Source organism: Salminus brasiliensis, chromosome 13, assembly GCF_030463535.1.
Source record: "Salminus brasiliensis chromosome 13, fSalBra1.hap2, whole genome shotgun sequence".
NCBI classification, from domain to species: domain Eukaryota; kingdom Metazoa; phylum Chordata; class Actinopteri; order Characiformes; family Bryconidae; genus Salminus; species Salminus brasiliensis.
Genome location: NC_132890.1, coordinates 29,544,858 through 29,616,946, shown reverse-complemented (window position 1 = coordinate 29,616,946; position 72,089 = coordinate 29,544,858). Strand labels below are relative to the sequence as shown.

Here is a 72,089-nt window from a genome sequence, read left to right as displayed (position 1 = left end):
TCTCTCCATACCCCCCCCCCCCTTTCCCAGTCTCAGAGACTGAGACTCCCTGTCGTTACTAAGCCCTCCCTGTGTTGCCATAGCTACTAAGAATTCCAGTTTGTGGAAGGTTGTGTTGTTTGTGCTGTTGTTCATTGCTCTAAAAAGCTGCTGCTGCTGCATTTCTCCTTCTGTATGTCTGTTCAGCTTCCGAGCGTGGTGCTTTCCCCAGTATTGCTGAATATGACTATTCTTTCTCGATATAGAAATGATTATTCCCACAGATTGCACCACTGCATCTGGGTTTTGATGTGGTTGGGGAGGGGGGGTTATTCAAAACAGGTCCATGGTGCTAAAGAGGCTATTGAACTAACTATACTATAAGGTCTTCAGGGCTAAATGTGTTTTTGAGCTAACATGTCTATGGGGCTAAAGGGGCTATTAAACTTACATGTCTATGGGGCTAAAGAGGGGCTATTGAACTAACAGGTCTATGGAGCTAAAGAAGCTAGGTAACTAACAGGTCTATGGTGCTAAATGGGATGTGGATCTAACATCTATGTTGCTAAAGGGACTGTGAAACTGTAAGACAGGCATATGATGCAAAAAACCTAACAGGTTGTAACAGGTGTCTTTGCCTTTGTATTTACCCTTCCTGGTCTGTGTCTCTGTTTTGCCCTGCCACGTGCACATCAGCACATGGCTCTGTTCTTGTTTGCTTCTTATCTCCACCTTAGCTCCGCCTTGTCATTAGTGTTCTGACCTGTGCCTCTTCTGTAGCCCAGCTTGGCAACTTGTCTCAGGTGACTGTTGTTCTTTGTCTGGTCTTGTACATGTGTGTTTTCATGGCAGGTCAAGGTTTGTTTGCTAGGGCTGTTTGGGCTTCTTTTGTTAGCTTAGCATAGCTTGTTTAGTTCTTGTGTGTTTAGTTTTGTTCTGTAGTTGATGTTCATCACTTTTGCTTTTTTTTGTTTTATGCTAAATATTGCCCGGCCTCTGCCACCAAGCTATGGTTAAAATGAGATGTATCAGGATGCTAGCTCTCAGAACATGCATATTTTATCCTTTTGAACTTTTCTGAGAATGTTTCACAGTAAAACTGCTGACCGTTATTAAGCCTGGTGGAGGCGACAGAGTGGTTCCTTGCCACAGTGAGGAAGAAACTAGCGTGCCAACTCTGTGTACGTCTCCACTTATCATCAACGGCTCTCTTGGTTTCAGAGAGTGTTTCTTGCTCTCAGGCAGTTTTTCCTGACACTGTTAACTTTGACAACACTCATTAAGTGCCTGGACCCACATTTCTGGACCACTGCTGCTACCAGATTGATGTTGAATGCAAGATATACCTTCAGGCAGACTCCTGACTGATTGACTTTAGACGTTTATGTTTCAGTTGTCAGGACTTATCTCCCACTGGACTCCCACAATAGATTGTTTGCACCCCCTAAAATGCCAGCGCTCCTAAAGTGCCCCTGTCAATCTGCTGAGGAAACAGCAAGCCATACATGCCCAAGGAAAGAACACAGACTCTCAATAGTTCACAGCAGGAAGCCCTGCAGATATGATCGTCCTCTGCAAAGTCCCATAGGGTTAATAATAGAGCTGGAGGAGAAAGCCTGGGAGAGCTCACTGAAACAATGTTTTCTCAGGACTACACTGCCTTATCAGGCAGTGTTTGGCCTGGTGTTTGGCCTTTGGGTGCGGCTTGCTTCACCCACCACCAGAGGTATTTCTGTAAAGGAAGACGCCCTTTTTGTTTCTATGTGAAATTTTGTGCTATGGCAGCATAGAGAGATAACAGTACTATACGCAGAGGGCAGCGTGGAAATGATGGAGGAAGGGTGGGGGAACACTGGTTAGAGTTATAACGAGGCCTGAAATATTGACAGTACAAGCAATCTTGTATTTATAAAATGACCTGGGACCACCAGAACTTTCTCAATTTTGGACCTATGGGCACATAAGTAAATACCCTGCTGTTCAACTTAGAAGTAATGCAATTACTGTAAGGTCATACCGGTTTAATTTATTTGTCACAGGGGTGTAGTCACTTCTAGTTATATACTGTAAAACTGTTCAGACCGACTGTATCCTTACATAAAACTGCTCAAACCTGACTGTATCCTTACATAAAACTGCTCAAACCCGACTGTATCCTTACATAAAACTGTTCAAACCGACTGTATCCTTACATAACTGTTCAGACCGACTGTATCCTTACATAAAACTGTTCAGACCGACTGTATCCTTACATAAAACTGTCCAAACCCGACTGTATCCTTACATAAAACTGTTCAAACCGACTGTATCCTTACATAAAACTGCTCAAACCCGACTGTATCCTTACATAAAACTGTCCAAACCCGACTGTATCCTTACATAAAACTGTTCAGACCGACTGTATCCTTACATAAAACTGTCCAAACCCGACTGTATCCTTACATAAAACTGTTCAAACCCGACTGTATCCTTACATAAAACTGTCCAAACCCGACTGTATCCTTACATAAAACTGTTCAAACCGACTGTATCCTTACATAAAACTGTCCAAACCCGACTGTATCCTTACATAAAACTGTCCAAACCAACTGTATCCTTACATAAAACTGTTCAGACCGACTGTATCCTTACATAAAACTGTCTAAACCGACTGTATCTTGACAATCCTATCTAAACCAGACCATAACCCAACAAAATTATTTCTGAACCTAAATACAGCCCACAAATTATTTCCTTAGCCAGTTACACTTGAAACCATGGACACATCATCATATCATCATACTCCAGTATTAAATGTACCCCCCAAATTCTGTCTATCCTGACAAAATTTCACCTAAACCTGGCCATACCCCCACAGACGTCCTTCAGCACCGGACTACAGCCCACCACAATTCTGTGTAAACTAGACTGTAATCTGACAAACCTTGTAAACACAACCGTATTGTGACCGCTACATTTTTTCCAGTTACACTTTAAACCACAGTAACCACATCATCATAGCATCATAACCCAGTGTCTTTATCTGTGTTTATCATCTATTGACCTGTGTGAAGAATCTCTACCTGCTCTAGCCTGTTACACTCTTCTCAGTGTAGATCTGCTGTTAAATATTAACCTGGCAGTGAGAAAAGCTGCCTGTACTGATTATGCATGTGAGTGTGAGTGTGTGTGTATCTGTCTGGGACATTCAGTACAGTCACTCTGGGTGCTTACGGGAGAAGGTGCAGAGTGAAGCGTGTCGGATTGCTTAAGGCCTTGGCCTCTCTTGACCTTTGTGTCAATCAAGCGTCTACCAAGCGACAGTGATGTTAATGTAATGTGATTGATTCCTGCAGGGAGTTCCTGGTCTGATTCTGATGCTGTTCATTTACAATCTTTCCTATCATTGCTTTGATAGCCACTCTTAAACTGACAGATTGCTAACGAGTCTAAATTTCCACAAATGCAGGATGTAGGTGTACAGTGAGTCACACAATGTCAGAAACCAAGTAAGCAAGAGATCACTGAACACCTGCACACTGTGTAAAATAAGTGTATGATGATTTACGCAGCATGCAGTTAAAACCTGCTAACTGGTCGGATATAGAGAGTATGCACTGTCATGCGGCTCCGGCTGGAACCTGCCCCTTTGAGTCTGACAGAGCGGCAAAACATTTTGTATCACAGCTGCAGCATTTATTAGTGAAAACGGCCAAACCAGGATGAAAACAAGCGACTATCTGCTCAAGTTAAAGGCAGTTGGACTTGACAGCGATCCAACCAAATTACCAAGGTACCACTGGTCCATGGACAGTGATGTGTAGCACCTGTTTAGAGGCTAAATCCTCATATCTGAGAACACAATGTCGAGTTAATGCTCTTAGGAGTGTTATCCACTGTTGTCAGGCTGATTTAGTAGACTGGCTCATCCAGGTTTGCTTGCTTTCCCCTTTACTGGAACTTAGCATGTCGCTAAATTCACAACTACAGTGGGCTTGTTTTTTCCCCACCTGTTTTAAGCGCTAGACTTCACCACTTAGTGATCTCCCACATGTTTCAGTGACTGGACTCCAGTTGTTCCTGTGAGCTCAGAATGTCTGCTGAATCTGTTTATACAGTCAGTTTCACAACACCTCATTCCCATTTACACTGAGTGGGTATGGCCGCAGTGACTCCAGCCACCTGTGACGTCACATGCGTAACCTATTGGGTTCCGTTACTCTTTTGCTTCATCATCCCCTCTCTTCCCTCTCTGTCTTTCTTCATCCCTCTTTTGATCTATCTTTGCGCTTCTTTGTCTCCCTCTGTTTAGCTCTGTAATCATTGTCCTGACCTTCTAAGGAAATGACTGTTGCTAAGCAACAGCAACAACATTGGCAGCAACTGATAATTAAGAGATAAATGATTAGTGGTTTATAGTAATTATAATAATAATAAACAATAATGGACCAGACACACATAACTGTTAAAATATGATTGTTTTAGGCTTGTTTTATATAGAGGAAAACTACAGTGAACCCCTCTGTATCTGCCTGTTCCTGCCATGTACCATGTTCATAACTCTGTGTGTTGATCCCACTGGGATTATAGGCTGTGTATTATAAGCTGTGTACTATGGGCTGTTTATTATGGGCTGTGTATTATAGGCTATGTTAATGGTGTATTCTTACCGTCAGTGTGGATATTTAATCAAACCGTGACCTCAATTTCATTATTAAAAACAACAGATGCTATTCTAAAGGAGGCAGCACTCACATTTATACTCACTGAACAAAGCATGTGTAGAGCTTCCCTCCTTTCCTTCCTTTGTTTTCATTTCCTTCTTCCCTTTCTTTATCCTCCTTCCCTCCTTTCCTTCCTTTGTTTCCATTTCCTCCTTCCCTTTCTTTATCCTCCTTCCCTTTTTTGTTTTTCTTTCTTTCCTTCCTTTGCTTTCCTGTCCCTCCTTTCTTCTCCTTTCCTTCCTTTGTTTTTTCTTTCTTCCTTTCCTTCCTTTCTTTACATTTCCTCCTTATCTTTATTTGTTTTTCTTTCTTTCTTCCCTAACTTTGGTTTCCTGTCCTCCTTTCCTTCTCGTCTTCTCCTTACCTACTTCCTTTTTTCATTTCCTTGTTACCTTCTCCTTTCTCTCTTTTGCTTTTCTGTCTTTTTCCATTAATTTGATCCCTTTCTATTCTTTCTTTTTCTTTTGATTTACTTCTGTCCTTCTTTTCTTGTTTTTTCTTTCTTTCATTTCTTTCCATTTTCCCCCATAAGTTCTTGTTTTTTATTTTTCTGCCTTTACAAACCTTTCTTTCTTTTCTGTTCCTTTCCCATTATTTCTTATTCTGTCTTTGTTTCCTTTGCTTTCTTCTTCTTAATTTCTTGCCTTGTTGTTTCTTTATTCTTAATGTTTTTATTTCCTCTATTTTCTTTTATTGTTTCTTTCTTTCTTTCTTTCTTTCTTTAAATTTCTTTAACTATTTTCTGTAATTTCTTGTTCTTTCTCTTTCTGCCTTTACAAACCTTTACAAATCTTTCTTTTCTCTTTCTATTTAAATCTAAGTGTTTTTATCTTCTTTTGTTGTTATTTATTTATAATTTCTTTCTATTCTCGGTTTTCTTCATTCTATTCTGTCGCTCTTTCTCAGATATGCCAGTGGAAAGTCAGAGTAATGAGAGGTGAGGAATATTCTTTCTAAATAAAACTGGGATTCTCAAGGTTGGGATTACAGTTATCCTTAAGGATCAGGCTTTCGGGTCGGGTTAGGATCAGGTCAAGATTTAAGATTAGAGAGATGCAGTTAAAGTATCAGTCTCTCTCTCTGTGTGTGTGTGTGTGTGTGTGTGTGTGTGTGTGTGTGTGTGTGTGTGTGTGTGTGTGTGTAAGCGAGCGAGAGAAAGTGAGCACATGTGTGGGTTAATAGTGGTGCAATGGAACAAGCAGACCTTTGACCTCTCTGCCCCGTCCATGTGTCCATCAGCTGTTCTGTTTGTCCAGTATTTCCATACTGAGCGGAAACTCTTTCCTCTGATGTGCAACAACAGAGTCCGGTAATGAAACAGTGTCATAATGAAAGGTAATGCTCTTCTGATGTGAGGCTTTGTAAAATAAGGTTTAGCCTGAAGTTGGGAGTGTGTTGGGTTTTTATCGCAGAATTTTCATATTCATCAGAAATATCCGTAAAGAGCAACACGGCTAAGACCTTGCCAGATGTTCAGACAGCAGCAGTTAGATGTCTAACTAGTTCAGTTTAAGATGGAACCTCCTGTGTAAGGAATAGTTGGACTAAAAATGAGCTGAACAGGCTGCATTTATTCTGTGTACCGAATGATGTCGGGTAACATCGGGTGAGGGAACAGTCATGGTCACCACTGTGGTCAGCAAAAAAAGAGTGAACAGAAAGATCTGAAGCTCATTGCCTTTCTTTTAGTGAACATTTCTGAGTGAACTGTTCTTTGTTAGTCTGGCTGTTGAAATAGGCTTTGTGTGGTCTCTTCTGAATTGGGTCGTACTCTGCGTCAGGACACCATCTGACCCAGACAGTGACCTTTCTCACACTTTAGGGTCACACTTTATGTGTGTGTGTGTGTGTGAGAGAGAAAGAGAGAGAGAGAGAGAGAGAGAGAGAGAGAGAAAGAGAAACAAAAGAAATGACAAAGTATGTAGTCCATGAAAACAACACAGAGACAAAGACTTGCCATGTGCTGAGCATGTTTGTGAGTTTGTGAGTTGTGAGTGTGAATATAACTGTGTCTGAGCACACATGCCCGCACACACACACACACACACACACACACACGTCGTTATGGTGTATTTCCTATTTGTGTTTGTTCCAGGATACGCATCAAAACATCTAGCTTACAAAAAAACACATCCAAGAACTTTATCTCTTTATTAAGCTGTTTTTTTTTCTCCAACGGATTTTAGATAGATTACAGTGAACGGGAGGGGGGAGGTGATCCCAGATCCTGGATTTCAGGGAAAAGACCCCCCATCCAGCCCCATTATTAAAGAGCAGCTGTGTCAGGCATAAAATCTGCCTTAATTTCCCCCTGTAAGCAGATTGCTAGTGAGAAGAAGACACACCAGGCTGGCGGGTGTTTTTGAGGGCTGTTGAAGTCAGCAGTCCTTCGGGGTGACTGGGTCAGAAGGGTGTTTTTGGGTTTGGATTCTCGGAAAAAAGCAGGAAAGAGGTGGAACAGAGGGGCGTCCCGGATAATCGCGCCTCTAAAACCCACCATTACAAACAAGTCTGAGCATGAAACTCCTCTTTAAGTCACACGTAACAAGTGCTGATCGGAATCAGAGTAAACACAGTCTGCTTTCACCTTCAGAACACTAACAGTGAAACTGGACTGAGCTGAGCTTTGAACTGAATAAAAATAATAACAATATATAATATAAAATAATAATACTTGTAAATGATAGACTACAACATTTGTTAGCATGAGCTTTCTAGGTTTTAGAAGAATAACTAATGTATGAATAATAATAATAATAATAATAATAATAATAATAATAATTGTTATTATTATTATTATTATTATTATTAGTAGTAGTAGTAGTAAAAATCATGATTTCTGAAATTCAGCATCAGAGCAATATTTACATATTGGTTCAGACAGAGGTTCAAACAGACAGCAGTTCAGACAGACAGCTGTTCTGTCTGAACTGAACTGTTTGAACCAATATGTAAATATTGCTCTGATGCTGAATTTCAGAAATCATGATTTTTACTACTACTACTACTACTAATAATAATAATAATAATAACAATTATTATTATGATGATTTTTATGATTATTATTATTATTATTATTATTATTATATTATGTAATAGAAGTATAATAATATGTAAGTACCTTCTCTACTCTCTTGGGACAGTCTTCAGCCAACTATAATGACAGGGTTATATATGAAACTATTTGATAAGTGAAAAGTCAAGTAACCATGGAAATGAGTGCAACAATTAGCAAAGCCATAGGAAGTGTAATGCTTGCGTATGATGACCACTGCAGTCCACTCCAGACAGTTTACCCCATTGCAACATTTCACTATAGTGTGGAGCAATGATCAGATAAACCTGGGTTTAACCTGAGTTAACAGAGATCAGCCCCAAAATCTACCTGTGATCTAACTTTGATCTCCTGACTGTGTTCTAGCAGTGATCATCTATGTTCATCCTGATTCTCAAGCTGTGATCTTTATATTTATTCTCCCTCTTGCTTGATATCAATCTGTCCTGTTCTGCTGCCCTCTCTCTCTCTCTCTCTCTCTCTCTCTCTCTCTCTCTCTCTCTCTCTCTCTCTCTCTCTCTCTCTCTCTCTCTCTCTCTCTCTCTCTCTCTCTCTCTCTCTCTCGTTTGCTTTCCTTTCTCAGTAGTCCTGCTGTGAGGTTCAGGTTGGTCCACTAGAGGGCGCTAAAACACCAGGATAGAAAACATCCAGAAATTAAATGAGAAACTTTTTTTTTCTTTAAATGTTGTCTGTCTAAGCTTCTGTCTGTCTGAACTGCTGTCTGTCTGAACTGCTGTCTGTCTGAACTGCTGTCTGTTTGAACTTCTGTCTGAACTGCTGTCTGTTTGAACTTCTGTCTGAACTGCTGTCTGTTTGAACTTCTGTCTGAACTGCTGTCTGTCTAAGCTTCTGTCTGTCTGAACTGCTGTCTGTCTGAACTGCTGTCTGTCTGAACTGCTGTCTGTCTGAACTGCTGTCTGTCGGAGCTGCTGTCTGTCGGAGCTGCTGTCTGTCGGAGCTGCTGTCTGTCGGAACTGCTGTCTGTCGGAACTGCTGTCTTTTATTGGAGCTGTGTATGAAAATGACTGTAGCAGCCTTCTTTTGTTTTTCTCTTTTCTTTGCCTTTCCTTATTTGCAGTAGATGCAGTGGTGTGTGTGTGTGTGTGTGTGTGTGTGTGTGCGTGCATCTTCTAACTTTTTTAACAGGTCCTTAAGCATTTAGCATTAACTTCAGAAAATGTGAGTGTGAAGGAAAGTCTCTCCAACTGGACAGCGTACATAACCGGCGTGTCACAGTGAATCAGTGCTAAATAAGTGTGTGTGTCGGGGGTGACCTGTATACTACACTTGCACTGCTGAGGGTTAAATATAGCAGCCTTTAAGCACGTGCTGTATAAGAGCAGAGTTTGAGTGTGTGTGTGTGTGTGTGTGTGTGTGTGTGTGTGTGAGGGGGGGGGGTCTGTTAGGTTGTATGAATATGCATAAAAGGTCATGTGAGTGTGTGTTGGGTGGGAGACAGGGCCATTTCAATATCTGAAGGTAGAGCTGGGCAACATAAAACTTCTGCCATATCGCCCACCCTGTGTGTGTGTGAATTAATTGTGATTATTTGATTGAAGTATGCTCTTTCTCTCTTTTCTCTTTTCTTCTCTTCTATTCTTTCTCTTTTTTTTCTTTATTTCTTTCTGTTTTCCTTTCTTTCTCTCTTTTCTCTCTTTCCTATTTTCTTTCTCTTCCATTCTGTCCATTAATTTCTCTTTAATTAGTCCTTCTTTGTCTTTCTCTCTTTCATTAAAATCCTTACAGACCAGTAGCACATTATCTCTTTCTATTTCTCTAATCTCTATCACTATTTTTCTCCTCTTTTTGACTTTCTCTCCCTATCTCACTTTCTCAACATCATTTTCTTCTTTCTCTCTTTTCTTTCTCTGTGTCTTAGATTCAGTCTCTTTTCTATATCTGTAGTCTATCTATATATATATTCTCTATCACGCTTTCTCTGTTCTGTACATCTCTCTCTCTCTCTCTCTCTCTCTCTCTCTCTCTCTCTCTCTCTCTCTGTCTCTGACTGAGTTAAAGTCAGGCTGGTTATAAATACTCTGTGCTGAGGAGAGCTGGCTTGTTTCCCCGCTGCTGGAGATTCGATCACGAGCAGCAGAGAGTGTGATACATTACCCACCCACACACCCCCCACATACCAGGCATTGTGGGAAAAAGTAGCTCCCCAGCCCAGATCATGCAGCGCTGCACTGCTTTCCACTCAAACACATCTGATTCAGGTCTTCAAAGCAAGATATGGTAAACTTTAGTTTTTCCATCTTTGGTGCTTCGCTAGTTTTACACTGGAGCTACAAGGCTAATGTAGCTAATACATGCTAAATGTCTATACCCCTACTATAAGCATGGTGCTAACTGCACACTGACTCCCATAGGTAAGAGACCCTCCTCGTCTACACAACCATTTTCCAACATCTCCTTATCCTCAGAGATGGATAGTAAGGAAGTAGAACTACTTCACTACTGTACTTAAGTAGTAAATAGTACGAATCATTTCAGACCCACATTATCACTAGCTCCAGAGCGCTAGATGGCACCGGGTTTGATGAAGCTGCCTCAACATTGAGCAGAACGAGTGATCGAGCTGTGAGCGAGCATGCTGCCGTTCTTCCTCTCACTCCGCTGCTGCAGTGAGGACACTAACGCTAGAGTGCCAGATGGAAGAATCTCCAGAAGAAACTTCATCTTCACCTCCTTCAAATACTCATATGTGGCCCGAATGGCCTGAGATCTTTTAGATGTAGTTTAGTTCACAGAGAGTGAAGCTCAGGGTTTGAAGCTGCTCTCCTCACTGGTTTCTACAGATGAAACTCTTGTCAATCAATCAATCAATCAATCAGTCAAACTTTACTTATATAGCACCTTTCAGACAAATAAAATTGAATGTGTCAGGTCGAGTCCGTTCTGTCCAGCCTTTCTCTCTTTTGGGCGAGTTTGTTTAGAGAGTGAACTGAAGACTCATGTTCATGAACTCTGTCTTCTACAGTCCTGTCCTTCTACTACAGCCAGAGGAACTGGGACAGTCCTTAAGTCTTAACTTAAGTTACTTTCAGTACTTAAGTAGTACATTCTAGAATAACCTACCTGCGATACTTAAATACAACACAATGTTGAATACTTTAGTACTTCCACTTAAGTATGGTGCTTAACGGGAACACTTAGATAGAGCACTTGTACTTTTACCCAAGTCTGAGTCTCTAGTACTTTATAAATCTTTGCTTATCCCATTGGATTTATGTTACTGTGCTTTTAAGACTGCTATATGTAAATAACCTTTGTTCTGATTGGTCCTGTATTTTACCTCCTTTAGAAAGCTGCCTGGGACCGAAATGCTCCTTATAACTTAAGCATAAGTAGGTTAGGCCAAACAGCTGTAGGCTGAATGTGTGGTTGTTATGTTAGGCAGTTTGTTTATAACCACTGAGTGTTTGGACGCCACTGTCCTGTCCAGAGGTCAGCAGTTCTTTTAGTCTCTTTTGACTGTTCACTTACTGCCTAATATATCCACCCCTAGACAGGTGAAATTTTAACCATCAAATAATTACAGATAATCATGTAATCAATTATGTTATGGTTGATATGGTATGATAAATATACTGTATAGCTTCAGTGTGAATGGATGGGGCTGTAGGCTGATTAAGGGAATATCTACTGATCAGCCATAACATTAACGCCACTGACAGGTGAAGTGAAAAATGTTGATTATCTTCATCTACAGTGGCTTCATCAGTCATCCATGGAGGCCTCACCTCACAAATTACAAGACTTCAAGGATCTGTTGCTAACGGTTTGGTGCCAGATGCCACAGGTCACAGGATCTTTTCTGGCGGTACAAAGGGGACCTAGTCAATATTAGGCATGTGGTTTTAATGTTATGGCTGATCTGTGTATCTTTTGAACCAAAGGTGTCAATTTGTGACAAAGTTTCAGAACAGGCTGTCTAAATTCACAGAAGGCAACTGCTATGGAAACAACAGCAGAAGCACCTCATACAGGGTGCTCTTTATCTACACATAAGCCTGTGCCATTTTCCCCCGTGTCAGTGTGTGCCTGCTCTAAAGCCACTTTATTTAATGGAACCATAAAAGCGGGAGCTGATCGAGTCAGAGCGGTCAGGAACAAAACCCTGATCAGCTGAGCTCTTTAATCTCTCCTCACATGCTGGGGTCAGTCAGGAGGAACTAACGTGTCCACACTGCAGCTCAGCCTGACCACAGTACACTGGGTGTTTTGCCTGGTCATGCTACCGCTCTAAAGATCGTGCTAATGATTATAGATGTGATTATATGTACAGTCAAGCTGGAAAGCTAGAAAGTCTGCACACCCCTGTTTACCTTCACTACGTTACATTACGCTACGGACGTATTTTACAATTCCTTTTTTGTCACAGAATTCTACTGAAAAAGACCCTAATGACAATGTGAAAGCAGAGTTTTGGACATTTGTGCTAATTTATTAAAAAAATTAAAATATTATATGTACACATGTGTGCACACCCTTTTATATGGCACCCATATATAAGCTGAGGTGCCTTTTGTTTCCACTGATACTGCTTGAGATGTTTCTACAACTTAAGTGGAGTCCGCCTGTGAAAATTCAATTGACTGGACATGATTGGGGATTGCCATCACCTGCCTATCTAAGGCCCCACAGTTGACTGTGCATGTCAGAGCAAACTCCAGGCATGGTGCGAATGGGTTCATGTTTATCTGCTCCAGAGAGTCCTACTCTATTGGCAGTACTTTTCTACGGGGACTAGAGCAGCTTTGCATGTGTGTATTTGCAATTTAAAGCAGCTGAATGCATTTATTAGAAGGAGTGTCCTCAAACAGTTGGACACAGTAGGATGTAAGTACATGTGTAAATGTTGAAGGGTGAGATATGGGTGTTACCCACGGTCTCAGGCTGTCACGCGTTTTGTTCAGCTGTTAATATTTCACCTGGTGGTGCTAACTGTGGGACAATTTAAGGTGGGATGAAAAATGTTATCAACAAGAAAAAGTGTTAAAAGTTACATCCAACTAATCCGGAGTGAAACTTCACTTTAGCTGAGTTTAACCGGCTGATAATGGCTCACTGATTCATTCCAGCGGCAGGAGTCGACTCCGGAAAACTCTCTCTCTCTCTCTCTCTCTCTCCCTCTCCCTCTCTCTCTCTCTCTCTCTCTCTCTCTCTCTCTTTCTTTCTCTATCTATAGCCCCCCTCCGTCATTATGTCACCAAGTTCCGCTGGCTGGTGGAAAACTGTGTGTCCTCGTGGAGTTGCACGTCTCTGGAGGGTCTCATGGAAAATTGTTTTGCTGTGCTGGTGAAGAGAACACACACTAGCTCGTTCATTATAACACAGAGATCTTCAACAGTGAACACACACACAAATTGGACTGCAGTGTATTATGCTCAGTGTCTGTAAACCTGTCTGTCTGTCTGTCTGTGAAGCTGCAGACAGAGGTCAAAGTGATGCTATGTTCTCTCAAGAAAAATGTTTTGCAGCCCTGGAGCCGTTTGTGCTTTAATTGCTGTTTTAGTCAGAAACACAAGGGCAGTGTGTGTGTGTGTGTGTGTGTGTGTGTGTGTGTGTGTGTGTGTGTGTGTGTGTGTGTGTGTGTGTGTGTGTGTGTGTGTGTGTGTGTGTGTGTGTGTGTGTGTGTGTGTGTGTGTGTGTGTGTGTGTGTGTGTGTGTGTGTGTGTGTGTGTGTGTGTGTGTGTGTGTGTGTGTGTGTGTGTGTGTGTGGGCACTAATTTACCCAGGATACATATACTATTAATCACTGACCAACTGATCAACACTGATCAACAGTTCTCTCTCTCCGTATCAGACTTCATCAGACAAAGGAAATGTAGTTTCCATCAACTGCTGTTACGCACAACAAATTCTTAAACAAATTCTTAACTGTTCATTTATTTAATAAAACGAATGAAAAAATTCCCAAACCACACACTAATGCAAAAAATAGAAGGTTAAAAGTAGTTAAATAACCATAACCCCAACAATAACCATAACCATACCACTTACAATAACCCCAACCCATGACCACAGTCTTAACCCTATCCCCAACCATAATCATAACCCCAACCATAACCCCAAAGACTACCATATTTTATAACCATAACCATAACACCAACAACCATAACCCTAACCATAATTATAACCATAACCCCAAACACTGCCATAAATATAACTATAACCCCAAGACCCATAACCCCCAACCATAATTATAACCATAACCCCAAACACTACCATAAATATAACCATAACCCCAACCCTAATCATAACCATAACACCAACAACCATAATCCACAACCAAAATTATAACCATAACCCCAAACACTACCATAACCCCAGCCCTGACCATAATTAGCACCATAATCCCAACAATCAGAACAAAAACAGTAGCATGACTATACACCCAACTCCAGCAACTGACCTTAATCCCAACCATAATCATGGGAATGAACCTAACCACAACCCTTTATCGTAACTTCAACCATCATTCTAACCCCAATCTGAACCCCAATCAAACCACTACCTCAACTACAACTACAACCATAATCACAAGCCCAAACACAACCAAAAACACAACCATAATCCTAACCCCAATCACACCAATAACCCCATCCCTAAACATAACTTCAACCAAAGCCATAACAATAAACCTGACCCAACCTCTACCCTTACCCTATCAGCAGCACTAAACCCAACCACAAACAGAACCCTGATCTTAGCTCAATCATACCTTTAGTACCAACCTTCACCAGTAGTACTCTAACATTGCTGATAATTAATCACATGTTGAACTGGAGTAGAATAAGCACTGTTAGACAGTTACTCTCCAGGAACAGGACTGAACATCCTGGAGGTACAGGGATAAAAGCATGTCTGTGATGATAATAATAGATCTTAGAAGGGATGCTGAGTACAGAACGGATGTCCTCATCATCACGTAGCTGCTTTTTTTAAACGGAAGTGTTTGGTCATTGCGTTCTCACACCCTACTAAAGACCACTGGGCCACAGCATCGGTGAGAGCGCTGATTGAGTTCAGGGCTGATTGATTGGGGGCGTTTCACACAGCTCATATCATGTAGCCTAATTGGTGAGTGTGGAAAAGGAACAAACAAAGGATCATATTGCTAACGCTCTCAACCTGCCACTTTTCTTCTAATATCTGTTAACAGCGAACAATAGCACATTAATCACACACTCTAAAGCGCACACACACACAGCGTGGGGTGTTCACTGAGAGGTGTACTGAGTGGTATCATATGAGGCGCGTGTGAATCATAACTGTAGAGAATGGGCTTTTATTCAGACAGGACAAGATGTTCTTTCCCATTTACACTGCGACAGAGAGAGAGAGAGAAAGTACTCCATCAGTGGAAAGCAGAACCTCAATTTAAAGTCGTTTTGCCCTCAAAGAACCTAAACAAGGCCTCTTTACTTAAGGTGTAGTCATGAAACGGCATTATGTATCTAGCACACTCTAACGATCTCCTACGCTGAAGATAAAACACATTAACAAATACACCATGTGTCCGAATGTTTGAGGACACTCCTTTGATTGACTCCTGAATGATTGCATTCAGAAATTTTAGGTATCACCCATTGCTGACACAGATGCACACGCACAGCTTGTCTAGTCCTTGCAGAGAAATATTCCCAACAGAATAGGACTCTTAGGAGCATTTAAACATGTTCCCATTGCCACCATAACTAATGCCAGGTTGAGCTAAAGGGGTATGAAGCCCATTGGGCTGTGCAGCAGTGGAACTGAGATCTCTGGAATGATGGATGGTGCTCCGTCCAATACTTTAGGGACGAGTTGGGGATAAGGTGGTGTCGCTGAACGCAGTCAAATCCTCAAAGCAAAACCTTCCATAACAGTAGAGGCAGTTACTCCAACAAAAGCAGGAAAGAGTGTGCTAGAGTTCAGAAGAAATAATCAAAGAACAGGTGTCCCAATACTTTTGTCCATATAGTGTATGTTGCATGTCTTCGACTGAAATGCTGTGTGAGTAGCTATATATGCTAAACAAAGCAGTATAAGCTAAACTAAGACAGCGACTAGCAGCTAACTCAACTTGCGGCATCAACTTGAAGTATTACTCGGTTAGCATTTTAAAAGCACAGGAAACGTGTGTCGGTTCTAAAGTCATCTACACAGCGTCTCTTTAATTAGCAACATATCCACCATAAGTCTCGCTAGTTCCAATTAAACTTTCATGCTAACTTGCTAGCTTAATTTGAATGAATCTTCTAGTTATGTATGTCTTGTCGGCTGGTGGATATGCTTTATGAGTGGCAGTAAATTCTGTGATGTTATTATCTGAACTACAGCTAACTTTCTGTAACAGGGTAGCCTGGCTGCTAAGCTAAGTTAAGCTAAGAAAGAATCTCAAGCCCAGTATTTCCTCTACACCAGGTTTAGCAGGAGGGAAACTTTATTCTGTTACACAGAATCTCTGCTCTGCTGTAATTGGCCTTCGGAGAATCAGGAATGCTTTTGGCCTTGGAAGAACTAACGTTTTGCTAAGCTGACATTAGCTGAGAGCCTCTGACAGAGGCTTAGCCCTCTATTACCCTCAGCTCCTGCCAACTCATGCCACCCAACATAGGCTGGCAATGACAGCCAGGATCAGCATGACCTAATGGTGTGAACAGATGATATGACATTGGGTTTGGTCTCACACAGGTGCACACACACACACACACACACACACACACACAAACCAGCAGTGTTTGGTTTTCCTATTGGAACAGTTGGCAAGGTGTCATGATGGCTACAAATGAGGTGTGTTTGTTTTGTGTGTGTGTGTGTGTGTGAGAGAGACAAAATCCAAAAGTGGGATTTTAGGGAGTGTCCCAATTACCCAATTATTAATTATTATTAATAATAGTTTTGAGAATTAAGTATGTTAAATAGATAAAAGTGTCAATGTTTAGTATACTGATAATAAACGCTCATATCTAGCAGTGAGCTTTCAATACCATGGCATGTCAGGCCTTCATCACTACACTGCCCTCTAAAGCCCTGACTTGCAGCAAGGCACCAAGTCAGCTACCTCCACCTTCAGACACAGCAATATACTCAGAACTGGTGGGTTTTTGAGCGTGGTTATGATGGACAATGGTTACGATTATCCCATAATGCAATGGTTCCATGTTGGTCAGGTTCCATGTTGTCCCCACATATGGATGACAACTACCAGGGCCAGTGATAGGACCAGGATGGAGTAAACATGGGCCCAATCTGGATAGTACACTGCACATGGGGCCTAGATGGGACCCATGTGAGATTAGGGTGGGCTGGGTCCCAGTAAAAAGGTATATACCAACCCATTCAGAGCCAATGCCCACCTGGAGCCCACCTAGACCACATTTCACCCATGTGAGCCCTACATGAGCAAGCTTGCTGGAAAACTAGTTAATACGTTAGTATTTTGTGTACTAACCTGCCAAACCACCTGCAATATTATAATTAGTATATAGTCTATACCTTAGAATTAGTGTGTAGTATGCAATTGAGACACAGCCCTACTTAGCTACGAGTCCAATGTAGCTAACACTGCATTTCTCTCAACTTCTTCAAGCCTCAGTTTTCACAATGTTTATAAGAGATGCTGGGCAGCATGTTTTGCACTAATTAGCTAGCTCCAGTATACTTGTTAGTCGCATTAGCCGTGACTGACTAAATGCTCACGTTTGGGGTGACTGTATATTTGTGGACTCACTGAACTGTTGTATTTAATTTGGGTCTGCTCTAAATTCTAGTCACGAATCAAGTTATTTACTCTCTCCAACTTCGTTTTGCCTCCCTCATCCTGAGCAGCAGCTCGTTTGTCTTGTCTCTTAGCCTCATCACTTCTTTCCCGGAGGAAGGTAAGCACGGAAAACACTCGCATGGTTGCTGTGGTTGCCAAATCCACGCCGTTAATGAGGCCTGGTGTGATTCCGCAGAAACACAAAGGATCATCCTCTTGTTTTTATTCTGACCTGCTTCCTGTTAAAGAACTGACCTGGATTCCACCTGGACAGATAAACACGCTGGCAAGGACAGGCCTTTATTAGATTGAATGCGGATGTTACGGGCTTCGACAGGCACAAGCAAAGGTTTGGGGAATAAAATAAAAATGTAAATGAATAAAGCAGAGGTGTTAAAAGAAGGAATCCATATTAATGTTGAATATGTTTGAATATTTAAATATGTAACTGTATATATATTTAAAAAATGATCAAAACAATGAATTATAATAATTATCAACATTGATGCACAGTACATCAGTTTTAGGGACATGTTAGTTATATAATATCTTTGTTTTTAATTAATATTTTACTTTTTTTGCAATATTTATGCAATAAACAAAAAATACCTGCAAAGGTTTAGTTAGCCTACATCAGCTAAAGTGCTAATGCTTGGGGTATATTTAGCTTCCCTGTTCGAAAGTCTTTTGAAACTATTGTGTAAAACACACTGAAACACATTTAGCACTCATGAATTGTTTTCAACATCTAAAAGATCTGAATGCTAAACAGGTCATATTTATTTTTAGGGGAGTAACGGTGCATGTATTTATACTGAACATTACAGCATAAATATTGCAGAAATATTGTGGGGAAATAATGGTAATAAAATTACTTTTAGTACTGCTGCTTGCTACTCTTGAGAAGAGCCAGCGTTAACCATGAGCATCATTGGATACGTAGCACTAAGGTGAGGTAGGGTAAGAGACCTTCAGACATGGGCAAGGTACCTTCACAGGCAGCATTTTATACAAACATCAATTCGATCATGACTTGACAGAAGCCTTGGAATACTGCCTGAGTAGGCAGCAGTTCTTACGTTTCAGGTGATTTCATAAGCATAAGCATCACCTGGAAACCTTAAGCTGTACGATGCAAACCGTTGTGTTTGTATGGTATTTTGGGAACTGATTTAGGAGTATCGCTATGGTAACTACACTACATGTAGGCTAGGACATAATTTAATCCATCAATCAATCAGCTGGTTTACCCAAAACATTAAATTTACATTAGTTAGCAACGTTTATTGTGATCTTTAAATGATATTAATGTTTCAAGAAAAATACAAGTCTAGTCTCCACAAAGGCCTTTCCCCCACTTTTCAACCCACTACGCCACCCCCACCCCAACTGAACCATTAGCTACACCCCCAACATGTAGCTAGATAGCTAACTAGTCATTATGGTGACTACACTATTTGCCATTTAGGTTTAGGAATTTAATTTACACAATTTTTCACTTAACCCCGGTACTCTCAGTAAGCAAAGTCTCAATATTGCTTTTTGAGTTGAGCACCGGAGCTGACAATGCTAACAAACAGTTTAAAGTAAAAATCACCCAAATCATTTCGCGTAAATAGTGTATGTGTCCTCACACTTCTGTCAACCCTCTTAAACCAGATCTAACCAAATCTCTGGACTAAAAAACGTTAGTTAACATTTGAATAGCACTTTACTGAAGGGCAGCCTTTAGGGTAGACCAGTGGCATAAACCTACATAAACATTTTATGAAGCTTATATAATAAAAAAAGCCTCAATTCTCATAAGACTGACTGATGCTTTGTGGAATTCACCTTTCTAAAATGTTTATGTAGGTGAATGTGAGTTGTCATGATGGACTTAGGACGTAGGTATCACTCATCAGCTGTTTGGCCTTTAGGTAAATCATACTGTGCCTTAACTGACAAGTCTGTGCCACCTAATCAGCTGATGTGGTGTGAGCAGTTAGGGGAAAGGTGTAGGTGTGTGTTTACAGAAAAGATTACTAAAATGTCGTGCTTCACTTTTCTTGTAACACTCTCATGAAGACATGAAGCCCATTAACCAAACCCAAGTGTCAGAAAGCACATACGTGAGGTAATGGTTTAGGCAGGCAGTACTATGTTATTTAGTAGGGCATTTGCTTCCAGTCGCTGTGAGCTGCATTAGCCTCACAGCTCCAGAGCTAACAGCACTCATCCTGGCTGATTATTTATCCACAATGTCATTTTGAGATGTACGATGTAAAGAGACTGTAAAGGCTGCTGTAGGATCTGTTTTTGTTGATCTTGTATGAAATATGATTGTTCTCTGGAGTGAATTAGTCATGTGCATGTAAAAAATGAGTCAGGCCTGTTCGCTTCTGTTAGGCACCCTTCTTTCCCAGCACCGCTGACATTTTTCATGTTCCTCTCTTCTGCCACCCTTTTCCTGCAACCCAATAGCTTTTCTCCTTCTGAGCACACAAAGCCAGGCACAATGGCAGGCAGTTTTGTGGACAAAAGAATGAAATCAATGGCTCTGAAATACACACTGGTTCATGTGTTTATTGTGTTCTGCTGCAGCACACCTGAGGAATTTAACACGGCAGGCTTTGTGCTGCCTGTGGGCCAGACGAGAGATCAGCGAGTTTAGTGACCGGACCTTGCCCACACTCTTAAAGGAACAGGTCAACAAGAATTTACAGATGTTCACCGACCCCCAAATACAGACCATCAGCCAGTTTTACCCAAGCACAGCATGTGGCATCACTCTGCTCACTGAAGTCCAGTTGAAAAGTGGCATGCTAGGCTAAATTATGCATTTGATAACATGAAGTCGTCTGTCCACGCGGTCTTTAAACGTCTTTAAACGTCTTTAAATGAAGTACATGTGGTTTTCCCAAATTTTAATAGATAAAGATTTAGCATGCTTTCTCACAGAGATGGATACACTAAAAAAGACATAAGTATTTGGACACTTGCTCATTCATTGTATCTTCTGAAATCTAGGATATTAAAGAGAGCTTTACCTGCTTTTGTTGGAGTAACTGTCTCTACTGTCCAGGAAAGAAGGCTTACTGCTAGATTTTGCAGGAGCATTGCGCTGAGGATTTGATTGCATTCTGCAATACTTCAAGGACTAGGCAAGCGTGGCGAGTGTGTGCGCACATTTACACATCGGTCAGAAATGGGTGCAACCTTGAAGTGGTAAATGCATTCATTAGAAGGGATGTCCACGAACATATGGACAAATAGTGTAGTAAAGTTAGCATAGAAGCTCCTGTTGTAAATTAAACCAGCACAGGTCAGAGTTTAAACATGCCTTGGCTGAGCGACTGTATCTGGGGACAACGATGGATATGGAGCTGGAAAACTAGGTCAGTCAGATTAAACAGATGTTTATCTGAAGTGTATCTGAAGCTGTTGAATGTGACGACTACTGCATTAAAATATGTATATTTTACTTAATTTATAAACCTCTACTAATAAGCTTTATGTTTTTTTTGTTATGCTGATCCATGTTGGTTTAGTCCCAATGTCGATATCAGTAGCTATGGACGTTGGATGTTTTTTTTTTCTTTAAGTTTGTCTTGTACTGTAGAGAAATTGTTTAATCAACCAATAATGGCATTGGATAAATCATGGCATTTGATAAATTTTGCAGCAAAATCTGCTGCTGGGAGTGAGAAACCTCAGTGCTGTAGAGGTTAATTAATTACCCATTTGTGTTGTGTTTTTTTTTTCTTTAACAATTTTTTTGCCTGGTGACAAAATTACACAACAAACTGCATTTTTGCTGGCCATTTTATTAATATTATTTTACAGGGGAACCAATGATAACAGAATGAAGCATCAGTACTTAAATACCACAAAAAGAAAAAAAAACAAACAAACAAATAAACAAACCAAAAAAAAAAAAGGGGTGGGGAGAAATAGTCCATAGATCTTCTACATGCTATACCCTTAACCTGTTTCAATCATGCTTGAATGGGAAGTGGGGGAGGGTTAAATAAAACAAAATGATTAAAAAAAACAAACAACATACAATTAAAATAAAAACTAAATGACAAGACTTCACCATTAACTTCGTTTTTAGGTGTACCTTCCATAGTTTTTCTTCCATGCACACAATTCTGATACACTTATAAAAGAAAAAACTAAAACACAAAATTAAGACTCTCAGGTGCATCAAATTTCATAAAGCCAAATTTCCTCTCGCACACAAAGCACCTATGGAAAAAAAGGTAACAATTGAATGATTTCCTCAAAAAAGAACTACTGCTGGAAATGGAGAGCATCTTTACAACTTAAAAAAGGAAGAGTAGCCTCCAGTCATTCACACACACTCCTGCATACATACACACACTCGCGCGCACAGTGTTGAAAAATGAAAGGATGGAAGTTCAATGCCTCAGTCGCCAAAGTCACATTGAAATTTACAACAACGGTTCTTTAAAATAAATATCTCACATCTGCTTAAAAATAAATTAATGATCTTAACACTTCACTATGGCAAATGCAAAGGTTTTCTCTTCTAAAAAAAACAAACAAACAAAAGAAAAAAAAAAAGAAGAGAAGAAAAGGACGCAGAGTCACTGCGCACTGAATGGTTGTACAGGGTGAATGTTTTGCAGAAAGCACTACAGCTCCGATACACTCCGTCTGCTGTTACCTTTTTGAGGTAGATAACACGTTTACGAACCTATGGGTTTTAAAACGGTTGCTCTGCTGGCATCGCGTTAACACAAACACGTTCGTTACAGTATGTTCCGGTCATCCAGGGACGACCTTCAGAAAAGGAGGGAAGAAAAGGAATACTCACATAAATATAAATGTTAGATATGGTGAATAACATTAAAATGAAGAAATAAAATTAATAACCAAGAAGAGACAGAAAACAGCTCATTTCATTTTCTGTCCTCTGCGCCAGTAAGCTGGAAGGCCACATTTTTTTGGGCCAAGGACAGAAACGTCAGTGACAACGTCTCCCTCACGTTTAGTGCATTCGTCCTCCCTCGCTTTCTCTCTGTTTGCATTGTATGTACCCCTTTTTCCTCTTCTTGTTATTGTGTTCCTTGTAAGCCTACCTTGCTTTTCTTCTTTCGCTTTCTCATATGTATATGAATCTACAGTACGCTGTGTGCAAATGGCATGCCAGTTTTTTTTTTTCCATTTCCTGTTTTAATTTACAAGAGAAAATTAAGCATGAGAGGGGTTCTGTGTGAACACTTGGTGAAGGTCATGAATGAATTCATCCAATAATAATAATAATAATAATAATAATAATATGATAATAATAATAAACAATAATTCTTAAGATTACCAAAAAACCTTTAAAAAGTAACCATATGTAAAAACGTATTAAATGATTCAAGTAAAATAATATGCTAACCTTATTTAAAAAACAACAAACAAAAAAAAACTTTTTTGGCGCTTGCCGCAGGTGGTTTGGAGAGGGAGGAGCTTGTGAAAAAGCAGTGACCATTTTATCAACATTAATTTGATAAACATCAACAAAACGGTTTAATTAAGATGTTTAAAAATGCTGCTGTAGGTCTTGTGGGCAATCTGAGGGGAGCATTTGACATGGGCCGCTGGTGTGAGCGTGGCCTGCAAGGACTTCAGTGGCAGGTCGCCAGGGATGGCCAGTGACTCCAGGACAATTTCTCCATTTCGGTCAAGAAACCCAGGTGTGCTTTCTTCCTGGGTGGTGGTGGTGGTGGTGGTGGTGGTGAGTGGGACGTCAGAGTCAGGGGATAAGTCTTCGGGTGATTCCGGGGGTGAGATCATGGTGCTTTCGTCCCGCTTACTGAAGAGCCGGTCCAAGTAGCTGGTGTACCCTCCACTGCCACTGCCTCCGAGATTGCCTTCTTTTTGGGCATCCCAGCAGGCCTCGTCAATCAGGCAGCAGCTTTCGTCCGCCCCCGGGCTTCCGTAGCTGTCCCACGGGCACGGTGGGCGGCTGCCCTGCTGTGCCAGGTTCACCTGGCACTTCTCGTCCTTCTCCTGGCTGACGGACTTGGACAGCTGGGATACAGAGGTGTTGAGCTCGTTCAGGAGGCCCACCTGGCTGGGCTCGGGCTGCAGGCTTAGCCTGATAGTGCCGGCTATGAAGGAGTCGAAATCAAAGCCTTGGCTCTGGTTCTGATGTTTCTCCTGCTGACGATCCTTTTCTGGTGGACTCTGGCTGAGGCCGTGGTGGTGACCAGCCTCCTGCAGAGCAATCTGAGCTTTGACCAGGCCATTCTTCTCACACTTGCTCTTGCTCTTCTTGTCTCCTTTCTCTTTACTCTGCTGCTCCTTCCAGTTGGACAGATCTATGATCAGCTTGGGCTCGTAATAGTGGTTCACCTCACTCTCCCGCCAGATTAGGTTGTCCAGATAGGATGGGGAGACTGCCTTGTAGTTGCAAGTGTGGCTGCACTCCAAGTCACAGTACTTGTTTTCATGATGGTCATCGTACTGCGGCCACGAGCGATCTGGAGGGAAGTCAAAGGCTGCTGGGTCGTCGTGAAACTTTTCGCTGTCTGCATCCGCATACTTGCGCGGGTCAACCTGCACCTCTTCGTCGTCTGTGACGTCCGAGAGGGCACGGGGGTCGCGCTGGACGTCCTCTGCCTCCGCCGTGCTGTGCAGGTGCCAGTCTGGCTCTGAAAGCTGGCTGTCGTGGTACCTGTGGTACAGGAACAGAACAGAGCTTTTAATTAGTCTGAAGAATGTTCCAGTCAAGCATGTTCATCAGGTCAGGAGAAGAGGGCCACAGCTATTAGAGAACTGCCTCTTTTGTCTTAACTTATATTGCTTACTCAATAGTCAAATTCCTAGTTAGCCCTGATCCTGGAGTACCCCTGAGCTTAGTTACAAGGAGATTGTTGCTTGACTCCTAATTGAACATACTGCACACCATATCAGTGTAAAAGCCATTATATACAAATCTATGTAGTGTACTGTGTATGAAGTAGTGTACTATACCTAGTACATTTGGAACTAATCAACTGTGCAATCAAGGCTGCACTCAGGTCAAGTCTTGTGCATGTGTACTTCTCCCACCTGTCCCAGTTGTAGACGTGGCTGTGGCTCTCGTCCATGAGCAGGATGTCATCCACTTCGTCCTCTATGTGGAAAGGGTGTGAGGACACCGGCTCGTCCAGAGGAAACGAGTAGTCGCTCATGTACGGGTGTGCCAGGGCCTCCTCTGCAGTCAGCCGGTCCATAGGGTTGAAGGTCAGGATCTTCTCCAGGAAATCCAGAGCTGTTCAAACAAGGAGAGAATGCTATTGATTAGTTTGGAGCACAAGTGACTTTTCTTTGATTGCAGTCTGTCTTGCAATCATTTGAGTCATGATTTTCCCGGGCTGTATTACTCTACGAGGGAGAGGGGGAGCTTGGTGCGTGCGAGAGATACTGACCCTCAGCGCTGACCCCTGGCAGCAGCTTGGCAAGCGGAGTGTGGGGTACGGACATGTCGTTCTTGATGAATACAGGGATAACGCTCTGCAGCTCCTGACGGTCCTCTTCATGGATCACAGGAATAGACTCCAGAATCAACTGCATCTGCTCCAACTCATGGGCACCTACAAACAAAAGCAAACATTTCAACCCTTTGAACTGCAACTTTGATGTTTACGTGGGCTCCCAATTAAATCTTTCTCCCTCACAACGACATCATTCACAGATTAGTTTCACAGTTACCATAGTTACTGCATAATTAAGTCTGCAGTTTAAATGGGGTTTAAAATGATTGTTGCACTCTTAGACGGCATAAATAAAATTCACACAAAATGCTCTTTTAATATTGATCTTGGACCCCTCAACATTGCTCTAGCCATACCGCACAGATACAGATGCTGAAAACAGAACCTCTTTAACTAGTATGCACACGTTTTCAGGCTGGTCAAAAACAGTCCCAACCTACTTTCCATTGAGTTTGGGTTTAGAGTTCACCTTAAAACTCATAAGGAAAACAGTTCTCCTCCCAGACTGGGAGGGGGGAATATCACCCTGGCCTAGATTACTTTATTCTACCTGCACCAAGCAGATCTACTTAATGGTAGCAGTAGAGATAGAGAGCGGTTCAAAGGGAACGACAGATGAAGCAAACAAATATTGTGGTCCAGTCCACCAAAACATGCAACTATTTTATAACCAATTAAAAGTATGCACTTATTCTGTGACATTGAATTTCTGAAATATTGGTTTCACTAAAATTACTTGAAATTAAATGATGCAATCAAATCGTGGTGAAAGGTGAAGATTTCATGGGTTGCTTTCTAGAGAACTGTAATCGACTTGGAGTCTAAAGCTTAAGCCTAGTGCTGGACTCTGGACCTCATAGGATTGGGTACTACTGCAATACAGATAACTACAGACAGACAAAAACAAACAAACAAAGGGTTTTATGGGCTGACCTGCGAAGAGTGTTTTCCCGGTGAGCATTTCAGCAAATATGCAGCCGGCGGCCCACATGTCAATGGCTTTAGTGTAGTTATTTGGGGAGAGGAGGAGACGTGGGGAGCGATACCATTTAGTGACCAGACCTTCTGACAGGTGACCCTGAGAAAGGCAGAGAGGAAAAGAAATAGGAGGTGAACATGTGTCATTCACAGAAAAAAACCAAATAAATCTACACAAACGCCACACATGGACAAAAGAATGCAAGAATATGCACAACTGATGCAAGTCACATGTTAAACATTACAGGAAACGTAAAAGGCGCTCTATAACGTGATCCATACAGTCATTGACAGACTAGATAACGGGTATGGAGTTATCTGTACTGTTCGATACTGTTAATATGAGCAATACAGTCAGTTATTGACAGACTGTAGAACACTAGAGGAATTGTAGGGGGGCGTGCTATATGGTTCTCAAATGTTCACATTATCCCCACAGTCATTCTGACAGACTGTACTAGAGGAAGTGTAGAAAAGTGGTTCCATTGCTTCACCGCTCCACAAAAGACGTTTTGTTGCTCAGATGAAGAGAACCGAAGAAGGCAGACTGGTTCGATGAGTGATTTGTGAATGACAGCTGCTAAAGATTAATCTATTATACAAATAACAGCAGCAGTCTTAGGAGAAACCGAGAGAAAAAGAAAGCAAGAAAGAAAGAGCACACAGAGTCAGACCGGGGACACCACCTCGCTTCCCAAAATACTGACGTCAAACGAAAGCTCCCGTTACCAGATTTACACTGTTCGAGCAAATGATCTAGTTTCAGAATCTTACATGATCCCACACTCCAGCACTCAGCGGAACCACAAAACACTCAATCATATCAGGCATGGAATAATGCCACCTTTCCTTTTTCAGTTTGTTCCCAATTTGATTGTTTCCACACCTGTGGGCAGGATGAACACACCAGCACACCTCTGTACCATAGCATGTAGAAGTCACCAACACTCATTGGTGCAACACACACACACACACACACACACACACACACACACACACACACACACACACACACACACACACACACACACACACACACACACCGCTGTTCTTTTATGCTCTTCAAAGACTTCAGAGTCCGCAGTATAGATGCTGCGGTGGTTATTTAGAGTGAAGGCTATTTCTGTCCCCGTCCGCGTTCCTTTCCTTTGATGCGTTCTTTAAAAGCACTGGACTGTTTCTAAGGGTCCAAAAACGACAGCACGCATGCACACACAAAATCAATTTTCAATGTCAAACACTGCTCTACTTAAAAACACAATAGTCCAATTTAAACCAACATGCTCAATAAGGGAAATGACCAGCCTACAATTATTAGGCTTAATAATTAGAATACTAATTATGTTCAAACAGGGAGTACCATCCTCCACTTCCAAGTTGTTTTTTGGCACCACAAGACCTTTTTACAAATGTTTTTTCCTTGTATCTGAATGTTATATATAAAATTTACATTTAAGCAGTTCAGTCATGGTTTCAGTACAACCATAGTACCACTGCTGTTTTTGAAGAAACCGCATGCATTTTATAGAAGGAACGTTAAAAAGGGTTTAAAATGTTGTGTAATGTTCAGAGTTGCTCAGAACTTCTGTCAACTTAAACAGATTACCTGAGAAAGGGATTTAACTGCATTCCAACCAGGATTTTACACTGCAACATTCCTGGGAACTAAGGCATGTTCACAAGGAAAGAGAAAAAGAAAGCAAGAAAAGGAGACAGACAGCAAATGTAAGAAGCAGACTCCACGAGTTCCAGCTACTTCAAAGCAGCTTGTATAACCTCCAAAACAACCAACAGAACAGGACAAATTAGGAGCAGCCATTAGCACAAGAGCCCAATGGCTACGTGAGCATGAGAAACAGGGGTATAAACAGGAGTATAAACCCCCGCAGACTGAGGGGCAGCAGAAACGCATTCTCTAGTAGGATGGATGGTCGCCCAATACTTTCAAGGGGAGTTGTAGCGGCGTGTCCACAAATTTTTAGAATGTACCTACAGCTCCAGCTAGAAGTTTAAATCTAGTCTGACCCTTTATGATCCTTAAGAAAGCAGGCCGCAGACAGCTGTGAGCCGTTTCTGTATTTTAACCGTCTCCGCCTGGTGATCTGTTTATCTAGAGCCTTTTTCTGGAAGGAAATAAGCAAAGCAAGCAAGGTATTCAAATGCATGACTACTCAAAACACAAGCAGCCCAGTCTAATTCACCACCTCTCAGAGCAGTCCAGACAGTTTTAACACTGGCTGATGGCTGTCTGGCTCGAAGTCTGAGCAGACAACAAACCAAAATTGTGCGTGGCTGAGTAGGGTTGCGGATTGGCAGTAAAAATGTGACAAAGAAGTCAGCCCCGATCAGAGGGCACCGTTTACTCATTCAGGAAGTGAGCTCAATAAGGTTTTACATAGAGTGCGGCTCAGTGGATGACTCACTCCGCTGCTAACGCCGAAAGCCTGTGTGAGTGTGTATTATTGTATTTAGTTCTCTGCGAGGACCAAATGTCCTCTTGACAGAAAGTCATGAACATCTTGCACATAAGGGACCACAGGACGAAACCAATTGCCTCCCTTAGCAACATTTACCAATTACGTACCAAAACATTTATTTATGACTTGGTTTAGATACAATCACAGTATGTTTGAGCAACAGTTTCACACAAGTCATTCAAAGTCCTAGGAAATACAGCAATGCTGTGCAGCATGCGTGTGTCTAAGTGAAACTGCTGTGACACCTTAAGGCATTTTCAGAAAGTCAAAGAAATCCACCCTTCTGCCTGTGCTTGTGGTGTGTGCCGAGGCAAATGAGTCACATGACCGGAGGGGTAAACCCAACCGCAGCCACCTGATAAAACGTAAATGGCAACTACTTGAAGCACCAGGTGTGAGGAAATAAACATGAGTTTTTCATTACGTCATAATCTGCTTTCCTTTGCAGGCATCATCAGTATTTCTACAAAACTGGCCAATTACATTCTCCAATAAATAAAATAATAGGCACTGGACAGTAGAAGTGTAACAGTATGTGTATAGTTCTAGACGAAGTGTGTGGGGGACGAAGATTGATGAGCGTAATGCGGAACCATATTTCATGACATCAACTGGAACAAACCAATTCTGGCTACTGCCTATTCAAAATAAATTTCTTAGCCTTTTCCTGTTGCATCAAACTTGTACTGTTCCATGAGGTCCAAACTGAAGTGCAATTTTTCATTACACTCCTACCGGGCAGATATTTGGATGTGGTCAATATAAGAAGCAGCTCCTATGTATTTACGGAGCTGTAGAAGAGCAGAATACTTAGTCAGTAGGGTCACAACATAAAACAGCAGCTGATTGTAGGTCAGCTTCTAACTGGGTGCTCACTGATGAGAACGCTCAGAAAACAGCCCACCGCAGTTGCAAGTTTAATGACTCAAAGACAAAACGTACAACATTTCGGCGCAGATTTGTTACAGGATTGGATCAGACTCATCCTTTTCCCTCTTTGGGATTAATGCACAGAGCTGACCCCTACAGAACAGCCTCAGACTAAACTGCCACATTGCGGCTCTAGTGCGGACCATCAACAAGCAACACTGAATACATTAACACATGCAGGAGCTTTATAACACACTTATACACAGTTTATTCCAACATAGACAAAACACTGAATACAGCATATGCTCACACTCTCACACTTTATTCTGACACCAGTGCCAACCCTCAGCCTGCATGGACAGAGATAAGGGATGAAAATAGAGCTGCACCAATATGGAAGCACATAGTTCCATGCCGAGGCCTATATTTGCCACTGCTGCAAGTGGGTTTGGATTTAGTGCCTATTCTAGGCAGGTTTAGCATCTCTGTGATACAAATACACATCCAATTTCCTCCCAATGATCAAACCTGCAACTTTCAAATGATAGAGGCAACACTTAATGGCTACTCAAGACCCCACATGATGGTGAAATATTGAAAGGAAGGGAAAAAGGTGGTGTTTTTGTGCATTAACACAAAACCCTATAATTTGTAATAAAAAAAACAAAAACTCTTTTCAATGCATTAAGATAAAATACTGAAAGTAAACAAAACCCCCCACCCCCACCACTCTCACATACACACCTAGCTAAACCGATTGTTCCTTACACACTCACACACTCTACAAAGAAGCATCAGTCAATAATTGTCTACCTTTCCCCTCAATCAACTACAGGGTTTACACGCTACGCTATGTTTTTTTTCCCCTGGGTGGGCTGCAGGTTCTGCACGTCTTCCATGCTGGCCTGAGTCCTTTCAGGGAGCTCCAGTAAACATTAGCTGTAGGAGGGGGTATATTTAACAGGCCAGAATTGCCCAGTTGTCCCCTCACAGTTAAAACCCACTATTACCTCATACCGGGGAGGTGGGGGGTTTGGAAGATTGGCAATCTCAGAAATGCGTGCATCCAACATTCCGAACCTGACGCAGCTGAATTGCCCCCCAGTAAACAGCCGCCCCGGTTAGGAGCAGAGCGGTGTATATTTAGCAGGTCAATACTGGACCCTTTATCGCTTTGTGCTTAAACGCAGCATTACTTCACCTCCCCAGCTCTTAGCAGTCACGAGTTTCCCTAACGTCGTCTGGATTGGTTCCAACTCCCCTCTGAAACAGAGCCAGCTCGACAGGTTGTGTTGAAGGAAGAAGGAAGCTGATCCCACCCCTTGACACAAAGTTAAGTGATTTGCTAGAAGGAAAGTCTGTTTTATATTTGAAACATGCCACCTTTCCAAAACAGGAGGAGCCTGGAATTCAAGCACATGCTTTGCTGTGCTCAGGCCTCGGTTAAAGCAACAGTCTGGTACAAAATCAAGTCAATGACTGACATGCGTTCAAATTTTTTTATTTATTTAATTTGCCAGAAACTTGGAATTAGGCATTTATATTATTGTATAAAAGATTTTGAAGCAGTTTTTAAGGTTTGGCAGTACTATTTTGCTTGTGTCGAAATATTGTGATCCATATAGTGTAGCTGCAAAGCATCAAAGTATGGTGATATTGTATTTCTAATTGTATTCTATTGGCCACCCATACTTAATACGAGATGTTAAAATCTTACCTTCATCGGAAATAAATTAAAACCATTAAAACGGTACACTTTAATGAATTCATTTATTGTTCACAACAGCACACTAAATACAGATAAACAGGAAAAATTACACGCTCTGAAAAGTAACTTGCAGTTAAGTGCTGAAGACCTGGCAACATCCACAATACGCTCAGAAAACAAATGTATTCTACTGTATCCTGATAACGACAAAGGTCAAGTGATGAGGCAAATGACGGCATGCAGTTGGCACCACTCCAATTGCTGTACATAAGCTTTAACTGCTTGTTAGCTACATTGACCATGTTGCTTCAGACAACAAGACTACAAATTTAGACTACGAAAGAGAACGGTGAAATCTTTAAGATGCTTTAATTGGAAGGATCACTTAAATGCCTGCTTCTACTGATCTATAACCAGCTCTTCAAAAGGCAGCCACCACTTTTAGCAGTTCAGCAATAATCCCCTGATCTAAGCAGTCTAGTGGCGGAAAGTTTTATCAAAGAGAAGACGACTTCCCGGAGGTGGCCCGGTGGTGCCAGCCACTCTGTGTGTGTGCGCCGTCACTGTGGTTATGATAGTGGAGACAAACCGGGACTGCGGTCTGTTTCCCACGGAAACTTCGGGCAGCCACCACAGAAGTGCTGAGTGGAGAGAAGGACCGTTTTCAAAGTGCGCACTCCCCCTGTCCGTCTGTCGGTCTCAGCACAAACAAAAAAGGTGCTTATTCAGGCCAGCCGGCACAGACAAAGATCTCGGCAGTCGGGACACGAGGAAAGGGAGGGGTAAATGGGGGAGATTTGGGGCCAGGGAGTGCACAGAGGGGATTTTTCTCCCTCCTCCCTTCAAATGCTTCTGTTCATATGAAACCAAACTTCAAAAGGCAGAGACAAGTAGTGAACCACCAGAAGTAGAGCTGAGCTTTACAAGGAAATGGGTAAAAACATCTGGGGGCCTTCAGAACAAGCTTAAACCATAATAACCAACGGTCCTCTCTTACCCCACACAGACGATCAGCTAAGAGATGTTTGGTGTCTGAAGTATCTCAGTGTTTACATTTTCAGTACATCAGACTATAAAAATGCAATGTTGCTTTTGGATTATCCAGCAGACTAAGTTAGGGGTGGGCAACTGAGGGAAACACTCTGACCCACCCACTAAACTCTGAAATAAATAGGAGTTAAATTTAACTAACCTTAAGCAGGAAACGCCCCCTAGGTTGTTCCCCACCCAGCTTTAAGTTAAAGCAACAAGTATTTACTGATTTAGCCTGCAAAGCTCACTAGCAGTTATTGGGCTGCCTTGTTGGTTGGACAACTACTCTTCGATGAGCAACATAAATAGTACCTCACCACATTCTGCATCCCTACACTGGCCCCACTGCTCAGTAAGAGATAACTCAGGGTGTTTGTGTGGGGTACAAAGCTACTGGAACAGCTTGAGCGGCTCTAGAGATCACGTGAGCATGTGAGGGAGGAGAGGCAATGACTAATCTAAGACACGTGTGAGCATCTCGCTGAAACAGCCGGAGAATTACCGCCGCTTGTGGCGTTGTCGGGAAAAACCTCCTTCAACCTACTTTCCAAAGCTTAGTCACATCAAGCTGAATGAAAAACATCAGGGGGGGGAAGCAAACAAACACATAATGCTGAGAAATACACACAGATCGGCACGAGGTGCAGCACCGCCCAGACACTGAATGATATCTTGGGTGTATTTTATAAAGCAAACCAACTAACTTACAGGAATACACCAATGCTTTCTCTGTCTGCTGCTTTTGATGGTAGCTGAGGGTCGATTACCATAAACAATTCCAACTAACAAAGAACAGAAAACTAGGGTAAAACGCTGGGTATGATTCACTGATTTTAAAATTCATTCCAGTGAGAGCTCAATTCATTGCATTTTTAAATAAAGTAAAAACAAGAAAAGGCTGAAATGAACCTCAACCAAACACCAGATGTTTCCATGGCCAGTTTGTTAGAGAATTTGCCATGGACACTTTATAAAACACAAACGCTGTGCTTTATAATATCCCAATCGAGCTCGAACCACAAGCTAATAGGCAAACCACAAGCTAATGCTGCATTCCAAGCACTCATTAGAAGGTTGTATATACTAGAGTATCAACCAGTAAATGCAAATTTAAGCTAGTTTAAGTACACAGCCACAAAAAACACCACTGGGTTCAATGTTTTCCCTGATGGAAAAGGAACAAGATCACATTATACACCACTTTTGTATCATCTAGAATTCTGAACTCCCCACCTCTAAATACAAATCCATAGTAGTTTCAGTTTCTGACATTACTCAAACACAACACACAAGCTAATATGCAAACCAAATGTTAATATGCAAACTATATGTTCATACACATTATTCCTGTGCACAATCCACAAGCTAATCTGCAATACGCAACATTAGGAGTAGACTCAATATCATAGTATCATAAGGTGCGTTCAGGCCGCAATTTCCGTTTTAGGCCATTTAAAGAACCAGGCAGGTCATGTCTGTGCCAATCGTAGTCCTGGGTTTTGTGCAGGAAATCGAGACATGTTCAGCGGGCACAAACTGATCGGTGTAATACTTAGGGCCGTAAGCTAATTCGCAACCCACGAGCCAATTCACAGGCCACAAGCTAATTAGCAGGAAACACGTTAAAGCACAGCCCATAAGCTAATACGCAGTCCACAAGCTAACATTCTGGATAATATGCCAGCTAATAAAACAAGATTGTTGCCTTCTCACTACACACAGGGAAACACATCCAAGATACTGTCTATAGTAAAATTGACTATACAGTCTGCCCAACAGTTAATGCCTTCTGATTTTCGAGAACCCACCTAAACTCAAAGTGTACTTAGCAACACACCCACAGTCGCTCACTTCTAGTAAGGAGTTACAGAACAAGCTTCCTTCCATAATAAAATGTTTCCATGTGCGCAAAAATGCACACCGTCCTCAAACTTCAGCATTAGGATTGCGTGGCCGGAGGCTGGGAGTGAGCTCACAGGAAGCAGAGGCATTATTTCAGGAACTGCAACACTGCTCAAAAGCCCTGTTAGCTTCCTGTCTCACGCCCATCATCACCCACAAACGCAAACCTCCACAACATCATACAGAAAAACAAACAAACACTGGCCCAGCTGACTCAGAGCAAACACTGGCAAACTAGCAGCACCAGTCTAGCTTTTCTTCACACCTTCAGTATTCTGAATATATTTAAAGCATATTTTTAAGCAAACTAGCTAAAGTATCAGAAGGTTAGTTCAAATCAACAGCTCTGTTTTCAGACATGGGTATGTGACATTAGTTTCAGCCCAACTAAAGACCCGGATGACTGGCAGGCCGTGTTTGTGCCCGTCCAAAACCTGTTCAATGAGCACAGTAACAGTCTTACTGCTTACATTCAAACAGGCCTACCTTGTGCGAGTAGTGGGGGTCCATGATGCGGGCCAGGCCGAAGTCTCCGATTTTGAGCACAAGGTCCTCAGTGTTGACGAACAGGTTGGCAGGTTTAAGGTCTCGGTGCAGGACGTTGGCCGAGTGGATGTACTTGAGGCCGCGGAGCAGCTGGTACATAAAGAGGCGGGCATGGCCCTCGGAGAGCAGGCCCTGTTCCAGTACCTTGCACAGATCTGTCTCCATGTACTCCTGCACGATGTAGACTGAGTTGACCTCGGTCAGCGAGGTCACATCCTCAGTCAGCCGCCGCCCGCTGGGACCCAGAGTCTCGAACACCTTGACGATGTTGTCATGGTCGAGCCTCCGGATGATCTTGATCTCACGGAGCGCGTGCTTGACACTCTGGGGGTCTGTCAGGATGATTTTCTTCACAGCCACCCGCTTGTCACAGTCCGTGTCCACAGCAGAAAACACCAGACCATTGCCCCCGTAGCCCAAAGGCTTCAGGTCCATGTAGCGAGGGCCCAGGTCGAACCCGTGAATGTTCATGAGGCTTTCGAACTTCTCCGCCATTATTAATTGAAATTTCCTGTTTAAATTCAATGAAGCTGTGCCACAGTTGGTCACAGGTTTAATGGACCAAGTTGTTTTCGATATGGAAAGGGCACACAGGAATTTGCTCTTAAGATTTTGCCCTGTTGATTTCTGATATAAGCATAACACAGAGGGGGTGCCCTTCTGTTTAGCCCTGAAAAATCCTAATAACTAGCTGTGTTTTTTTTTCCTTGCAAAACAGGCACAAGCTATTGAGTGCTTCAGTGCTTCCTTCCTCTCACAGCATTCTAATAGCAAAGCAGCAGGAGGACTATCTGAATATGTTGCTAGAATGTGTCATTATTGTTAAAAATAATAATTTAAAAGAAAGAAAAACTTCCAGGCTTCCTTTTCTTCTAAACAAGGGGGCTTTCTTTTTAATTTGTTTTCCTACTAAACAATTTCTCTCAAATGGAATGAATTTGGGGGCTAATCAATAATCTCTGTGGGTAAATGAAATAATAATAACGAAAGTGTTGACCAGCACAAGCATCCTTACAGTGCCGATACATTCAGTGTATGACTCGCCCTGAGCAGCAGCATTATCCTAATGTGCCTAACAATTATAAGCACAACTTTAGATTAGATTACTATGCTAGCCTTTTCTCCCTTTCCTCTTATCGTCTGTCCTAAAGCGCCGGTGTCAGAAAATGGAAGAGTCAGCCGACCTCAGCAGGATCGCTCTCCGTCACTGATCAGGTGGCTCGAGCTCACCGCAGTCGCAATCAAAACTATCCTCCATTTTACATAGATGTTTCCTGAAACAAAACACAGTAGAAAAACAAATTAGCAATTTATTTAAATATTAGATTGTTGCTTCTCAGGGGGTCAATGTCCAGACCCCCTGTCAGCAGTACCTTCTTGTTGAAGTTATAAAGAGAGTTTTAGCCTGGACAGCTTTCCACAGGGCAATACAGGACAGCCCATTAGAAAAGAGGTCATTCACATACACACACACACACTAACAAAAACCACCCATTTTATTTTAAGGATTAACAAGATCTTAAAACAAGCATGTGAAAAGGCATAATATATAAAAGTCACGGAAGCGTTACATACTGACCCTAAAAACTAAAATTTAAAGGCTTTCATTTGAGTGAGAAGCTTTCACACGCCTAGAAAACAACCCAAATTCTATGTTATTTTAAAGTAGGTGTGTTTGTGTGTGTATGTATAAACCCTAACCGGCTCCTGTTACTCTGATGAGGATGACCACAGAACAAATAACCCCTCAACAGTCTAGACAAGTGTAAACAATGTATAAAATATCAACTCACAATTACGAGTCATTTCCATTACACACTGTGTGTGTGTACTGGTTCCTATTACAGTTCTTCTGGTTGAGCTCTAAAGCACTAATCTCATCCATACAAGCCTGTTTCGCTATGGGCCTTTGAATATAGACAAGATTTTAAGACTGTATTTATATTAAACTGAAACCGATTGTAAAACAGCTTATAAATAAATAAAAATATATACAAGTGCTTTAAAATAGGATATTGAGAGAGGAGTGTGAAGTGTCCCTCACACTTGATTTGACCCTACATGAGATTATTTTAGTGGGTTAAGGGAGGGTTTAATCACATTTCCAGATAATTTCAGTGGCAGGTCTTTAAAAAAATGGTATTTAGCAATAAAAATGTATGTTTAATATTTTAAGAAAGCTACATTCCTCATAATACTGCTTATGTATTGCTCAATATTGTTGTTTTTTCATATAAAATACTATATGTAGGCTTCTGCCTACCAGTGTTGGTTCCCCCATTCCTGTCAGACCAAATCTCCAACTCTGCTGGAAGCCACGGTATCTAACCACACATTTCCCTTGACATTTTTGGCATATTGAATAAAAATAAATAAAAAAAAAAAAAAAAACACTTTACAGACGCAGCAAAACCAAAGAGACTCGCCAAACTTGACATATAACAGCAACACACTGTTTTTATTTTGTAAAGCAAAATCTAATACCAAAGTGGGCTTGGAAAGCGGATTGGATTTCCGTTTGTGTCCAGCTGTGGCTACAAAACATGACCCAAAGGAACATAGTGGTTGGTGTGCGGTAGCGGACAACCCCTTATTCCTGTGGCAGAATAAGAGGCCTTGGGCAAGGCTCCGAACACAACACTCTCCAATACATGTAAATCACTCCTGTATTAAATAATCAGCAAAACACATTTCTGAACTTTACCTGAACGGAAACCCAGTCAAAACTAGACATGTAGACACAGCCAATCAGAGTAAAGTGGGAGGTATGGTGGGTGGGATCTTTACTGAGGCCACACCTACATTTTTTTTGCTAATTATTTTTATTATAGGACCAAAACTATTTGAGAACAGATATAGATCTATAGAATATTCTGAGCTCTGAAGACAAGACACTCTCAAATATCAAAAACCGAAAACCACAAGTCAAAAATGGTACCAAATAAACCGTATCGCTGCTCCACTATAAGCCGAGCTGCTGCTGTGTAACCCAGCCACGTTGCACCTCTTCAGGACGGAAATAGTAGAGCACTGCCCGACCATTTTGTTGGCAAGAAAAAAGGAGAACGCGTGAAAATTACGAGCAACATCCTCAGTTCACAGCACAGGGGCAGCTGTGAACGTGGCTTATAAAACAGGTGGCCGAAGACAGCCGCCAGCTTTCCAGGTTTATATTAACTTAACTTACTCAATGACCAGCAGCTTAGCTGCCCAAGTCATAAGACCAACCAAACGACATGCCAGCTCGCCCATTTAGCCACACCGGGCTACCCAATGGCCCTAGCGGGGTTGTTGGGCGTTCAATAAAGCAGGGAAGACATAAACCGAGTTAATAGGGTCGATTAAAACAAGCCAAACTAAAGAAGCCAATATTTCAGTCACCTTAGAGCCAGAACTAGGCAGCTAGCTCTAGCACTAGCACAGCTAGCTATCTGAACGTTAACGTACGGGAGCTGTCGTTTCGTGTGCATTGCCAAATAGTGCCTATAACTAAAGTTTAACTTTAACGTTATTAGCTAGCTAACCATAAACATGATAAAAGCGTGTCTTAATATGGAAACGATTAAAATAATTGTAGCTAATACGCAGCGGAGAGTTTCACAAGCTAAGCTAGCTAGCTAAATACACACGGAGATATGCTTAAGCCCTCAGCCAGCTGGCTGGGCTTTAATTCAGCTTTAATTAATTATAGATAAATTAAACAATATAATACAGTATAAAATATGAGCGTTTTCAGCTTTAGCGCGGGTTAAACTGTGTTTATGTGCCTCTACAGTCGCCATAGTTACACAGACATCGAGGAAAAACGGGGAAATTCGCTAAAACGTTAACAAATAACATCCTGAAAAGGACGAAATGCCGATTTCAGCTAAACATCGCTGATGTACGTTATTAATACGGTTATTTAAGGCCGGCTTTAACCGTCCTCTTTGTTTTTGGCTGTGGAAAAAAGGGAGCCGAACAAAAGAAGCCCGTTGTTAGCAGGCTGTGCTAACGGCTAGCCCAAACAACCGAGTCCGCCGTTCACGTTTATAGATAGCTAGGTCCGAAAAACACGAACACACAGCATATGTACACCACGACTGTCCGTTAAACGCAAAATAGCGGAGTTGTATACAATAACTTACTATTCTCGTCCGTCTCATTTAGGCTTTTCTGCTAACCGAGTCTGGCCGCACTGCCTCACTCCGCTCCCTCGGTCTTCCGAGACTATTCTAATCGCCATTCACATTATTGAAGCTATGCGGAGTGGGCGGGGCATTCAGATTAGGTGCGACGGTGGGCGGAGCTCTCGGCCCGTTCTATCTGAAGCATGCGTGGGATGATTATTCAGATTAGTTGAGCGATGGGCGGGGCATTCAGATTAGGTGCGACGGTGGGCGGAGCTCTCGGCCCGTTCTATCGGAAGCATGCGTGGGATGATTATTCAGATTAGTTGAGCGATGGGCGGGGCATTCAGATTAGGTGCGACGGTGGGCGGAGCTCTCGGCCCGTTCTATCTGAAGCATGCGTGGGATGATTATTCAGATTAGTTGAGCGATGGGCGGGGCGCTCTCGCTGTAGTCGTGCGCATATGGGCGGAATATACCGGTAGGTCTGAACCGCGGGCGGAGCGCTCTGATCTGTAGCCGTGGAAATGTGGGCCGTCTATGCAAATGTTCGTAGTCATGCCAACGTGGGCTGAGCGGTTGCGTCAGTCATTCACGAACTGGAGGAGCTGCGGTGACGAAAGGATTATGGCGGTAAATTCAAAACTCCAGCAAAACACCTAAACATCAACCTGCTGCGAATTAAGTTAAAGATTTGCCAAAGCTGCGATAATACACCAAAAGTATGCACATAGATTTTAATATTAGTCGTAAATATTAAAGCATCTATTTACAGCTTCTTACTGCCATTGTTATGAAGTTTATTTCTTATTTAGTTTCAACTTCATACACACAGCATGAGTTATGTGCATATAAACGAGGAAGCAGGGGGCATTACGTAGATTATTACAAAGTAATCTAGTCTTATTGTTAAATACATATTTGATTAAAGCATAATGAGCATAAACACAAGTGCAAGTGAAAAAGCACTAGTTTTGCTGGGGGGAAGAGGCTTCAGTGAAAAGACTGCAAGGTGTCGACCTGCCTTTAGGGGCAGAGAGCAACTGCAGCTGGACACAATGTTCCTCCCCTGATCTTCAGGCTTGTTTTACTTATTTAAATATAATAATAATAATAATAATAATGATAATGACAACAATAAAACAATTACAATTGCAATTAGTGATGGCTTTAATAGCAACAATAAAATATTAATTTAAATAAACAGTAATAGTGTTATCAGTGGTGACTTTATAAGTGATAAACAAATAATAATGCATTAATAATAATTCTTTCTGCTTTAATTATAATAATATTAATAGACAATCACATCCATTGTCTATTAATATTGCCAAGATGTCATATTGTCTGTTGTGTTTGCATGCATTTGTCCCTCTAGTAATGTAATAAACAGACCCAGGCTTCAGCCACTCTGTCAGCATTACCTGACGTGTATAATAATCCCTGCATAGCTCTCCGTACCAATGGTCTGTGTTAAGCCCCCTGTGAATAAAAGACAGTCTATGCAACAATCAGGCCAGTTCACCATGTAGCTACATACAACAAGCTGTCCTGTGTTATTTAGGGAGTTACTCACTGCAGCTGTGCTGAGCAGCGCTTCACCTCCTCATGCGTTAGCACGCAGGCTTCACCGCAGCCTGCACTACGTTTATTGGCATTGAGGAAAGCCGCAAGATGACACAGGGCCTCCGACAGGGACACAATAAGAGCGTTTCTGGAATATCCCAGCGGTTTTATCCTCAGTAAAGCTCCGTCACTGTTGCTGCTCGTCCTGCCTGCGCATTTGCTGCGCAATTACCCGTGACGACGCTGCACAGAAACACAATCATATACAGTAGTCCTCCTCCAGCAGACAGACAGGGCTCACAGCAGCCCCGAACAATATACAACACACACACACACACACACACACTGAAAAACACTGTCCAAGTGACCGCACAGCCTTTCTGCGTATGAGCGCCGCTGCAGCTGATGTGATGAATGGACAGCAGTGCAGCAGCAGCAGCAGCAGCGACGGCGCAGGGCGATCATGCTAATGCCCATGTGCTCCAGCCAGCGCTGCAGCACTGCGCATGCGCAGTTTAGATGTACACTACACAGACACACAAGTGCTGATGTGCTATTGTGTATTGGTGTGTGTGACAGTGAGTGTGTATTGGTGTGTGTGACAGTGAGTGTGTATTGGTGTGTGTGACAGTGAGTGTGTATTGGTGTGTGTGACAGTAAATGTGAATGCTGCCATATTAGTGTGTATTGGTGTTTTGTACATGTGTTAAATACTGCTGTGTATTGGTGCGTGTGTGTGTGTGTGTGTGTGAATGCTGCCATACTAGTGTGTATTGATGAGTATGTGTGTAAATGCTGTTGTGCTAATGTGTATTTGCATTTGTGTGGTGTGCGTGTGTGTGTGTGGTGTGCGTGTGTGTGTGTGTGTGTGTGTCCTGCGGTGCTCCTGTCACAACCCTTTTAACTTGAAAGGAACTGCCCATTGACTCTATTAGAAGTGAATTCTGAGTCAGCAGGTTTTCTTCTCTTTTCTAAGTTCAGGGAAACACTTCAAAACACTGTATCTGAGAACAGACTTCACAGTAGAGAACCAGCAGATCTGAAGTTTAAGAATGGAGATTAGCTAGAACAGAGATTTTACTGTTTATAATAAAAGATGCAGTGTGTGTTACTACACGTGAAAATATAAGTACATATATATATATATATATATATAAAGTATTAGTTTGTTCTCATATTGGTCCCTACAAAAACCTAAATACATACACACACACACTCGTGTACCACCATGCGGATAAACGGCGCATGCGCTCTCCCTACAGCACTACTTCTCAACCCTTCCATAAGATCCCCCCACACTGCAGTGTAATTACTATCCTGCTCTGACAGACTGCTGTTAATAACCTAAATCTAATACTATAGGATACACTCAACACCCAATATAATGTTACACTCAGTGGCCACTTTATTAGAAAAACCTACCTTGTGTTTACATTATGTGGCCACTTTATTTAAATACCTTCCATTGTACTGTACATCCTCTGACTGGCCACTTTATTAGAAAGGCCTACACTGTGCTTCCACTCCTTGGCCATTTAAGAGGAAACCACCTTTTTTACTTTCCGTTACTGTCCACTTTATTAGAGCTCCAACCTATTGCTTTCACTCATTGGCCACTTGCTTGTGCCTCCACTATGTGGCCACTTTATTTGAACACATTCCCTTGTACATCCTCCCACAGGACACTTTATTAGAAACAGCTATACTGTGCTTCCATTTACTGGCCACTTTATTAGAAGCATGTTCCTTGTACGTCCACTGACTGGCCACTTTAATGGAAACAAGACCTCTTCTAACTTTCAATTACTTTAATTCACTGGCCACTTCATTAGACATCTACTTTATTAACATCTAGACACAGGGGACGGGTTTCTGATTAAGTGTCCAGGGAGTGTTGAAGGAGTGTAGAACAGGGAGGGTGCAAATAGTGGCTCAGACACACACACACACACACACACTAATCTGCACAGGAATAATCTGGCTGAGTCTTTGGTCACCTGCCTCCGTCCGTCTGTGTCTCTCTATATCCGTCTGTCTCAGCGAATGTCTTCTGTCTCCTTCAGTCCTGTCAGTGCTAAATAAATTACAATTAAAAAGTGTCCCCCTTCATTCCTAGTCGATCAGTCACCTGCTTCATATTGCTCAGTAATCTCTTGTACATGTTCTTAGGTGGTTTAAAACTGTAACACCACTTATCTAACATAAGTGGGCTACAGTATGAACAATGTAAGCTGCAGGATGGCTGCTACTGTTTTTAGCTATGCTAACATGCAGAAGTTTAGTAAGGCCAAAGGAGGGAGATTGTGTAAATGTGTCTTTTCCCTGAACGATTAAAGTGCTGTTACTCTTTTGAGAAAGAAACATCCTGTCTTGTGAAAGACACACTTTTATTGTGTGTTTTGCTCCTTAGGTGTGAAAGGTGACCTCGTTAATGACCCTTCAGTGGTGACACATACGTTGCGCAATCCAAAGGCCGGGTTGCATTACGCTTCATTAAGATTTCAGCAGTGGAAGACTATAAGCAGGTCAGTCATACTCCAGTTATCCCCAGACCTCTATTCACATTCAACTGTCATTTAAAATACATGGCCAGCCGACACTGAGGAACCTCAATAGACAATGTAATGGTAGATCAAGACCAAACGACGCTAGCATAAAGTCAGGGTCACAGTTAGACCTTCTTATTTACTCAGTGTTGTAGGCTAGCTTACAGGGTGAAACCGAGACGTAGCTGGTGAGTTGCATAATTCCTGTGCAACTGTGGAGTCCCATGAAGCAACTGAACAATAATCAAAGTCACATAGTTGTAGCAAGTTTTAGTGCTCATATTCATTTTAGATGATATCATTCTCTCATATAAAATCATGTGTGGTGTGTTTGTAAAGCTTTCATTTGTGTCTTTAGCTCTGTTTGGATCAGATTCGTTTATCAAGGGGACGTCTGTTTTAAAATTCCAGTCCAATGATGAAAACTGCATCCGAACACCAACACAATACGATTACCACAGGATGAGTGAGTATGAGAATGTTCACATTACACGGCCACATAATTACATCCAGCTTGTGACCAAATGGATCCCTTTTACACCTGGTCGTAAACACACCCAGACACATTGAAACTGATACCAATCCGATCCCTCAAACCACTTCAGGAGGAGGTCTGAGACGCATTTGAGCCACATGTTATAGCAGTGTAAACACATTCAGCTCTCCAAGACACATCCCACAACCTAATCCCCTCCCAGTACAGCCCAAAAACAGCAGCAATAAGTGAATCTGCATAGTCCATCCCACACCATGATCAGATTTCAGTCTAACCGGAGACGCATTTGACTACCAAGTGAGAATGCATGTGGCTAAAATCCTAACAAGGATACAATCGGGATACTAGTCACATGAAGTGAGCGCCACTGTCCTGTCATAGGAAGAGTCGCGCCGCCATCCTTGCTACTCTGAGCTTGGCATGTCAGAAACTGCAGAATGTAACTATAGTGAAGCAAGCAGGACGATGCTCACGAGAACTGAATAGCACTGCGTAACCCGAGTCATATATGTATAAAAACCTGTACCATTACTCTACCACCTCAGTCCACATGCTTCTCAATCTCTCAGGATTTACTTTAGGGGTTGCTTAAAATGTGAATTCCACTTCTTGACTATAGGGGGAGCCTAAGAGCGAGAAATGCCAATTCTCACATAATGCTGCTTTAATTCAAGCTAGTGCTGGTTAAAATAGGCTAACTTTAGTTATTAGTGCAAAGTACGCAATAACTGCCCGAGGGTCCTTGGGGAGTGAAATCAGTACAGGGATGTGAGACTAGGCTTTAGCCGATATTGCAATGTAACTTGGTCAAATTTAGAAGTCTTATTGACCGTTAGCTTTACATGCAAATGTTTGCTGTCATTCTGTGTTTGTAAACATTTATTTTGGTAACTCAGCAATTTTAATTTAAATTTTGACCAGAAAGGTTTAACATTTAAGCCCCTGTATGCTCTTTTTAATGATTGTATTTTAACTATTATTAGTAGTTTTTGTGACACATTTTCTATGGACTGGCAGAGAAAAAAATTATGTTGGCCTTTTCTGCTGAACTATTTTTTCTATAGTTTTCGTCTATTGTATTTAGGTTGGCACCTACCTAAATAAAGCTTTGAACGTGATCAGCTTTAAATCCACTACTTTACCTATAACCTGCTTTCCCCAGCAAACAGCATGTAACTACTCCCGTGTTAATCAGCTTTGGTTTGCCAGTCATTTAAACTTCATGCTTGTTTAAACTTTAAAACATGTACACAAACACCAAAGAGGCTGGAGGCTTATTCTCCAGCTTCTTACAGGAATTTTCTATTCCACCTTAAATGGTGCAGAACTACAGGAGGATGAGTGTAGCTGCAGTGCTATTTTAAGGTGGAATCTCAGCTTTGCACTGCAAGATTAGCGCATGGCAAATTACATTTACATTTATTTTAAAACGTATATATGAGTTTTATATTAAATACATATGTTATTATACGATAATATAATGGGATCTATATTAAAAACATGCAAAAACAGCCACTGGCAATCATTCTGCAATCTGACACGCCCTCACAGTTCTGAGTGGGCTGCATCTTGCCATTTTTAGAGCATTTAACTATGATTAAACTGCATTAATGTATACTGAGGCATGTCTGTAATATTACAATAAATATTGAAATATTTCAAACCAGTAGACAGGGGCTTTTAGTAATAACTGAGCCATAGGAGTAGAGGGCCATGAGCGTGGTGGCTGCAGCCATGTATTATTGGTCATCTTAACCTTAGCTAGCTTGGTGGCTAGTTAAGCTCAGCAGTTACCAGGAAATTGTGAAGCGCTGGTTTGTTTGTTGACGGATAAATTGCTGAATTGCAGGAGGGTTTACAGTGCACAATACAAGTGGAATTGTCAGCACATAAAGCCATCCTCAGAAGGTTTATTGATATGAGTTTCACAACAAATATGATTGGAATTGTACGTCAGTGAACATTGTGAATGTTTGTACTGGGTTATCTAGATAACACGCCACTGTTCTGAGAAATACAATGTGGGTTAAAAGATTGCGTTATCACCCAATTTACTGTTTTTTTATGATTTCCTCAGTGATGAGTTGGCTTTAAGCAAACAGTGTTTACGGGCTGACGTAATTTCTGAAGCTCAGCTGTGTACAGAAGGTCAATGAAGATGAGTTTGGTATGTGTAAACTATCCCTTTAATGTCAGATAATTGCATGCTTTGGGTAACCAATGGTTGTTTCTCTGGCTCACAAACACACACACATTTAGGCTCCAGTTCTTCCACTGGTCAGTAAAAGAGAAGGTGGATTATATAAGTGTCACACACACACACACACACACACACACACACACACACACACATACACACACACACACACACACACCCCTTATCTGTCCTGTCTCCAGGAGTCAGGGATTGAACTTAGCGACCAAAACACTAAACCCACTGCAAGAATGCTCCACTGTCTATGCTTTACATAATCTTTGGAGTCCAGTGGACTGCCCACACTCAAACACACGCTCCAGCATCCAGCATTGGACTCACAGTGTAGTCACATGTGTTTACATTTGCTTTGCTGTAATGACACTGTACCCGAGCAGCTCTCTATAATTCTCAAATGAAACCAAATCCTATGAACTGTATTCTCTCATTGTGCTCTTATTTACTGCTGTGTATTTTTCTGTTCTACTGTCTTTTTCACAGAATAAGAATAAGCCTACACTTTTACTGTTACTCTGTTACACCACCAGTGTAATGACGCATCATCTGTATGGCTTTCATTGGTTATACTGTAATTTAAGTACCAAATTTAACACAATGCTTTAAACTGCAGGCTTATTATTCAGCAGGGTATCTTATGGTTTGTTTTTGGGTAATTCATGTTATCATTATTATTCTTCACTGGCCTTCCCAGTCAGGTCCCAGGATCTGAATCCAATAGATCTCTTCCGGGATGTGGTAGAACGGGGTGTTTTGTGAGCAAAGGGCGGCTCTACACAGTTTTAGTATATCCATCCATCCATCCATCATTGATCCACTTCTTCCTGGTCATTGTCATACCCCCTGGACAATGGACAGGGCCAGTTCATCACTGGGTACCACACCCATTCACAACTAGAGGCAATTTGGCATCGCCATGTGTTTAGTAGGAGGTGGGAGAAAACTGGAGGATCCGGAGGGAACCCAGTACCCCAGGCCCCTGGAGCCACCTAGCACTACTATAGTTTTCTAATAACGTGCTGGGTGAGTATACAGAGCTGACCTTTCGAGGCATGGACTCCACAAGACCTCTGAAGGTGTCCTGTGGTACCTGACACCAAGATGTCAGCAGTAGATCATTTAAGCCTTATAAGTTGTGAGGTAGTAGGGCCTTCATGAATTGCATCAGTGACCCTTAGGTGCCCATGACCCTGTCGCCGGTTCACCGGTTGTCCTTTCTTGGCGCACTTTTAGTAGGTTCTGACCACTGCATACCAGAAAACAACCCACAAGACCTGCCTGATGTTTTGGAGATATTCTAACCCAGTCGTCAGAATTTGTCACGATCACGATTCTTACACTTGCCAACTGTTCAATCTTTTAACACAACACCTTCAAGACTGACTGTTCACTTACTGCCAAATATATCCACTACTTGGCAAATGCCACTGTAGATGAAGATAATCAATGTATGTGTTTTCTGATAATGATTCCCACCCTTTCACCAGAACATCAGCAGCAGCAGCAGCAGCACACTTTCAGGAAGGAGTCAGGAGTTAAACATAGGTTGGAGTTAGTCAGTCAGTACAGGAGTTACGACCTGCAGCACTTGCACTGTGACCGTGTGTGTGTACAGTCTGTTCCCTTAGTAGTGTCTCAGTCTGCCACTGTAAAGCAGATACCCAACTCTCCAAATACCCACAACACACTTGAAGGAGTGTGTGTGTGGATATGTCTTGTGTTCTTCAGGTATATATTCTATTGGATGTTTCCTGGACTCTCTGTTAATGACTGTAATAATGTAATTACTGTTGTTCTGCTTGTTTGTATTTTACATTATTTGTGTTATTAATTGTTTTGCCAATAATGTAACCAGCAGCCATCCATTCCAAAAACACTCATTAACTTCACTTCTGTCTGTGTGTGTGTGTGTGTGTGTGTGTGTGTAAGAGAGAGAGAGATGGTGTGACTTAGAGACTATTTGTGAAAGACAGAGACTGTATGTGAGAGAAAGAGACTGAAGAGAGAGAGAGGCTAAATGTGATAGACTAAATGAGAAATGTATAAGAGAAACTAAACTGAGAGTATATGTAAGAGAGAGCCCAAATGTGAGAGATCAAATGTGAGAAACTAAACATGAGAGAGAGACTAAATGAGACTAAATGTGAGAGAGACTAAGGGTGAGAGACTAAATGTAAGAGAGACCAAAACGTAAGACTAAATGTGGGAGAGACTAAAGGTGAGAGACGATATGTAAGAGAGACTAAATGTGAGAGACTAAACATGAGACACTAAATGTGAGAGACATAAATGTGAGACTAAACATGGGAGAGACTAAATTTGAGACTAAACATGTGAAAGACTAAATGTGGGAGAGACTAAATTTTTGACTATATGTAAAAGAGAGAGTCTATGAAATATGAGAGACTTAGTGACAGAGGTCATATGAAAGAGAGAAAAAGACTAAATGTGAGAAAAACTGAGACTCAGACACTGTGAGAAACTGTGAGAGAGACATATTAATAAACATACGAATATTTACGTTTTATTTTGATCACTTTTGCAATCAATATTTTCATCACTATTCATATTAATCACTCTTTTATTTGTTTTTGCAGCAGTTGATTATTATAGTGCTGCTGAATGCAGCTGAATCCGAATCTCTCCAGTTGGGAACAAGTGTGAGTGTGTGTGTGAGGTTCCTGAGGGCTGTTCTTGTTCTGTATTCTCTTATGAAACACTTGGAAGTATCTTTTCATCACCACTCACCACTGAAGCAGAGAGAGAGAGAGAGAGAGAGAGCGAGAGAGAGAGAGAAAGAGACATTGACTTACCATGCAGGAGAGAGCCTAAGGTATCCTGCAGCAACATTTTCCAAACTCTCAGTTATTAATCCATACAAGTGCAAAAACAGGGTCCACAGTGGTCGGTAATATCCAGTGCGGTAACTCAAAGCGTCCAACAGCAGGTTGGAGGTCAGTCTGAGTCCAGTGTGTGTGAAAGTGTGTGACCATGTGCAGTAAACTGCAGCAACTGAGCTTCATACTGGGTTAAATATAGGCCAGGGACAGAAGGGGTGGAGCTTCACCTCTGTTTGGACCTGCCTGTCACAGACTGGCCTATTACAGACCTCAACAAACACACAGTCTTCTCAATCACTTACACACACACTCTCTGACAGAGAGAGAGAGAGAGAGAGAGAGAGAGAGAGAGAGCTGGGCTGATCTGAGCTTATTAAGCTGTTTTGTAGAAAATCCTACAAAATAATCTCAGCAGCTCTGAGTGAAACATTTTATTCTCCTGATTAACTCTTTCCACCACAGTGCTGCTCATGCTCTGCTGTATATCGCTCCGATAGAACCCTAGAACCCATGATTGTAGCTCTTCTCATTTAAACACAACCTTTAAAGGTGCTCTAGAATGGAGAACTGTATTTACCCTGGCATTGTTGAATAATGAGAGTTTGGTGCGTGGAAGCAACACTGACGCGTCCTTCTTGAAAAGCAGTAAACGAATGTACGTATAACAGAGCAAGAACACGGGCCAATTACAAACCCTCAAAACTGAGCAGTAACAGTGTGGATTCATCCAAAATCTACAGACACCCAGCCCAGTAGTGAAAGCATTTAGGGTGTTTTCATACTTGTCCAGAATGCACAAGCCCATGGCCAGGGGCGATTCTGGGCTCGTTTGAGTGAGGGGCTCATTAGAACTAATTTGCTTTCACGCAAAATGATTCTATACAAACCGTGAATTGAATGCGCATTTTCTAACGTCACTTTTCTGCATGCAAAATACTAAGGCCTAGGTTAATCCATTTATTATTTGTCTTTATTTTCCTTGGATACAAACATGCAGGCGGCAAAGAGCGCCATGCAGGAACATCTGCAAATAAGGAGCCCTTCTGGAGAAGGTTTTTAGCCATTCAAATGATAAGTTGAAGCAGTCACGTGAAAAATGTACCAATCACGCAACCCCACATGCAGCACCTGGAACGGATAGCTTCCACACCTGCAGCAGAACGCATCCACTTGAAGCAAACCCCAGACCACTGATTTCAAGGGGAGTTCCCAGGCTCGAAAACCGAGGAGCATGTACAAAGAGCAATGGTTCACGAGACGTTTATCACAGAGGATGCGTCCGAGCTTGCTGTATAGGGCACGTTATTTGAGCACAGCCACATCTTGGGTTTGCATCCTTGGTAGGGTTGGACGGTGTAAGGGTGATACTATATACTGCAGTATTTAAAAATGTTAACGGCATCTCAAAATGAGGATGTATTGTAAAATTATGACAGGGTGGAGTCGCTGTGGGAGCTCACTAATCGGTGATGTTACTCTCTGAAAACATGTGGTAACAAAACCAAAGCCTGTAGACACCCCCGCAAAACCTTCTTTTAACCCCTGTGTTTAAAGAGATGGAATTAGTGACTAAGTGAGTTTGAGTCCAGTTAGTTAGCATTGTTAGCCTAGCATCTGCCGTTGCGAACTAAAGAAGCTCATTTTAGATATTAGACATGTCTTGGCTAATTAGCTGAATTTCGGTCAGTGATCAACCATATTCATGTGGTTTTTTTTTTCAGATGTGTTCCTTCAGAGCCTGGAGCAGCCAAGTGACCTTATTTAGATTATAAAACAGGGTCCAGATATTAAGATCCTGTTGCCCTTGAACACACACACACACACACACACACGCACACACACACACACACACTCACACACACACAAACACAGCTATCTAGTTTACAATTTGCATAAAAATCCAGAACTGATTTTAACGTCTGTGGATAATAAATTACAAAGACAGCCAGGCGTGAGAAACGCAGGTTACGACTGACTGTTATTAAATGATAAGTCAGAAATACTTTCTGATGGAGCCCTTTGTGTTCATTTCTACAGCTATAACACAATGCACTGCTTTCAAAGGGAACAATAGCTTTCTTTAGGGTCAAATTTGGGTAAATACTGTGAGACAAATGCGATTAATCGTGATCAGCTACACTAAATAATGTGATTAATCATGATTAATTATTGTAATCATTTGAAATCCTGAAACAATACATTTATTTTGTTGCATTTATTTTGTTGCATGTGTGTGTGTGTGTGTGTGAGAGTGTGTTTTACATTCTTGGCCGCTTTGGATGTTTACGAGGGTCCTCAGTTATAATTGGAAAGTTTTGTGTGTCGTTACACATGCTAAGGTCATCTCAGTCTGTGTGTGTGTGTGTGTGTGTGTCCGTCTGTGTGACAGTGATGTCACTACTACCCTCTACCTCTCTGCTCATGCTCAGGAGCAGCCATAGGAATGTGTACAACACATGATCGAGTGTGTGTGTGTGTGTGTGTGCATTTGTAAATACACCGCTGGAAATCAACAGGTCTTTGTAGCAGGTTTATATAAATAGTGTATTTGTGGTACATTACACTTTTTATGCATCTGGGCTCATCGCTGCAGTACCTGCCCATTGGGTTCTATTGAAAGTGTGTGAGTCAACTGGTTTACTGGTTACAGCTGGGATACCATCGCAGCTTGGAACAGCAAAGCAGTTACCCCACAGCAATCATCTGGCATACCACAGTAATGGCTCATCATTATCCTGGCAACCATTTGGGAGACCACAGCAACCATTTGGGACAACATAGCATTGCTACACTATGGCTGCACAATCCCTCTGCGTTTTCTTCAGGAAATTCACTTTTCTAGGAAGATAACTCATCTATCTTGTGAACCTCAGAAATGTTCATCAATTCAGCCACCGTGTCTTCTTCTAAACACTGTACACAGTGCGCTGTGCTCGGGCCAGCTTCTTTTGTGACTAGCTTGCACCTGATAAGCCAACTGGCTAGCATTTAGCTTGGTAAAAGACTGGCTAGTATTTATTTTGGTAAAAGACTAGAGAGCACCTAGTTTGGTAAAAGACTAGTTAACAGTTAGCTTTGGTAAAAGACCAGATAGCAATTAATTTGGTACAAGATTGGCTAGGATTTTAGTTTGGTAAGACTAGCGGATAGTTAGCAGAAAAGCTAGCATATAGTTGGGTAAAAGACAAGCTAGCATTTAGCTTGGTGAAAGACTAAACAGCCCCTAGCTTTGGATAAGACTAGATAGCACTTAGTTTGGTAAAAGACTAGCTAGTACTTAGCTTTGTAAAAGACACACTATCACGTATATTGGTAAAAGACTAGCTAGCATATAGTTGGGTAAAAGACTAGCTAGCATTTAGCTTTGTAAAAGACTCACTATCACGTATATTGGTAAAAGACTAGCTAGCATATAGTTGGGTAAAAGACTAGCTAGCATTTAGCTTTGTAAAAGACTCACTATCACGTATATTGGTAAAAGACTAGCTAGCATATAGTTGGGTAAAAGACTAGCTAGCACTTAGCTTTGTAAAAGACTCACTATCACGTATATTGGTAAAAGACTAGCTAGCATATAGTTTGGTAAAAGACTAGCTAGCATTTAGCTTTGTAAAAGACTCACTATCATGTATATTGGTAAAAGACTAGCTAGCATATAGTTGGGTAAAAGACTAGCTAGCACTTAGCTTTGTAAAAGACTCACTATCATGTATATTGGTAAAAGACTAGCTAGCATATAGTTGGGTAAAAGACTAGCTAGCACTTAGCTTTGTAAAAGACTCACTATCACGTATATTGGTAAAAGACTAGCTAGCATATAGTTTGGTAAAAGACTAGCTAGCATTTAGCTTTGTAAAAGACTCACTATCATGTATATTGGTAAAAGACTAGCTAGCATATAGTTGGGTAAAAGACTAGCTAGCATTTAGCTTTGTAAAAGACTCACTATCATGTATATTGCTAAAAGACTAGCTAGCATATAGTTGGGTAAAAGACTAGCTAGCATTTAGCTTTGTAAAAGACACACTATCACGTATATTGCTAAAAGACTAGCTAGCATTTAGCTTGGTGAAAGACTCACTATCACGTATATTGCTAAAAGACTAGCTAGCATTTAGCTTTGTAAAAGACTCACTATCACGTATATTGGTAAAAGACTAGCTAGCATATAGTTTGGTAAAAGACTAGCTAGCATTTAGCTTTGTAAAAGACTCACTATCACGTATATTGCTAAAAGACTAGCTAGCATTTAGCTTTGTAAAAGACTCACTATCACGTATATTGGTAAAAGACTAGCTAGCATATAGTTGGGTAAAAGACTAGCTAGCATTTAGCTTTGTAAAAGACTCACTATCATGTATATTGCTAAAAGACTAGCTAGCATTTAGCTTGGTGAAAGACTCACTATCACGTATATTGCTAAAAGACTAGCTAGCATATAGTTGGGTAAAAGACTAGCTAGCATTTAGCTTGGTGAAAGACTCACTATCACGTATATTGCTAAAAGACTAGCTAGCATATAGTTGGGTAAAAGACTAGCTAGCATATAGTTGGGTAAAAGACTAGCTAGCACTTAGCTTGGTGAAAGCCTAGACAGCACCTAGTTTTATCTTCAGTTAGTTTTGCTTTTTTAGTTAGTTTTGCTTTGCTTTAGTCTTTTAGTCTCTATCTGATTTTGTGGGATTGGAATCCAGTTTGTTACCAACATTAGCCTATCATGTCCCATTGGAAACTAAAGAAGAAGCTCATTTCAGATATTAGACATGTCTTGGCTAATTAGCTGAATCTCGGTCAGTGATCAACCATGGTCATCTGATTTTTTCTCTGAAGTGTTCCTTCAGAGCCTGGAGCAGCCAAGTGACCTTATTTAGATTATGAAACAGAGTCCAGATATTAAGATCCTGTTGCCCTTGAACACACACACACACACACACACACACACACACACTCACAAACACAACTGTCTAGTTTACAATTTGCATAAAAATCCAAAACTCATTTTAACGTCTGTGGATAATGAATTACAAAGGCAGCCAGGTGTGAGGAACGCAGGTTACGACTGACTGACTCTCAGTCAGTTATTGCTGCGTGTACACTCGGGTCAGAGTTGTAGACATACATGCTCCACATCGACTGTAGGAGCAGCAGTGTTAAGTGGTTTGCTCAAGGGCATAAGGGTGGTCTGCATGTATGTAAGAGTGTTTTCATGCATCCACACTCTTGCCAGTGGCTGCAATGGCATTAGACATATACACTTAAACACTGTCTGTTTGAGAACTTCAGTCTTTCTAAAATATTTTAATACAAATATCAGAACACTCACATGTATGAAACCCTGTAAAAGGTTATAAAAACAGATAAAACACAGATGTTGCAAAAGGGGCCTGGGTTTTACATCTGGAGAATCTGGGAATATGAAGAATTGATATGTGATGTATACTGCAAACTTCACAAACATGTTCCATTCCAGCCTCTGGACTTTGTTCTGAAAGGCTCACTGCCTTACCTGTGCAAAAATGCTTTGGTCCCAAAAAGAAATGAATAACATACAACCCTCCTTATTATACTAGTGATTTTCTCTAATTTGAAATGATATTTAACCAAGTTGAATAAATGCAATAATTGTGATTTTTTTAGATGATAGATCTACTTAGCACAAAGTGAGACCAGTCAGGAGGCTCTGTGACACTCTCTCATCATGTGCAATTCCTCATTAAAGTAAATCAGCTGAGCTGCTGGTGGAACTGAACAAATCCATACAGTGACTGGAGTTCAAAGAGAAGATCAGCACCTAAACATGTGATCTTCTAGCTGAGTTCATCTAACTGTGTTCTGAATTCTTCTAACTGTGTTCATCTGTTTTCTCTAACTGATCGTCTAACTGTGATCCTCTAACTGTGTTCATCTGTTTTCTCTAACTGATCTTTTCAGTGTGATCCTCTAACTGTGTTCATCTGTTTTCTCTAACTGATCTTCTCAGTGTGATCCTCTAACTGTGTTCATCTGTTTTCTCTAACTGATCTTCTCAGTGTGATCCTCTAACTGTGTTCATCTGTTTTCTCTAACTGATCTTCTCAGTGTGATGCTCTAACTGTGTTCATCTGTTTTCTCTAACTGATCGTCTAACTGTGATCCTCTAACTGTGTTCATCTGTTTTCTATAACTGATCTTCTCAGTGTGATCCTCTAACTGTGTTCATCTGTTTTCTCTAACTGATCTTCTCAGTGTGATCCTCTAACTGTGTTCATCTGTTTTCTCTAACTGATCTTCTCAGTGTGATGCTCTAACTGTGTTCATCTGTTTTCTATAACTGATCTTCTCAGTGTGATCCTCTAACTGTGTTCATCTGTTTTCTCTAACTGATCTTCTCAGTGTGATGCTCTAACTGTGTTCATCTGTTTTCTCTAACTGATCGTCTAACTGTGATCCTCTAACTGTGTTCATCTGTTTTCTCTAACTGATCTTCTCAGTGTGATGCTCTAACTGTGTTCATCTGTTTTCTCTAACTGATCGTCTAACTGTGATCCTCTAACTGTGTTCATCTGTTTCCTCTAACTGATCGTCTAACTGTGATCCTCTAACTGTGTTCATCTGTTTTCTCGAACTGATCGTCTAACTGTGATCCTCTAACTGTGTTCATCTGTTTCCTCTAACTGATCTTCTCAGTGTGATCCTCTAACTGTGTTCATCTGTTTTCTCTAACTGATCTTCTCAGTGTGATCCTCTAACTGTGTTCATCTGTTTTCTCTAACTGATCGTCTAACTGTGATCCTCTAACTGTGTTCATCTGTTTTCTATAACTGATCTTCTCAGTGTGATCCTCTAACTGTGTTCATCTGTTTTCTCTAACTGATCTTCTCAGTGTGATGCTCTAACTGTGTTCATCTGTTTTCTCTAACTGATCTTCTCAGTGTGATGCTCTAACTGTGTTCATCTGTTTTCTATAACTGATCTTCTCAGTGTGATCCTCTAACTGTGTTCATCTGTTTTCTCTAACTGATCTTCTCAGTGTGATGCTCTAACTGTGTTCATCTGTTTTCTCTAACTGATCGTCTAACTGTGATCCTCTAACTGTGTTCATCTGTTTTCTCTAACTGATCGTCTTACTGTGATCCTCTAACTGTGTTCATCTGTTTTCTCTAACTGATCTTCTCAGTGTGATCCTCTAACTGTGTTCATCTGTTTCCTCTAACTGATCGTCTAACTGTGATCCTCTAACTGTGTTCATCTGTTTTCTCTAACTGATCGTCTAACTGTGATCCTCTAACTGTGTTCATCTGTTTTCTATAACTGATCTTCTCAGTGTGATCCTCTAACTGTGTTCATCTGTTTTCTCTAACTGATCTTCTCAGTGTGATGCTCTAACTGTGTTCATCTGTTTTCTCTAACTGATCTTCTCAGTGTGATGCTCTAACTGTGTTCATCTGTTTTCTATAACTGATCTTCTCAGTGTGATGCTCTAACTGTGTTCATCTGTTTTCTATAACTGATCTTCTCAGTGTGATGCTCTAACTGTGTTCATCTGTTTTCTCTAACTGATCTTCTCAGTGTGATGCTCTAACTGTGTTCATCTGTTTTCTCTAACTGATCTTCTCAGTGTGATGCTCTAACTGTGTTCATCTGTTTTCTATAACTGATCTTCTCAGTGTGATGCTCTAACTGTGTTCATCTGTTTTCTATAACTGATCTTCTCAGTGTGATGCTCTAACTGTGTTCATCTGTTTTCTCTAACTGATCTTCTCAGTGTGATCCTCTAACTGTGTTCATCTGTTTTCTCTAACTGATCTTCTCAGTGTGATGCTCTAACTGTGTTCATCTGTTTTCTCTAACTGATCGTCTAACTGTGATCCTCTAACTGTGTTCATCTGTTTTCTCTAACTGATCTTCTCAGTGTGATGCTCTAACTGTGTTCATCTGTTTCCTCTAACTGATCTTCTCAGTGTGATGCTCTAACTGTGTTCATCTGTTTCCTCTAACTGATCGTCTAACTGTGATCCTCTAACTGTGTTCATCTGTTTTCTCGAACTGATCGTCTAACTATGTTCATTTAACAAACATATTAATAACCTTACTAACCAACAGCACATTCTGACTAGTGACTTTGATTATTTGGGTTTATTCTAATGTTATAAAGCACTTAAAATCTCCACACAGTTTGAAGCCAATTGTTTGGTGTTTTTGCTGCTCTTACACATCTAACTGGACTCATAATTATCAGGTAATTATGAAGCCCTTGGCGAGATGAGTCAGGCTAATTTAAGCAGAGAAAACACTTGAGGGTCTGGCAGACCCTCATCTGCAGCCTCTCCACACACCACCTGATCAACAAGAAACTACTAATTAGCTTCATGGACAGAACCCATTTCTTTGTTTGGGTGTGTGTGATTCAAAGAGACTTTTATTGCTAACAATGTAGTGTATTTTCTGAGGAGAGAGAGAGAGATTTGGGGGGGGGGGCATGTTCTGCTGTGTAGTGTTTGTGTTCTTGACATATCTGTTGTTTGTGAATGCGGCCATTAAGCAGTGTGACCATGTGGTGTCATTAGCAGATACCTCTCTGTCTCTCTCTTTCTCTCTCTCTCTCTCTCTATCTCTCTCTCTCTCTCTCCGTGACGAGCCCAAACACCTGCACTTTCACTGCTCTGATTAAACTCTCTAATTTCTCTGCTTGGGTTTCAGACGGACGGAGCTGTGAAAGTGAGATGGCAGAGCATCACTGAGCCACAGTGTGTGAGCTGATCCAGACTCACCGTAGCTCTCAGCTGGGAGTCGAACATAATACCAGTTAGTGAGATCTGACGAACTTGAGTGAATGCATGCTTTAAACTCAGTGAAGTCTCTGCGATTTGAGTGGAATTGCACTGCAGTGATTTATCAGTTTCTGTAGGCCATAAAAAGACACACACACACACACACACACACAAACACACACACACACACCCTGGATGTAGACAGCGGGTCAGAGTCTCAGACACTGTAAAACTTTCACTAAACGGATGTCTGCAGCGGTCTCGGATGAAACGGAGCCGCAGAAGTGTTGCGCTGCCCTGTGCTCTATTGACTTTTGTCCTTCACCGCTGCATGCACCTCGGTGGAGCACACTGGCGTCATCGCAGCTGCCAATCATTACCCTGCCATCACGCACACACATAAACTGGAAGACGTGTGATAGCTCCAACAGGCAAACCCCCGGAATTCAGTCTGGTTTTGTTTGAATTTATTCAGCAATTTGTTTTTGAAAGGGGCTATAAAATGAAAAACTGTATTTTCTTGGACAGATTGAATAATGAGTGTTCAGTAAATGAAACTGACGTACCATGAACTCCAAACACTGTTGTGTTCTCCTTCAAAAGAAAATCCAGTCTAACCAATACAGAGCAGGAAAACAGGCCAATTGCATAAACCCTGTAATCTACCAGTATTTACACCCCAAAGTTTACATAAACCCTGTCCAGTAGAGAACCCCCTATTGAAACCCCTAGTGAATCTGTAAAATGCATTGGTGGCAGCAGCACATCACCTCCAGACTGCAGGGTTGCTATGTGAACCAGGCCTTGTGAACCAGGCCTTGTGACCGCAGGTTTTCCTGTGAAATGGAGCAAATAGGGATCCATGCTAGAGGAGGCAAATAGGGATCCATGCTAGACTAAAAGCTAATGCTAGCCTTTCACCATCTCTTCTCTTTATCATCTGTTAACTGAAAACCAAACTGGACTACCTCCGCTAAACCAACCTGAAGCTAAACATATTTAGAAGGAAAAGCATTGCCATATTTAGTGACTGGTAAGACTTGAGAAAACCGAACCCAGAGGATGAGAGTAGGGGCAAAGCTGAAAGCTAATGAGCTTCAATCTCTGTAGCTTGCTAACAGGGTCTACTGGTAGCTCTTGAGATTTTCATGGGAGGTGTGCAGGGAGGAAACTCTTGCTGTCAAAAAAACATCAGGGCAAGTCTAAAGTTGGCCAGATAACGGCTAACCAAAAGCCAGAGTGGATTCTTAGTCTGCGTTCTTGTCTGTCCTTGTGTTCTTGCCAACTGACAGCAGCTCAAGTACTGTTCCATTCAAAAGTTTGCATCTAACCAAAATCCAATACAGTCCAAATGTCTGCATGCATTCCTGTTCGGCCCGTGTTATCGAGTATGCATGAAGAGGTGACTAATGTGGACTTGCCACAGCCAAATATCCCACAATGCACTACACACCACACTGCTATTCCACTTGTAGAATTACCACACATCGTCCTCCTGTCCTCAGGTGCATGTACTCGCTAGTTGATCGTTGCAAAGGCCATACTACAAGGCATACTAGTCTGACCCTGGCGTACTTTGTTTTGAGAATGGCTTCAGGACTCTGGAGCAACGTGCTTTGGACAGATGAATCTTGAGTCTTGTGTAGACTCTTTCTGCATGTGGCAGGAGCTACCTGTAGGTCCTAAGATATTTCCTCAGTTTTATTGGTTTAGTTTTTGTTTAGTTATATTTCCTCATTACCACCTTGTTGAAATAAGGATCAGGTCAAATTGTTGATATATTACAATGTTAATAATGTTAATTTTATAGGATGTCCTAATTTTTCCACATGACTGTAACTACTGCATTATTATTACATATAACTACTTGTATAGGTGTAATACAGTACAGTATGTTACCACACAGCATCCCCCTTCCTTGGTGTTGGACTAGCTTTGTGACTATATATATATATATATATATATATATATATATATATATATATACATCTTAAATTTGCATCTCTACGTGTATGGCAGCCATTATTTCAAACAAAGCGTTTGAAAGAGTTACTTGAATTTTCAGACTATGAATGGCATAAAGTCACCCAACAGCAATGGCAATGTGAAAGACTAGTGGAGAGCCTGCCAAGACATGAAAGCTGTGATTGGCAGTCAAGGTTATTTTGCCATAGTGGTTTTTATATTCTCTCAAAGTTCAGATATTAGTACAGTGTTGCTTAAATCTGAATAAAATGTCTGTGCATTATGATTATTATAATCATTTCTTTGCATTATTTGAGCAATTGTTTTTGAGCAGTTGTCATTTCTACAAATAAATGCTCTATATAAAAATAGGAAATACCAAGGATTTAGGTTGTCCATGGTTTATGAAATACAATGCAAATGTTTATTTCCCTAAAATAGTATAAATAGTACAAATAGTATATAAATAGTAAAACCAGAGAAACTGATCATTTAGGGTGGTCTCTTAAATTACTTATATACATACAACACTTTGACAAGATATAAAAACAGGCCTGTGTGTGTGTTTGTGTGTGTGTGTGTGTGTGTGTAGAGATGCCGCCCGCAGCAGTGATGGAAGTGACAAAGCTTTCCTTTTTAGAGTGTTACATAATTCCCTCTCTCACCATCCCTGCAAACCACTCTCTCACTCTAATTTCCACTCTCTGACCTTCAGCTCACAAACCCCAATTTACTGCTGACGCACACACACACACACACACACACACAGAGCCGAGCCACCTTATCATACATCAGATGTTCCAGATAAGATGGATGGCACAGTACTGTTCTCCGCCTAAAACAGAAAGAATCTGTTCTGACTGTTACACACTCCTCCTGGACCAAACGCATTGTGTGCAAATGTCTGACGTGACCAAATGTATAGTTTTTTTTTTAATCGATTTAGTGTTAAGGCTTGCCACTCAAAACCCGACGAGACAAACTGTGGCGTAATACTGGCGTAAAAATGACTGATTTAATAGCAGACAGCGTTTAGAAGTCAATGCCATTTGGGCTACATTGCCATGAACCTAAATAACCAAACACTGTCCTCAAACTGGACGGAAAATCTCAAATAAGATGGACTGGCTTCTGGAAGTAGCTCTGCTCTGTATGTTAGCTTATGTTTATAGAGAACGGCGAGTCATACAGTGTCAGCTTCTATTACTTGCTAAATTATCTGCAGAGCTCTCCTTATTACATGTTTTCTTTTAGATGATGCTGTTATTCACTGTGTTGCTATAAAGTTTGTCCATGATATTCTGTTACATATAAAATATCAAAATTGTGGCTGGTTGAAAAAATACTAGTCCAGCCACCGTTAGCTATCATTGTAGCCTTAGCAGAGCAGCTCAACATATAATATGTAATATTTCTGAATTGTCAGTCAGATCTAAATATTAGTGTGAAACTGATTTTGTCTGTATGTTTGTCCATGTACATTTTGTAACTTCGATATTTGGAGTCTGACAAAACCCAATCAACAGTGCGTGTGTGTGTGTTTGTGTGTGTGTGTGAGAGAGAGAGAGAGAGTGAGAGAGAGAGAGAGAAAGTAATTCACTCCCCAGGTTAAGCTCTCTTAATCACACACACTCTCTGATGTCCGTGTCTCTGTTGTGTCTTGTGCTCTAACCCTAATCCGAGCCTATAAGCCCTGATGCTCTGAGGACAGATCCGTCCTGCCTGTGTCTCTCCTCTGTGGCGTTCTGCTGAGCTGCCAGACTTCACCTGTTATGTGACACATGACTTCACCTTTAAATGACTTTATAATATGCTAATGTGTTATATAATATCATATAACATAGTGTATGTAGTGTATCAATGCAGTTTTATCCTAAGATTTTAGTTAAATCTTAAATAAAAAAAAATACATTGCAGTTAAAGAAAAAGTGAATTTTGTTTCTCATGTTCATAACCTTTTAATGAGTAAGCGTATAAATGCTAGTTTTACCCTGTATGACTGTGTAAATGTTGGTAATTGATGTTTTAGTTTTAGTTTGAAATTGTAGTAAGGAATATTTAGCTTTAGATTCTAAAGTTTTAATTTATACAATTTTGTTACTGATATTTTAGTTGCTAAAATTGTAGTTGCTGGAGTTTTGGTTTCAGAAATGTAAGTTAATGTTTAAGTTTTGCATTCATCATTTTGTTTTTCATTTGTCGTCAAAGCATTTCACTCCTAGTTTTACCATCTAATAATGTGTAAATATTTTAGTTGATGTTTTTTAGAGCTCAGACGTTTCAGAAATTGTAGTTAATAATATTATAGTTGTTTTAGTGTCAGAAGTTTAGTCATTGATATTTTAGTTTCAGAAATCTACTTAGTGGAGGTTTAGTTGCTGAAATGTAGTTGTTGGTTTTTGTTTCAGAAACTGAAGTTTGTTTTAGCTGAGGTTTTAGATACCAAACCTTAAGCTGTTAAATTGTAGTTGGGGTTGAGATAAAAGATAAGACTAAGAATAGCAACATTTCCCTAGTAACACATAATTCAGTGTATTGACCGTGTGTGTGTGTGTGTGTGTGTGTGTGTGTGTGTTTGTGTGTGTGTGTGTGTTTTGTCCCACTACTTGTTTGTAATGGCAATGTTCCACTGTTCGTAGCTGACCCCACGCCAGGCCTGCTAAGTCAGCCTACTGATCAATCAGCCGTATGGACCCAAACTTTGACTGGGAACAGCTGTAATGGGCAGTGAGTGCAATGCAACACAGGGAGGGACAACATCCGGCTCTAAAATCTGGGTCATGGTTAAAGGAGTAGTTCGGCCCAACAGCTAAGAGTTCTTTACAGTGTCAATTCAAATGTTCAGATTCGAAGCATTTTCACTTTCACTGGAAAGGAACAGGTTTGAGAGGAAGAAGGATACTTGAGAAGGTCTTTAAGGCATCATCAGTTTTGTATCTGACCAAAACACTAATCTAAAATAAATAGTAAATCTAAAAACACTGTCTCTTAACTTTGTAAATGCTGCTTTGACATTTTTTAATAGTTGTATTTCTCCCCCTCTGTCTGTCCATATTTCTCTATTGTTCAAGGTTTAACCCATCTGACTAAAACACCTCCATGCAAAGGCAGGTCTGTTACATGCTGGTCCAATATCAGTTATCTCCAAAATGTAACATGATCTAAACAGTGTGATATGGAATAAAAAAAAAACATAAGTCCAAAATCTGAAACGTCTTGCGGGTTTTTGCTATAGTTGCCACTGAGTCAGCAGAAAATGGTGCAGGTTTCAGTGCTGGAGTACACTTATGCCCGAAGGCAATCATAGGTTACGCAACTTGCTCCAATGTGTGTACATATTTCTGTACTCAGGTAACGTAACAGCATAAACACGCTGTTGACATATTACATCTGGGGTTCTCTTGTCTTTCATCTCCAAGAACACCTTAACAAGGTAATAAAAGTTCACAAAGCACAGATTACTGTAACTGGCTAAAGCCAGCAGGAATTTCCTCCAGGCCCTGCTCACAAATGTGTGCTTTCGTAGGTACCTGTGAGGTTGGACAAGCTTCACATAACACTGAGAAACTTTTCAACCCTAATAAGAGACTGTAGCCCCACCTCAGTGTATATCTCAATACCTACATTTAGAGTGTTATTAATATTCACCCTAATGAGAGACTGTAGCTCCACCTCAGTGTATATCACAATACCTACATTTAGAGTGTTATTAATATTCACCCTAATGAGAGACTGTAGCTCCACCTCAGTGTATATCACAATACCTACATTTAGAGTGTTATTAATATTCACCCTAATGAGAGACTGTAGCTCCACCTCAGTATATATCACAATACCTACATTTAGAGTGTTATTAATATTCACCCTAATGAGAGACTGTAGCTCCACCTCAGTGTATATCACAATACCTACATTTAGAGTGTTATTAATATTCACCCTAATGAGAGACTGTAGCTCCACCTCAGTGTATATCACAATACCTACATTTAGAGTGTTATTAATATTCACCCTAATGAGAGACTGTAGCTCCACCTCAGTGTATATCACAATACCTACATTTAGAGTGTTATTAATATTCACCCTAATGAGAGACTGTAGCTCCACCTCAGTATATATCACAATACCTACATTTAGAGTGTTATTAATATTCACCCTAATGAGAGACTGTAGCTCCACCTCAGTGTATATCACAATACCTACATTTAGAGTGTTATTAATATTCACCCTAATGAGAGACTGTAGCTCCACCTCAGTGTATATCACAATACCTACATTTAGAGTGTTATTAATATTCACCCTAATGAGAGACTGTAGCTCCACCTCAGTGTATATCACAATACCTACATTTAGAGTTTTATTAATATTCACCCTAATGAGAGACTGTAGCTCCACCTCAGTATATATCACAATACCTACATTTAGAGTGATATTAATATTCACCCTAATGAGAGACTGTAGCTCCACCTCAGTGTATATCACAATACCTACATTTAGAGTGTTATTAATATTCACCCTAATGAGAGACTGTAGCTCCACCTCAGTGTATATCACAATACCTACATTTAGAGTCTTATTAATATTCACCCTTAATGAGAGACTGTAGCTCCACCTCAGTGTATATTGAGGGTACCTTGTGGCTCAGGGGCCTACGAAACAGGGCACATCTAAAATGTCTTTTTGAGCTTCCCACTCATTATTCGCAACTTGTGAGGTTGTAGAGTACCAGCATGATCTGAGAACCCTTACTAGAACAACACTGGTGTTACTTTACTGAAAACATTGATTCCAGATGTTTGAATAGTGACATTCCTTCTGTGCTGAAGTGGAAGCTGTTCTGGAAGGTGAATCTCCAGGAGGAAGGTGATTGGAGATGTTTTTTTGTTCCAGGTCCTGTTGTGTGTTTTCATTCTTGGTCTCTGGCCGTGGGATACCGCTCTTTCTGGCTTCGTGATAAACATGTGCTCTGTACTGGGGTGAAATTCCTGCCCTTCACACAGTTTGGAGTGTTTTGTGTGTGTTTGAGTGTTTGTAAGAGTGTGTTTATGTATGTTTGGCTGAAACCGCTCGTGGTCCCAGGCTGTTTTCCTAGCTGAAGCCCGCTGCTGTATCATTAAGAAAGCAAAAAGCTAAGAACTGAAAATAAACACAAACGGTGCATTTGAATAACGTTATGGCCTATTGTTGCCATTATTACAACATAAAACTAGATTGTTTAAAAAAATTGTTTAAAAAAATGCCTCTATATGCAATTCATTATTAAATTATGTTTTCATAAAGTTGGATTGGGTTAATATAAGGGGCCTTAAACTAAAGAAACTGACATTTGTTCCATTTAAAACACTGTTCCACATCAGTATTGTTATAAAGTATCATTATACATTTATAACACTTATACAGCAATGTATACAACGCTATTATAAAGGCATCATGTACATTAATAACACTGTTATAAAGGCATCATATACAGTTTAACACTTAAAAAGGCATCATATACATTTATAACACTGTTACAAAGGCATCATATACATGTATAACACTGTTATGAACGTTTAAGACAGCTAGTTTATCAGTTCTATATATTTCTGAGTTAGTACAAAACTCATAGTACTTTAACTTTCGATACCGAAATACATTGAAAATCAAGTTCCTTTAAAAATTTTATAAAATTAAGGCATTAAAACCTTCCATAAATCAATGAAGAGTTTTCTCCACCTTAAACATTCCATTACATGGATATGAGACCTCATAACAGTTTCTGTCCAAGATTTGTCAAAATTTTTTAGAAGTTTTTAAAAGCAGTTTTTGAACAAAGCTTAATGGTCACTATTGAGGTAATAGTCATGTTGCCCATTAATATATATTACAATTAACAACCTGACAGACAGCGTCATATATTTTTAATTATTTACATTCATAGATAAGCATTATGCAAGGCAAGCAGATTTAAGAAGACTTTATTTATTAAGACACTGCAGTGAATTCAGCTCTTGTAGCTGAAGTTCATTAAAGTTCACTAAGTCCTGCCTCCTGCAGATTCGAAGCTGGAGGTTTTGTTGAATGTACTGAAGCTGTTTCCACAGCACTCTCGGGTTCAATAGGGCAGGCTGAGGGATGATCAGGTTTCTGTTGTAACTCTTCAGATAGGACAATGATTCAGGGTCATTAGTGTCATTAGGGTCAATCATAAAAGCAAAATTGATAACAGTGTGCGCAATAAGCACAAACTATACACACCAGATAAGCACTATTTGTTATGTACAGTTGCAATCTAAAATGTTCAGCCCCATTGCAAATGTACAAACTTCCAGCTGTTTGCAATAAACCAGTCCAAGACCAATTTATACAGCTCAACACAACGAATAGTGCCCCCAGTGTTTGTTTTCTCCAAATTCACACAAAATCACAATTTTAATGACAACTGCAGTCTCTGAATTATTCAGCCCCTTCATGACAAGTGTCTTTAGTGCTTAAGAGGGCACCCTTCTACTGTGATAACCTGCTGCAAATATGATGCAAAGCCAGACACAAGTTTCTGGCAGCGTTCCTGAGGAATCTTAGCCCATTCCTCATGAGCAGTGACCTTCAGTTCACTAAGATTTATGGCTTTGCGATCTGCAACAACCTTCTTCAACCCCCCTAAACATTTTCTATGGAGTTCAAGTCTAGCGACTGTGATGGCCACTTGTGAATCTTCCAGGTCTTCTTCTGAAGGTGAGGTATGCTTGGGATTATTGTCAATTGGAAGGTACAATGACACCCAAGCTTCAGCTTCCTCACAGAAGCATGACGTTTCCTCCCAGGATTTCCTGATACTTGATTTGATCCATCTTGCCCTCCACAAGCTGCAGGTTTCCAGGGCAGACATAAAAGTTTAGGGACTGGAACTTGGAACTGGAACTTTTTGGGCCTCTGGATGAGTGGTGTGGTACATCGTAGATACTGAATAATTTATAGTAAAAGTCTGGATAATACATATTTAATACTCTGTAAACAATGGATATTGAGTAATACATACTGGATACTGAATAATTTGTAGTTGAGATTGAATAATTCATATTGGATTCTCAATAAAGCAGTAGACACTTAATACATACTGGATACTAAACAATTCACAGTAAATATTGGATAACACATATTGGTTACTCAATAAATCATAGTAGTTATTGAAACATTCAAACTGGATACTGAATAATTCATAGTAGATACTTAATAATTCATAGTAATTACTGAAAAATTCACACTGGATACAGGATAATTTATAGCAGATACTGAATAATTCATAGTGGAGACTAAGTAATTCATGATAACTTATACTAGATGCTAAATAATTAATAGAAGATACTAAATAATACATATTGGATCCTTAACAAACATTAGGTACTGAATAAAACAAACTGAATACTTTCCAGTAGAAACCTAGTGATTTCTACTTGATTCTAAACAAAACTTCAGATACTATTTAATAACCTCATAATTTATTATTTCATCACACAGCTGCAGAGTGTATTGTTTTTCTGGAAAGAGACATTGCAGTAAGCCTAAATGAAGTTACTTATTATGTAACTCAGTGTATATTCAGATCACGCTTATGATATTTACTCCTCACAGTCAGAGTGTTGTATTTTTCTGTGGTGGTCAGGATGTTCTCATCTCTTTGTGGTCAAAACATCAGTAACAGGACAGTACTGACTGTACATAATTCATATTACGCAACCCTGACCCTGCGTAATCCCGGACCACTCCACTCCCTCCCTCTGTCTGTGAGCTAAAGGGTTGGCGCAGGTTCGTTCAGAAACAGCTGATCAATACTGATGAGTGGGGCTATTTTTAGCTGCACATCATCCCACTGATGACCACCCAGTGATCCAGGTATACCTCTCTCTCTCTCTTTCTTTCTCTCTCTCTCTCTCTCTCTCTCTCTCGCTCTCTCTCTCCAATAGGCTTAATTAGATACTTGGGACCAGGGAGGTGGATAGCTGCGCAGACTTGTGGTAGAGACGTGAACAAGCTTGAGATGGAGTTATTTCACAGTAGATTTGTCTTGTCAAAGCTTGGGGTTGCAGAGTTTGGGAATATTAAGGAATAAAACTGAGCAAAACTGTATGTGAGACAAGCAGCAATAAATGCATCATAATAATATTTAAATACTGCAAATCTGCAATGATGTGGAAAACAGTCTGTGTATTTGTTGATCAGAGACTGGAGTGTAAATGTTAAATATGTACAGGTGATTCATAATGATAATGACTATTAGAATATGGATGATAAAACAGCATGTACATTTGCTTTAGCACATTTCTGGGTTAGGGGTTAGGGCCTAAACTACTAAACTACTTTCTCTCTCTTCCCTATTTTCCTCAAACCCTTGTTGATTTTCCCTTTTCTAGCCTTAAACCCAGGATAAACTGCTTGTTTAATAGCAAATCCAAAGGAATGAAATGTGTAAACGGAACACATTATTATTACATACTATTACTATTACTGTTTTGACTATTTAAATAAAGTCGAATTAATGCAGTTTTTCTTTTTTGTTTACTTGCATGTAAAAACTAATTTTTTGTCAATGCAGGATTTCAAAGTCATGATGGTAGGAAGTGAGGCAGTCGCAACACTCTAGAGCTGTAAAACCGTATGAGTTTTGACTCCCAGAAAAAAAAGAAAAAGTGGCTTAACTGACTAACTGCTTACTTGTTGAACCACTAAAGATCATAGGTTCAAATCCCAGTAATGCCTCAGTGCTCTGCGATAAGCAAACCCCAAGTCTGGGGCAGAGCTCTATCCTGTAATTTTAGCAATTGAAGCCAGAGCACAAGGCAACATCCACAGCAACATTTCAGAGACTGTAACACTCACACTGTACTGTTGACCTCTAAATTAAAATGCTAAAAAAATGCTAAAAATGCTCAAATAAAAAATGTTGTGAAATGTTACCTTGCACAATTTGACCTGATTGTTTTTTTTTTGCCCGGTGCAGACGTACTTCAACCTGATCAGAGCAACACGCTCTGAGTGTGTGTATACGTTGTGTGGGAAGTTGTATTGCAGATGATTTGATAAACATTAATAAACGGTGCCTATCAGCGGCATATCGGTTGCTTATCGCTCTCGTTCAGGTTGTATAACTCGGTTTAGTCCCAGCTGACCTTCAGAATAGGACTGGTGAAACTGGCGCTTCTCTAACTTCCTGGAATCTCATGGGCTGAAATGGTCCTCAGTGGTCAGATAACGCATACAGACATACGCACACACACATACGCACACACACATAGAATACAATAGAGTCTTTGAGTCCTAACCTTCACCTTAAAAAAACAACAAAGCAAACTGGCAAAATGCACTGCAGGAAATATGCACGAAAGAATGTTATAAGTAGGTTATATGTATATATATATATATATATATATATATATATATATATAGTTAGTATATGACATGTATGAGTACAGCAGCAGCAAATATGGGCTCACCTGGTTTGCCACCCATTCTGTATCACATGCCATCTGCTCCAGTGCCACTACTAGTCAGTGGTGAACCATGACTATTGAGAATTTGGCCTCCGCGTTTAACTCATCCATGTACACACACACATACACACTAGTGGTCAAATATGCACAGTGACAGTGAGCATATGTGCCCGGAGCAGTGGGCAGCCATTGCTGCGGCACTCAGGGAACAGAGAGGGTGAAGGACCTTGCTCAAGGGCCCAACAGTGGCAGCTTGCCGAGATATTGAACCTACAACCCTCGATACAGTAAAAATGTACAATTTTTTTTTCATTTTGAAGAAAGTAGTTGAGATCTTGTGTGCTGAACAAAGCTTGGTTCCCGCCTTCTCCTGGACGCCCCCATCAGCCAGCATAGTGTGGATGTGTTCAAATCCATCACCAGATCACCTGATTTAATCATAATCAAACACTTATTTACCAAACCAGGTGCTGGATGATGACTACAAATAGGACTCCCATGAGGAGAACTTTGGAAAAGTTTAATGAACACAGTGATGACAGAAACATGACCTTTTATGTGAATGTCATTAGTATTTATTCTAATATTAGTGTTTTATTGAGTAAATAAACACTTACTGCCCAGATAAGGAGCTTTTTTGCATGGATATAGAAGCTTTTGTAGATGCTTGTAATTCAGTCCAGCAGGGGCGTTAGTTTAAAGGCTTTAGTTCAAACCTAAAGTGTGTGACACATCTGAGAACGGAGCAGCAGTTAAACATTGTGCTATGAGTCAGTGTTAAGTCACACCACAGAGTGAGGTGAGCAATTTATATGTGTGGCCAACATGGAACCCAAGGACAGAACTCTGTTTCCCAGTTGGCCTAACTAGTTCCATAAAAACAACGCAAGCAGAAGAACAAAAGCAGGAATTTCAAGAACAACTGAAGAACGTCTAGAGATGCAGTGGAACATTAGTCATCAGCATTTATCAGTACAGGCATCTATCACAACAGAATGCAACTAAATTCAGAAAAGGAACTAGGAGCTAAATGTTAATGGCTATAATGCTACTATGAACAAAGGCCTCACTGATAGATGGGAGTTGACTGGATGTGTTAGCATTAGAAAACACCCAGGACACAACAAATCCATCAGAATTTTTTGTTGAGTACATGGAACTGAGTGAGTTACTGCCCACCGCTGCACAGGAGGAATTTTTTCAGCACTTATCAGAGGCCCTAGGACACCTTTACATATTGAAACCTTCGTGCAGTTTTAGTGTAGAAGAGTTAAAGAGATTTTGGCCACACAGTGGAAGGGATTTGCTCTTTCAGGTGATTGGCCTGAAGTTTTTCAACATTCTGAATTCAGTCATGTGACCGGTCAAACGCAGCCCACAGTAATCAGCTGTGCTGCAGTGAGAGCTGGAGCTGGTATTTAAAGCCTTGCAAAGTGCTGAGCCAACAGCTCCACATTGAAGATCAGCACTGCGGTTTATACATACACATGCACACATACCATTGAAGAGCTAAAAGACAATAGGTTGCTAGGGTGTTGCCAGACAGTTGCTATGGTATTTTAGGTGTTGCTCAGTGCTTCTTATTAATCACAGTTATTTGCTTTACCGGTATCTACTAACCAGTACCTATGGTATCCTAGATGATTGCCTGGGTTTATTAGCTGCTTACTATAGTATCCCAGTTGGTTTCTATGGTAATTTAAGTGTAGTTTGACTGGTAGCACAGGTAGTTGCAATCTTGTTCCTAAATGGTTGCTGTGGTGTTCCAGATGGTTGCCAGGGTGTAGCTAGTGAAGACTGCAGTCTCTGGTGCAAGTAGGGGTGACGATGGGGTCAGTGGACATTTACGCTCTTAATTAAGGCTCCTTTATTAAGCTGACTGTAATACAGTGCATAAACAGAGTCATAATTGAGTAAAATCCAGTAAATATTACTTTACCACCTCAGTCCACATGCCTCTTTCACCTGCAGTGACGGTACTGTATCTCTCAGCTTGTCCAAAAAGGTGTGTCCTTTAGGGGTGGCTCAAAGTGTGAATTACGCTTTCTAACCATAGGGGCAGTCCAGGAGCAAGAGCTATACATTCTCCATAAAGCTGCTTCTCAATCAACATGCAGCTCACTTGCGACTTACTAACGCAAATCTCCATCTCTGAGGAGTGCATGTCCAAAAACTTTGTCCCTGTGTACCTGTGGCTTTTTTGCCAATAAAGTTTACTGAATAAGCTGTCGCCCCAAGAAAGGACAATAGCTCTTATTAAACGAACAATAGCGCTGTATTCATTGTTCTGGGCTTCTGTTCTGTGGCGCTGAGCAGTTGTAAGATTAATTCTTCAGTCTCGCTGTGCGATGGCGATTCATCATAGGAGCCGGGCGAACGTGCTAATAAACAAAGCTGCACCATCGATCATGCTGATGAATGCAAATCAACCAGGCAGGATGAGGATGAGCACAGGGTGTTTTTGTTTGGTCTCTGTTTCTGTAATTAACAGAAAGAAGATGATGAGAGCAGAATGGTAGTGTGTGTATATGTGTGTGTGGGGGTAATTTTCCAGGCCTGTTGCCAACTCATGCCAAGCACTGATCCTCAAGGTGTGGCTGTGGCTCAGAGTGACGCGGACTGCGTGCTTGGGTTTCAGCCTAGCCTTCACCTAGGGTGTGTGTGTAGCCTAGCGTTTTGTGGAGAGTGTGGCCTCGCTCAGTCAGTGTGTGTTGCCAGGTTTATCAAATTGTTGACCTGCAGTTGTGCTGAACGTAAGGATGTATTGTGTGGAATATCTGACAGGCTGAGGTGTGATGAGTCTAGTGTTGCTAGAAATGATTTTCTTACCATGTCAATTCTGACTAGTGTTGGTTTTGTCTCCTCATCCAGTGGAAATATCACTTTTTATTGTTTTGTTTTAGTGTTTTGATGCAGTTATGAAGCACCACCTCATACACCACAGCTACATACTACTACAGGTTTGTTGACTGGATCGGCAATCCAAGCATGTGAGAGACACACTTCTATACTGCTATCCCCACTGTACTCATGACTGCATATCTAACTGTGGTTTTCCTTACACCCTGTTTAGTGTGAAAGTGTACAGTTTGGGACGCAGCCATGATGATATGATGACACTATTGGCTACGCTGCCCCCCACAGATTCCAGTGGTACTGCTCAATTCTGTCTGTAGCTGTAAGCGTTCAGAAAACATGCACAAATACGGATTAAATTAACACAGAGTATCTGTATCTGTGTTAAACGTCGAGCATAAATGAGCCTTCAGACGTGCATTTGTTTTAAAGTGTATTATATAAAGTACAGAAGTCTGTAATTTGGGATGTAGCCTAAAACTAAGGGAAATGGCACCTATGGCCTATGGAAAAGCAAGTTATATTAGCTTACTGTGATCACCATTGTTATATCACGCATGTATGACAGAACCAACGCATGACACTTTAATGCTCTGTGATCTTTTACTGGAGCTCTATTCGTTGATTGCTTATAGCAGCGTCTGAAACAGTCATTTACCCATTCGCTAATCACAATATAGATCATTCTGCATAGAACACTACATAGGGTAGTAGTAAGACAGACAGTTGCTGGCATTCAAAATTCACAAAATGTTATTAAAAATGATCTACACTATTAATGCAAAGAATATATTTTAAAAGGATTG

General features: G+C 41.0%; 1 protein-coding gene across 3 annotated transcripts; it reads right to left on the bottom strand.

Moving 5' to 3' along the window:
* Nucleotides 1-21,281: 21,281 nt before the first annotated feature.
* Nucleotides 21,282-48,393, bottom strand: mapk6 (mitogen-activated protein kinase 6). 3 transcript variants are annotated; one of them, XM_072694648.1, is made up of 6 exons: nt 48,222-48,393; nt 34,420-35,753; nt 25,900-26,044; nt 24,901-25,065; nt 24,542-24,743; nt 21,282-24,164 (listed from the first exon to the last, which is right to left on the bottom strand). In XM_072694648.1, the coding sequence occupies exons 2-6, from the start codon at nt 34,972-34,974 to the stop codon at nt 23,015-23,017; spliced, it is 2,217 nt and encodes a 738-aa protein (XP_072550749.1). In that variant the 5' UTR covers nt 34,975-35,753; nt 48,222-48,393; the 3' UTR covers nt 21,282-23,014. The 3 variants fall into 3 exon arrangements, with proteins under 3 accessions (XP_072550749.1, XP_072550748.1, XP_072550747.1); XM_072694647.1 differs by lacking the exon at nt 48,222-48,393 and adding an exon at nt 40,165-40,576; XM_072694646.1 differs by lacking the exon at nt 48,222-48,393 and adding an exon at nt 38,607-38,710.
* Between the last annotated feature and the right edge of the window lie 23,696 nt (nt 48,394-72,089).

Coding starts and splice junctions, on each gene's coding strand:
- mapk6 (XM_072694648.1), bottom strand. CDS start 34,974: ATGGCGGAGAAGTTCGAAAGCCTCATGAACATTCACGGGTTCGACCTG. Junction 24,744..24,900: donor GCCAGGGGTCAGCGCTGAGG/GTCAGTATCTCT, acceptor TTGTTTGAACAG/CTCTGGATTTCCTGGAGAAG. Junction 24,165..24,541: donor CACGTCTACAACTGGGACAG/GTGGGAGAAGTA, acceptor CCTGTACCACAG/GTACCACGACAGCCAGCTTT.